General features: G+C 38.5%; 6 protein-coding genes across 8 annotated transcripts in view; 3 read left to right on the forward strand and 3 right to left on the reverse strand.

The window, feature by feature from the left end:
- Positions 1-1,754: 1,754 nt before the first annotated feature.
- Positions 1,755-5,905, reverse strand: LOC132858740 (olfactory receptor 1E16-like). The gene is made up of 2 exons (XM_060889202.1): positions 4,907-5,905; positions 1,755-1,790 (listed from the first exon to the last, which is right to left on the reverse strand). The coding sequence occupies exons 1-2, from the start codon at positions 5,903-5,905 to the stop codon at positions 1,755-1,757; spliced, it is 1,035 nt and encodes a 344-aa protein (XP_060745185.1).
- Positions 5,906-13,631: 7,726 nt separating this feature from the next.
- Positions 13,632-15,633, reverse strand: mrpl42 (mitochondrial ribosomal protein L42). 2 transcript variants are annotated; one of them, XM_060889477.1, is made up of 5 exons: positions 15,501-15,633; positions 14,649-14,709; positions 14,380-14,464; positions 14,143-14,306; positions 13,632-13,775 (listed from the first exon to the last, which is right to left on the reverse strand). In XM_060889477.1, the coding sequence occupies exons 1-5, from the start codon at positions 15,571-15,573 to the stop codon at positions 13,730-13,732; spliced, it is 429 nt and encodes a 142-aa protein (XP_060745460.1). In that variant the 5' UTR covers positions 15,574-15,633; the 3' UTR covers positions 13,632-13,729. The 2 variants fall into 2 exon arrangements, with proteins under 2 accessions (XP_060745460.1, XP_060745459.1); XM_060889476.1 differs by having other exon boundaries at positions 14,380-14,467.
- A 1,281-nt stretch (positions 15,634-16,914) lies between these two features.
- On the forward strand, positions 16,915-19,411 carry LOC132858900 (intestine-specific homeobox). Its single transcript, XM_060889445.1, has 4 exons — positions 16,915-17,378; positions 17,816-17,967; positions 18,220-18,345; positions 18,693-19,411. Exons 1-4 carry the CDS (start codon positions 17,084-17,086, stop codon positions 18,885-18,887), a joined length of 768 nt encoding a protein of 255 aa, XP_060745428.1. The 5' UTR covers positions 16,915-17,083; the 3' UTR covers positions 18,888-19,411.
- A 3,871-nt stretch (positions 19,412-23,282) lies between these two features.
- Positions 23,283-44,228, forward strand: LOC132858827 (protein bicaudal D homolog 1-like). Of its 2 annotated transcripts, XM_060889332.1 has the most exons (9): positions 23,283-23,576; positions 33,068-33,280; positions 33,568-33,720; positions 33,805-34,281; positions 36,016-37,158; positions 37,533-37,684; positions 38,137-38,353; positions 43,024-43,099; positions 43,343-44,228. In XM_060889332.1, the coding sequence occupies exons 1-8, from the start codon at positions 23,358-23,360 to the stop codon at positions 43,069-43,071; spliced, it is 2,622 nt and encodes an 873-aa protein (XP_060745315.1). In that variant the 5' UTR covers positions 23,283-23,357; the 3' UTR covers positions 43,072-43,099; positions 43,343-44,228. The 2 variants fall into 2 exon arrangements, with proteins under 2 accessions (XP_060745315.1, XP_060745314.1); XM_060889331.1 differs by lacking the exons at positions 43,024-43,099; positions 43,343-44,228 and having other exon boundaries at positions 23,286-23,576; positions 38,137-39,377.
- A 6,733-nt stretch (positions 44,229-50,961) lies between these two features.
- Positions 50,962-60,169, reverse strand: pik3cg (phosphatidylinositol-4,5-bisphosphate 3-kinase, catalytic subunit gamma). Its single transcript, XM_060889329.1, has 11 exons — positions 59,984-60,169; positions 56,892-58,897; positions 56,557-56,622; positions 56,232-56,457; positions 56,050-56,153; positions 55,692-55,838; positions 55,070-55,160; positions 54,846-54,976; positions 54,476-54,587; positions 52,188-52,345; positions 50,962-51,769 (listed from the first exon to the last, which is right to left on the reverse strand). Exons 2-11 carry the CDS (start codon positions 58,887-58,889, stop codon positions 51,488-51,490), a joined length of 3,315 nt encoding a protein of 1,104 aa, XP_060745312.1. The 5' UTR covers positions 58,890-58,897; positions 59,984-60,169; the 3' UTR covers positions 50,962-51,487.
- Positions 60,170-65,443: 5,274 nt separating this feature from the next.
- The window catches only part of nampt1 (nicotinamide phosphoribosyltransferase 1), a 15,097-nt gene continuing 11,322 nt past the window's right edge, over positions 65,444-69,218 (forward strand). The window contains exon 1 of the mRNA XM_060889405.1: positions 65,444-65,599. Within this exon, the coding sequence (XP_060745388.1) occupies positions 65,546-65,599 (54 nt within the window). The 5' untranslated portion in view covers positions 65,444-65,545. The remainder of the gene's footprint in view (positions 65,600-69,218) is intronic.

The following is a 69,218-nucleotide window of genomic DNA, read 5'->3' on the forward strand; positions in this document are numbered from 1 at the left end:
GGCTGCTGGACCAGACAACATTCCTGGCAGGGTGTTCAGGGAATGTGCAGAACAGTTAGTGGATGTCTTTACTGACATCTTCAACATTTCCCTGAGCGGCTCTGTTGTTCCTATGTGCCTCAAAACAACCACGATCGTCCCTGTCCCAAAGAAAGAAAAGATGGAAGTCCACAGTGAAGAAGTCCACAGTGTTCTTCCTCAATGACTATCATGAGTCACACTCACACCTATTGTAATGAAGTGCTTCAAGAAGCTGATCATGAGACACGAGGATCATCAAGACCCAGTTACCACCCTCATTGGACTGCCTACAGTTGCAGATGCAACAGCTAACTGCCCGGTGTAGAGCCAACAACCTGTCTCTGAATGTTGATTAAACTAAAGAGATGGTTGTTGACTTCGGGAGAGCACAACTCATGTGATTTGAAAGTCTTTTAGTTTTCATTTTATTAAAATTTTAAAAATGTCCCAACATTTCTTTTCTAAATAAAAAATACTGTACTTTTTTCTACATTACTTGTTTTTTTTACTACATTACATCTACATTACTTGAATTTTAAATTATATTGTATTGTAAATGTCCTACAGAAACTGTATTTTCATCCTGCTATACATCTGCACATGCCAAATGTGTTTAAAACATCTCAGGAGTATTTCTTACATACTAAGATTAATTATGCTCTTTTAATTAAACCCCCAAGACTGAATGCATTAACTGTGATAATACATTTTGCTGTGTTATTCCTTTGGGAACTGGAAATGTGTTTATATTTTTGACACCCTTGCGGTTTTATTGTAGAAATAATACTATACATGAGAACTTTAAACTGTTGGCATATCATTTTCGTTGTTAAAAACTTCCGAGATGATTGAATGTCACTATTCTCTGAAGCTTGTCACTTTTTTCAATTAGAGAGGGACAGGCAAAAGACTGATTTAAAAAAAAGATTTGTGGTTGTTTTATACTCTCTCAAACAGTGCTGCTCTACCAAATCTATAACCACATAGAGACTGCTTCATCTGAGTTATTATTCAAAATTCACTCCTGCTGTTCTCTGCTCAACCTTAATCACAGCACTGCCACCACCAAGAAACCCCCATAGCCCAGGACAAACCAGTCTCCTTCTCAGTCCTTCAGGCTTGAACAGGAAGAGGTCAACTGGGGGCCTAAGTCAGAGACCATATTGTGTGTTAGGCCATGCTGGAGAAAATTGTGCTGGAGCATGGAGATACAAGCATCTTGGAGAATTGTTCAATGACAGAGATGATGGTGGTGTGTCCAGCTGACAGGGGTAGACCCGTAACAAAGTCCATGGATATGTGACACCAAGGATGCCTGGGTACAAAGAAAGAGTGGAGAAAGGCAGCTTGGAGGGGCCCTGGGTGTCTTCTGCTGAGCGCAGACCAGACAGGCTGGCACAAAGTCCCAGACAATCTTCTTAAATAATGGCCACTGTTGTGCTGCTGGAGGACTGACAGGGTGCGGGCAGTGCCGGGTTTACAGAACAGCCGGGAGCTATGGCATCACCAGAGGACTTGAGAGAGTGGGATATGGCAGGGTCAGGATAAACAGGTAAGCAGTTTATTGAGTCTGGTAAAGGCACATTCGGTCTCAGGAGTCCAGACAAATGTTTGCAGAGTGGAAGTGAGCTGATGTAAGTGAGCAGCAATTGGAACTTGAGTCCCTGATGAACCTTTAGTCCTGGATAAATGTTGGCAAATCCCAGAAATCGCTGGAGATGATTGTTCATGGCCTACATCTCAAGGGTTGTCAGGTAGTACAGGCGACCCTGTGGGGACATAGAACCAGGCAGGAGGTCAATAGCGCAATCCGAAGATTCAGCATTAGGGATGCAACCCTGGCCTTACTGAACTTTGCTGGACCCGTTCTCTTCCTTGTCATGATTGACAGTGACACACTCACAATGAAACCATCACTATTTAAGTAAGTTAAAATATATATATATATATATATATATATATATATATTTATATATATATATATATATATATATATTTATATATATATATATATATATATATATATATATATATATATATATATATATATATATATATATATATATTTATATATATATATATATATATATATATATATTTGTTAGGGACCAAAGAGTGCCAGCATGTCACTTCCTTACATTCCTTTCCTTACTTCCTTTCCTTTCCGTAAATATTTTGACTATCTGGTCCACAAATAATCACACACTCCTTAATAAAAAGAAGTGTGTTACCATGCACATAGAGTACTGTGCTAAGGTTTTAGGCAGGTGTGAAGAAATGTAACATAAGAATTTATTTTTTAATTTACTTTATTTTTTATTGTTTATTTTTATCAATTTACAAAATCAAAATTTGCGAACAGAAGAAAAATCTAAATCAAGTCAATATTTGGTGTGACTATCATTTGGCTTTAAACCAGCATCTTGCACAATCTGTACACTTACAGAAAGTCAGAGATTTTGTAGGATCAGACCCAGGTGTATGATTTAACCAGTTATAGCAAGCAGGAGCTAATGGTCATCAATTCCATAAGTAGGTTGAAACACAGTCATTCACTGAAACAGAAACAGATGTGTAGGAGCCTTAACATTGGGTGGTTACAGACAAACTCGTCTACTAAAGTGAGGATGTGAAAAAAGTCCTAGACAATGGCAAGACTGAGCACAACAACAAGGCACAAGGTAGTAATAGTGAATGAACAAGGTCTTTTCCAGGAAAGGATTTCAAAGAAGACTGGTGTTTTAACATATGCTGTTCAAGCTACTTTATAAAGAAGCACAAAGTAACAGGCAATGTTGAGGACAGTAGACACAGTGGTCAGCCAAGGTTATTATCATATATATCATTATATCAGGATTTATATAAATATTATGGACACTCATATAATTAGGATATAAACTCCTAATCTTGATGCTGGTTTTCTTTCTAAACAACTAGACGCCACACAAGAGTCTACTGAAAGTCAAGATCAATTGATTAAACAGGTAGAATCCGGTGTGGCTCCTGCTAGTCAAAGCAGATGGCAAAGAGATCGTATGCATTCATGATATTTTCTAATGAAATTTGAAATAATATAAACAAACATGTAATAACAGAATGAGCAGGATGGAATGATTAGTAATTAACTGATGAACAAGTGAATGAATCTCACACCAGATGCTCAGTGCTTCATTTTTGTGGCCCGAGAGCTTTTTATTTGACTGCATGTCATAAAAACAGTCCTGATTCACACTTTAAATCTTCCACAGTTGTATTATTTCAGGCTATATATATATATATATATATATATATATATATATATATATATATATATATATATATATATTCAGAGTCTCCGTATGTGCTCCGGTTTTGCATTTCAATACTTAAAATGAGCATAAAATAGCGATTTCCTGAATTTGCTTTTGCTGATAGAAAATGACAACTTTTCCAATAAACTTTTTTAACCACTAATCAACCAGTAAAAAAAATAACTCCTAAAACATTGTGGATTATTATCATTGTGGATTAATAGTAGTCTATGTAATGTGGAAAAATAAAAATGTATCTACTTTTTGTCAAAATGTTCATTACAAAATTATAGTACTTATCCAATTGGAAAAGGCATATTAAATTATTAAGAGTCGTTGGCAGATAATAAACCATTATAAAATTCTTGACCTACTGTATTAAATTGAGTGGTAGAGAAGTACCTGCTTGTCTAATGAGCGATGGATTCGGACCAAAAATATATTTATAATAAAAATATATTTTTTAAATATATTATAATAAATATATTTTTGGTCCGAAACCATCGCTCATTAGACAATATAAGAAAAAAATTATAGAAGAAAATATATAATTATATAATATATAATATAATATAATATAATATAATATAATATAATATAATATAATATAATATATAATATATAATTATATATAATTATAAAAGATATATATATATATATATATCGATGGTTTCGGACCAAAAATATATTTATAATAAATATGGATACTCTGAATTACTTTCCATTTCCATTTTTAGTGTGTATTTACTCTGTATTCAAGTATAGCCTGAAATAATACAACTGTGGAAGATTTAAAGTGTGAATCAGGACTGTTTTTATGACATGCAGTCAAATAAAAAGCTCTCGGGCCACAAAAATGAAGCACTAAGCATCTGGTGTGAGATTCATTCACTTGTTTCATTCACTTGTTGCTATATTATATATATAGCGCATGATTAATATACCTTCAAAATTTAATCAAATTGCATATGTTCTGTTTAGAGCTAGTTTAATGGAGTATGTAACTAAAGAAAGCAAAAGCTATCTTTTAATACTTTGTTATTAAAATTTGCTTTGCTATATTTTAAGCACATTGTTAAGCTAGTTATTCTTTACATGTCTAAGGCATTAGACAGATTTTTTTTAAAACTCAAAAAAGAAGATTTTAGGTCAGAAATAGGGCCTTTAGGTCCAAACTAACTGTGACGTGTTAATGCATAGAAATTATTAATCAAAGACAACAATGAACAATATATTGAGTTTTCATTTGTTCCTGCACAGTTTGAACCTAAATTATAATAATTTAGTAAAATGACAAGGTTTATTTACAAACGGTAACATTTTTATTGAATTTAAGATACAAGCATGGTTTTGTTTTCAACATGAGTGCTCTATTAAATCAAAATATATGGCAACATATATATATATATATATATATATATATATATATATATATATATATATATATATATATATATATATATATATATATATATTAGCTACATAACATTAGTGCTAGATATACAAAGGAAGAACAAAGGAAGCCAAAAGTATGTGGACATGTCATTATATTTCAGTGTAAGTATTATTCAACAACTATTTTTTCCCTGCCCTACCCTTGGGTAAACTACCTGTCCACTGCTCACACCACACATCACTGCTGCTTTGACCCGTTTGTAGAGCACTTTAACAGCATGCATGACCTCCTCTGTCTTTAAAGTATATATAATGGGGTTTAACATGGGTGGAATAGCCTGTGTCAGAGTAGAATTGATTATCCGATCATTGACAGTTATAGACGATGTAAGAGCTGCCACATTGGTGCCAAAAAATGGCAGATAAAATAAAGCCACTAAAATAAGGTGGGAGGTACAGGTTTTCATGGCTTTTTTCCGCTCAAAACCATGTGAGATATTCATCAAGGCAATGCCAATACAAATATATGAGACAGAGATTAACATCAATGGAAGACAAGCCAGCAAAGCAAAAGAGAGTACAGCCATGACACGATTTATAATGTTGTCATTGCAAGCTAATACATAGATTGGACCATGATCACAGAAGTAGCTGTTGATGACTGTAGATCTACAGAAAGACAGCCTGGTTATCAGAGCTACAAGTAGAGCGATAATCATTATAGAGATAATCCAGGTAATAACAATGAGTAAAGTCATTGCTGCTTTGGTAACAATAGCATTATACCTTAAAGGAAAACATATAGCAACTACCCTGTCATAGGCCATAACAAGCAGGGTAAGAGATTGCGAGGTCATGAAGATTAAGACAAAAAACATGTTTGCCAGACAGTCTTCATATGATATGAATTGATTCCCAAACAGAAAAGTATCAATAAGCTTTGGAATAAGAGCAGAGCTGCCACCTAAATCAGACAGAGCCAGGTTAAACACAGCAATGTACTTTGCTGTATGGAGGGCACGTGTTAGATAAATGGTACACATTATAAAAGAATTCCCTACAATTGTCACTGCATAGACAATAGAGAGAAATATATAGTAGTACTTTGTGTGCTGAATATTGGAAAATCCATTGATATAGAAAGTAGAAGGACGAACAAATGTCACATTTGCAGAGAGTACAGGCAGCGTAAGAGTCATGTCAGGTCCTGTCTGGTGAGATCCCCTGTGGAAAACAATAAAAAGTACTTTTATATAAACACATATAAAACACATAATTATAATATAATAATTCTATCTTCAAATTACATAATTTAGCATTAAATTACACCAAAACTCATTTTGATGAAAAGTCTATACTTTTTAATGCTCTAACTGGTCCAGTTAATTCAGCATATATATAATAATGCCTTCAGACCTCACATTCAGGTCACATTTATACTTTTTATGTAGTAATTTCATATCGTTGGCCACACCTCTGAACAAACAGAAAAGGGTGGATCCACCCATGTGGTTGGGATCATTTATTCATATTCATATGCAACATTAATAATAAGTTGATAAGTAATGGGTTGATGTTTTGTTTCTCAAGTAAGGTGTTAAAGTTTAGCAAAACATTTCTGAATGAATGAAAAGAAGAAATGGCAAATCTTATGACACCTGATATTAAAAACAATGAGTAATTAAAAAGTTAGCAATAGAATCCATAATAACAGTATAGACAGTATAAACAACGTGATATAGTGCAACAGGCAGTACCTTATAACTGCATCAGTATTGCCTGTATGTTTGTAGAATAGAATAAAAGTGTCAATTATATTGTCATTGTACAGCTGAACAATGCAATTAAGGCTCTCTCCTTTAAAAGGTGCACACATTCACACACATACAGTGTGAACAGATGATGCAGAAAGTAAAGCTTAAATAGATAAATGAAGATGTAAACAGATATTGATGTAAACCAATGGTATAAAATGCAACTGTAAACAGATACAGTAGCAACTGTGTACAAAATGTTCAAAATAGGGTGAGGGCAAAGTGAGCAGCCATTCCAGATTTACTCCCCATTACATCTACCCTCATTTGGAAAGGCTTTTCACTATATTTTAGTGTTTGGGTCTCCGATGTTCCTGTTCCTGCCCACACATGATTGTCAGGTGTTCACAAACCCTTGCCTATATAGTGTACTAAGGATTAAACATGAGTAACATTTTATCTACCCTTTTACTTACAGAATCTTCATCCACAACCAGAACATGAGCTAAAACTAGAATAGCAAAGTAAGAACAAGATACCGTGGCTTCAACTGGTAAACAAGCCACAATGATATGGTGTTAGTTAGTCTTGTCACCACCACATCCCTCTTTAGGCATAGCATTAAGACTTTATTTATTTGACTTCATTCATATTTGTTGATGTGTACTTCATGAAAGTGGTGAATATAAGGGCAGTACAAATAGGACAGTGGATGAGACAAAAGAATAGAAAAGACACAACATGGACATTAGGACAGTGTTTGGATGAGGGCTATGAGGAGATGTGCAAAGTGTAGTAGTCAGAATGACGCTCGAGTTCATTTATATGATGTTTAATTTCTGTCAATTTTATGAATGTTTTCTTTTAAGATAAATGAACTCGACTACAATTAAGAGTAAAATAATATTTGTTTGAGACAGTTCTATTACTAGTTAAACTATATAAAGTGGCAGTGGTGGCTTAAGATGTTAAGCTCTTAATCTGCCACTGTTGGGTCCTCGAGCAAGGCCCTTAACCCTCACTGCTCCAGTGGTGCTGTATCATGGCTGTCCCTCCAAAGTCGGGATATGTCACTGATTGTCACTGTGCTGTAATGTATATGTGACAATAATAAGGGCTCTTTTTTTATATATATGTTCTTGTTTCAAGATGTTAAGAACGTCTTTGTCACAAGTTTTATATTTTTGTTTTAAGATGTCTTATCAAGTAAAATTTTTTCAGCCTAATGGCAGATAATTTAGATTTTTATTCCTAAGATTCCTAATTTATTTTTTATTTTCTTATTTTTGCACAATGACATTTTGCAGGGGTCACGGTGGCTTAGTGGTTAGCATGTTCGCCTCACACCTCCAGGGTTGGGGGTTCGATTCCCGCCTCCGCCTTGTGTGTGTGGAGTTTGCATGTTCTCCCCGTGCCTCGGGGGTTTCCTCCGGGTACTCCAGTTTCCTCCCCCGGTCCAAAGACATGCATGATAGGTTGATTGGCATCTCTGGAAAATTGTCCGTAGTGTGTGATTGTGTGAGCGAATGAGGTTGTGTGTGTTCTGCGATGGGTTGGCACTCCGTCCAGGGTGTATCCTGCCTTGATGCCCGATGACGCCTGAGATAGGCACAGGCTCCCCTTGACCCGAGGTAGTTCGGATAAGTGGTAGAAGATGAATGAATGTACATGATGAGTGGTGTCATGATGAGTTAGATTTGGTAGTAATATTTTTGATAAATGCAGAGTAATGTACCATTATTGTGTTATATTAATGTGTGATGTTAATGCTATTTCTTTGGTTCCACTTTGTTAGCATAATTATCTTGGTGATAGTGCTGTAAGAAAAACTGTTGTGTTTTGCTTTGTTATGTTGATCCCAGATGGATTGATCTCCAAGTAAGCATAGTGAAGGTGAGAGTGTAATGATGCAATTTAGAAAACAAGATATTTCCTTAGTGATTTGTTTTCACTATTGTGCATCCCCATATGGTATGTATGTAATCATCTGGTGTATTTGGTCCACACTACATGCAGATGTTGGATTCCCTGTAGCTCATTTATACATCCCATGACCTGTGTACTGAGTTCTATGGTACATTTTATTTGTCAACTAGTGTTATTAACCTTCGTAGTAATATTTATGACCAATAATATCTGGGTGTGACTGCTAGGTCATCTTCCCATGTTTTACATGATCTTACATGTAACTGTAGAGTTGGATCTATTTTTGGTAGAACTTCTTCAATTGTAGGATATTGAGAAATTCTGACTCAAATGTAAGGATGTCTAATGTGTGGTCTTAGAGCATATAGAAGATATGACTTGTAGAAATGATTTTATTTATATATTATTGTTATTATTGTTCCAGAGAGACAGAGAAATTATATAAAGGTGATGTTTGTATGTGGTGTTAAGGCACCTAATGGCTTTTTCCACCCATGTGGAGATCTCCATGGTGTTTACATGTGTGTTGTGCCATAGGGGAGTGTGTTTGGTCAACTGGAGTGATTAATTTATTGTATTATAAGAACTGTATTAATTTATCAGATTTTAAGATGGATTTATGTTGATGATACTGGAAGTTATTTGAACCAGGAAGGTGGAATTTGAACTGAAATCAGTGAAAATATGTAATAATTTTGGGTAGTATTGTGATTTTTAGGGATGTTATTCTGCAAGTAAATGAGATGAGAAAATGTATTATTATTTATGAATTTATGCCTTTCTGGCAGCTTGGCAAATATTGTAGGTTGTGCTTATGAGGATGAGGAGAGATGGTTCTGGTGTTTTGATAAATTTCATGCTGAAGGGGAACATATTTGATTGCGTGTTTTATTATAAATCATAAGTCCATCTCTTCTTCTGGTACAATGGGTTTGTCTATGGAATTAGCTTGTCCTGGTAATTTTGGTGTTTTGATATTATTTAGAAGGTATATTGATGGATATCTTCAGAAAATGGACAGATAAAACTTAACAGATAAAATACAGACACAAGTGCAGGGATAACATAAAAGGGGGTTTATTTAGAAAAAAATAACAAAGGGCTAGAACACTAGGTAACTGAAACACAACACGGGAACACAGTAACAGGAAGAGAAACTCAAGGACTTAACAAAAAAACAGACAAAACTGCAAGAATGTGCCCCTATTGTCCAAACAGGAAAAAGTTCAGGCCAATTCCTGACAGTAGCCGAGTAACGTCCACGGCCGAGCAGTAATGGCCTGAGCAAAGACTCCAGGCAATCCTCAAGCCGACCCATGTCCTAAAAGGGAGGGAGGAAGAAAATAAAAAACAGAAAAAGGCAAAGATACAGGCCTGCAACATCCCCCGCAGACAATAAGAGAGGCGGCGTCATCCACAGAAAACCAGGAAGTGAAGTAAATAAATAAAAATTGTGGTGCCAGGCAAAGTTATCCTGCTGGGTCTGAGTCCTTCTGTCAGAAAACGGGGGTGTCTTAAAGATAAAATACAGATCCGAGTACAGTAATACCTCGAGATACGAGTTTAATTCATTCCGTGACCTTGCTCGTATCTCAAATTGCTCGTATCTCAAATTGCTCGTATCTCAAATTGCTCGTATCTCAAAGCAATTTTCCCCATTTAAATTAATTGAAATCCCATTAATCCGTTCCAGCTCGCAAAATTCTACTCCAGTTGTTTTGTGTGTTTTGAATATGAAAAATGTACAGTATCTGTATTTATAAATGACAAATACTGTATAAAAACATACAGTAATAAAAGAGAATGTTAAAAAATAAACTGATTTTACTTTACGGGGATGCTCGTATCTCAAAAATTTGCTCGTATCTCAAGCCAAAAATACGGTCGAATCACAGCTCATATCTCAAAAAATTTGTATGTCAAAACACTCGTATCTCGAGGTATCGCTGTACAAGAATGTCCCCCTAGTGTCCAAACAGCAAAAAGTCCAGGCCAATTTCTGACAGATTACCTGGTAAATTATGAAGATCTAGATTTGGAAGAATGATGAAAATGTATTATTAGGTCCCAGCAGTGTTTACAGACTCTTTCCTGATGATTTCTCGATTTTTGTTCTTGACTTTTATTCTTCCTTTTGTTCTTTTTTTTGTTTAATGAAGTTTGCTAGAGATTTTACAGATAAGTAAAGAGGTTTACTAATAATATGCATCTAAGCATTCAGGAAAATTCCAGCATTTCATGGAACTCCATCTTAAACTTAATCACTAATGAATAATAAGCAAAATGTCCATTACTAATTAATGTTTTGAATGCATAATTAACAAAACCTAAGCTTGTTATAAGCTCGTTAATCTCCTAGCTAGTATCCTGTTACTGCTGCAGTTTATTACTTTCAACTAATAAGTCAGGTGAATTTATTTTATTCATTTATTTTTATTTAATTTTATTTCGTTTTATTTATTTATTTATTTATTTATTTATTTATTTATTTATTTATTTAATATAAATAGTTTTTTATAATGATAAATCCATATGTCTGACAAAACTAGTGTTACCTAGACATAAATTCAAATCTAAAATAATGTGTAGCCAGAAAAAAAAGTCCACTGAGTCAGTTCCAATAATTATTATTTACAATCCCCCAAGGCCCTATTCTTAATTCCTCTGATGGATTTGGATTTCATTTAATAGAAATCTAATAGATTTTTTTGATAAAGCTTTAATTTGAGACTTTAATGTTCATTTTGATAATAATCCTTTTGATAATTTGCCTATTCTAGATTCAGTAAGGGTTAATCATAACATAATAAGACCCACTCATACTGGCAGTCACACTCGGGCTGATACTATTATTCAAATGAGATTGAAAAAATAATTATACATTTTAATTACACTGTATATCGTCCACAGTCTAAATCTCATCTCATTTAGGTGTCTTTTAACTCAGTAGACTTTAAGAGTAACTGGATCACTGTCCCACCCCAAAGACCTAGTTTAGGTAACTGAATGCTAAGAGTTAGTCTAGACAGTGTAGATAATGTAGCTCCACTTAAAAGAAAAATAATTGGAGGAGAAAAAACTAGCATTCTGATATAATGAGCACAAGTGCACCTTAAAACAAGATCACAAGAAAAGCAGCAAAGCTAAATTATTAGTATTTCAAACAGCATGGAAGGAAAGCCTCATGAGCTACAGAAAATCTCTTAGTTCAAATATAATAACAAAAATAATCCTAAATTCTAATTTTATACTGTAGTAAAACAAACATATGTAGTAGTAATGACTTAAAATATTTCAGTGGAATAAATGAAAATATTAGGCAAATACAGAGTATTTACTGAAAAGCAGACAATTTACTGTAGTTAACAATTTTGCTTTGTGTTCTGGGAATATCTGAGGGAATTAATGTGTTAGCAGTTAAGTCATGTTTAGCGTGATGTGTTTTAGTCATCTTAAATGTTCAATTTACTGCCCATTGTTCTGCATCTGCATATAAACATTGTTTTGGTCAAGGGCTTAATTTAGCATGTTAGGAGGGTTTGAGTCTAACACATAAAAACGTCATCTTACAGCATGCAGTCTGATAGGCAGCTAACTTTTCTGTTAGAAATATGTGGTAAAATCTGGTAAAGTATTAGTTAGTGAAAATTATTATTAGTAATATTACTAAGAATATTATTATTAGTAATAACGTATTATTCGTTACTAAGAAATGATTATAGTTATTAAATTATTATTGCTTCAACTTTAGAATAAGAGATGTAAATAAACATATTTCATGGAAATTAAGCTCTAACTGCTGATCATTCAAATTTTACTTTAAAATTCATTCAATGTCTTAAAGTATTAGTGACTCGTTGAACTCATTGTCATGGTTCAAATAGCTTAAGATTTGCTAGGAATATTATACCAGAGTCCTACATTTATCTCTTTAATTATTTTTTTAAAACTTGCTATATTATCTAGAGTGCAGCAGAACATCGGTCACCGTATTGAGCTCAGTGGGATCAGATGGTTAAACAATCAATGTTATAACTTTAGGGGATTTTTGTACCGTACAGTTGATATTTTATATTCATGCACTAGTGACATAGTGTATATATTATAAATAAGACACATTTTATATTAAATGATCTCTATTATTTTCTGAGTAAACTCTTACTAAATCTACAATAGGCACAAACTCTGCTCCTCTGAGGATTTTGCTAATTATCAAATGAATGTTCACACTAGGTGCTTTAGGGGACACTGAGGTGTCACTCATTCACCTTGTCACTGAGTCTCTGCCTAAAGGACCCAGACTTTCCCTGTACTGTTTTCCTGTTTCTATACATGCTGGTGTGACCTAAGCTAATTGTGACCTCTGGTGTACAAACAGTGCCATTGCATTAAACTCCAAAAACTGATAAACTTCAGGCAGGTTATAGTGACACTGCACCTAATTTTAACGAGGGGTTTAATGTTTCCAAAAAGGCCACAGACCTGAAGGTCAGTCAAACAGAGCTGCAAAGACTGGCAAACTATGAAATGTTTAAAAATGTCATTCTGTTCTGTAGGTCTTTGTCCTATCAATTTCTTGCCTGAACCTTTTATTATTAAATATAATTATTAATTAATAATTATGAATATAATTTAATATTACTGCATTTGGATTCAAAACAAGTTTGTTCTTTTTTCATCACTTGTTTTCTTGTAAGAAAATTTTAGAAATGTAATTTTATTCCCAAATTATTAATTATTATTATTATATTATTATATTTTTTGCCTATTCTCTGAACAACAGCTCTTTGTAAACCTTTTTTTAGCAGACTAGATTGAATATTTCCAAAATATAAGGAAATACTACTATGAAGCAACTTGCTTCATTCATCCTTCAATTCAAACAAGATGCCCGGTGAAGATACCCGGTCCCCACAGCATGATGCTGCCACCACCATACTTCACCATAGGGATGGTGGGTCTTGAGGCATAAGAAGTGTTAGGTTTGCCATATACGTAGCACATTCACAGCCTAACCAGTGGGATATTTACACAAAAATTGTGGTTGCATGTTTAATTATTCACAGGAGGAAGCCAATGGTAAAGTAATTGTGTAACATTAGTATTTTTAACAATTTTTTTTCCTGAAAAGACAAAAACTAACAGCAATTTTCTATATTTTTGAAGCACAATTAATTAAAAAATAAATACTATGCAGCAACAAAACTTGCTATAGTGTGTTATTACAAAACAGATTCAATGAAAGTCTTTTTGTGAATGTTTTTATTTGTTCACACAAAATGCAAGTTAAAGATTTATCATCAGTCTTAATTAACATTTATACAACTCTGACATCAAACATTGCTATCTGTCTTTGGGAGGATTTCGGTTCCTGCGCCTTGTATGATATCTGCAAAAAAAAAATAAAAAATACAGACTGAAATCAAAAACTAAAATTTTCAAAATTGAGAACATTTATTTTATTTTTAGATTGAAAACATTTGCCCATCTCAGTGACGGTCATTCTTTCATATTCTCCCTTTCTGGTTACAAGTTATTTCACAATTCTTACTCACATCAGCTTGTGAACCATTTATCAGGACAGAACTAACAACAGCTGATCACAAACATACATAATCACCATGGATCACTATGATTTAGCACTTCATGTAACTGCAATATTAAGCTTTAAATCATGCAAAATCACTGGGACTGATTTAAACACCTTCGACTTAAATTCCAATCTTCTACAAACTAATGAATAATGTTGAACTTACTGTCCGACCGGGTACCAGCGGTGCTTTGTGGTGTAGAACATCTTAGCAAGCTCCTCTATAGCTGGCATCTTTTTGTCATTTAAAACCTCCTTATTGAGCTGAGACTTTAAAACTAGATCATGTGTTTCTGTAGAATCAAGTGTAGGGTCCAGTCTGGGGATGGGCTGTAGAACAAAACTACAATGTCAAAACTTTATAACCAAACAAATCTAAATAAGCCGATCAGTACACAGCTACCTTTGTCAGCTCATAGGGGATGTCTGGAGCAGGATGGAAACACACTATAGTTTCACTGTCACGTGTCACACCAATCTCCACACCCCTGCTTAGGAAAGAGGAGAAGATGGATGTAAACAAATCATTATTGATTAATGTGTGTCAGCCAAGGCCTGGATATAAGGCAGGCCAAGTGTAACAGAAAAGAACAAACACAGGGGCTGTAAAAACATCCAGAAACATCTACAAACTGTTAGGAGCTCATTCATAAACATATTAAAACTGTTTACCTGTTATCACCACAAGCAGACGCCTGGTTTCTTAACGCTGGATGAAATGACAAGGTCTGAGCTACAAGGGGAATAAAGTCAATTATATATATATATAAATATTTATATACACAGACTTCATATGTAACAATAAACACAATATAAACAATAATCACTACACTGTATTTCATATAGTCATTAAAATGAAGAATAATAACACAGATCTAAATGTTAAGGGTTTTGTTATATTTACTTTAAGGTCTTCCTTTATTCCTTCAAATTGTCCTATATGAGACATTTACAGTTTCCCAGAACACACACACACTTACACACACATTTACACACTTACACACACATTTACATATTTAACACACTTACACACACATTTACACACACACATTTACACACACATTTACACACACACACACACATTTACACACTTACACACACACACACACATTTACACACTTACACACACATTTACATATTTAACACACTTGCACACACATTTATACACACACACATTCACACACACATTCACACACACACACATTCACACACACACACATTCACACACACACACATTCACACACACACACACACACACACATTCACACACACACATTCACTCACACACACATTCACTCACACACACATTCACTCACACACACATTCACTCACACACACATTCACTCACACACACACACACACACACATTCACTCACACACACACACACACACACACACACACACACACACACACACAGTGTATGATGTCACACAGTGTGCAGGTTTAACACATAACACCTCACATTCACAAATCTAATAATAACTCGACAAACATCAGAATTAAATGTGATTTTAACTCTTTACCTTTTATCTGAAGTAAGTCTTTGTTAGCGTTAAGAATGAACGGTAACCGGTTTAACTGTCTCCAGGTCGCCATTATTCCTGACGGGGGAAAAACAACCTGTAACACACAGCGAGATTTAACGAGAACGGATCTGAGGTCAGTTTCCGGTGCAATAATAATAGATGTCGCTGTGAAAAAGACGGCGCGTTGAGATTAAACACGCATGCGCAATAATTCGCGCAGGCGCTGTTTTACAGTATTTCCTATTCAGCTGTAAAGTGAAATGACAAAAGGTTGAATAAATGCCTCAAAACATAAAAATAGTGTTTCATGTGTGTCATGTGTCAGTGTTGACTCCCACAATGTGTAGATTAATAAGTCTATGAAAGAATTTATTAATAACTTAGTAGTAATTGTATGAATCTGAGACAGAAAGGTGTTTATTATTACTGTAATGACACTGGGATCCTGTGCTGGAGGGGATTCTCAGGTTTCAGCTCTGTTTCTGCAGCCCTTAGTCCTCTAAACCCACAGAAACAATTGCAACACAATTCTAAAACAATAAAATCACTATGGACAAACAAAGTCTTTACAGAAATCTCTCTAGAAATCTCTTTTCACTGCATTTTGTGTCACAATATAAGACTCTAAAAACAAAGGGTTAGCTTTGAAGTGTAATTTATTGTAATAAAGACATGTGAAAGCTTTTAGTCAATATAATAAACCCCAAACTCAACCCTTTTCACCTAACCAAAGTAAAATGATAAAGAAATACAATTGACCTTCCCTGTGAATGGCATCAAAGCACTATGGATGCAATAAAACTTTATACAAAAAGTATATACATATATTACAAATAACAAAGTGCAAAGCATCAATCTAATATCATAAACAAATCCAAAAAGAGAAAACACAAACGGCCCAGGTTTGGTACATCAATAGATAAAATGGATAAAAGCCTCTGATGTAGTAACGTAAATTTCTAGTCTGCTGTTTAAATTAAGACATAGACTCAGTTTGGAATTTACCAAACACTTCACTTCTACACTTCTACACTTATCCCCAAGCCAAACATTTGACATGACCCTTGCTGTATTTTGGTCATAATCTCATCTGCCAAAATCAGCAACCAAAAGCACAAGCAGCAAAGCATACTTGACTTCAACAACAGGCAGAGAGACATATACAAAAGGAATCAGCACACATAAGCAATGTTCACATGGGACAAAGCAAAGTCAGTCATCCGATCTGTGTGGGGATGTTGACTGACAGAGTTTAATACACATAGAGAGAAATCCATGCAACCAATCCTAAAGCACAAGCTGGGGGCAAGGCATGGATCTTCCAATGGACAGCCAGATGCATCAACATTGCACAATGCAGTGGGCTGAGCCTGAAAGACAAAACCTACAAAACATTGTGTAGGTATATATACACACACAAATCATAATGGAGATGTAGATAATTGAAAAATCATTAAAGGCTGCAAACTTATGGCAGTGATTATTTATGGGGTTTGTTAAAGAGTAAACCCCCTGCCCCTCCTACTAGGAATCCTAATGATGTTATGACATAGTCCTAATACTGTCAGTCTTTGATCGGCATGAGAGCAAGTGTTGCTTCATATACTTGGTCACCTGGTGCATTTAAAAAACATCTGACAAATTTGAGGAAAATGATAGCTCTGGAAGATAAAAGTGGACAGCACACTGAGAGGACATCACCAAGACAAATGGAGTCTCCAGGCATGCCAACATATCTGTCCCATTCCATTGAAGTTATACTGAAAAGACCTTCGTGTTTGGCTGGTAGGAAAATGCAGAAGACTGGAGAGAACATTTCAGAATATACTTGGACACCCAATGGAAAGGAAGAACTCAAATCTAGCCAATATACAGGTGACCTTAATGTGATACTAAACCCCGTATTTCCTTTTGTAACTTTGTTAACTTTTAGCGTCTTTCTCCATTTCCTCAATCCATGCTAGATCGTAGATTATTTATTAGTTTGTTTCTATTTGTATATTATATTATATTATATTATATTATATTATATTATATTATATTATATTATATTATATTATATTATACATATTTTAATAACAATCCATAATAATGTTCTAACTAAATCTAACACAATATCTGCAAATATGACATTATACTTGCAGTATACTTGATTTGCTCTACACTCAATGCTGCTTAGTTCTGGGGATTCATTGTTGGAGTCTTAAAAGACAGATTTAATATTCATAAGATGGAAGAAGATTCAAGATATTGACTACAAATTAGCTAACAGAATTCTTTATTTTGTTTAAAAGTGCATTTTTCTTGTACAGTGTGTCAGCGGAGTCACAGAAGGGTACGGGCCACGTTCACAGTAGCTCAGCTTGAGGAACTGGAAAGAGTTTTTCAAGACACTCATTACCCAGATGTTCATACCAGAGACTGGCTAGCTACACGCACACATTTGTCTGAGGGGAGAGTTCAAGTAAGAACAGACTGCAGAAAAGCATAAAGTCATCTGTCACAATTGAGAATGTAGCTTTGTTGGATAGATGTAGATTAGAATTGGACCATTACTTAGAGTATTTATTTATTTGCTTACTTTGATTACAAGTTTTTCTGTGGTGTTGTAAAGAAAAAAAATACTTTTAGTGCTAATGAGCTACTTCCATAGTTACCGTAGTAGTGTTGTAGTGCTTCTATAGTTTTGTTATACAATTTTATATGTGTTTTTCAGATCTGGTTTCAGAACAGAAGAGCAAAGTGGAGACGGACTAAGGTGCAGGAGAGACACGGCATCCGGTTGGAGCACAACATAAGCAAATGCACAAACCCTATAAAACCTTCTGTTTTTTTCACACCAGTAAGTGCGCTTCTTCATCTGGTTCTGTCTATGCTGCTGACACTGGTACAGTAGTTGTAAATCTCCCTTGGAGAAAATAAGAATTTTCTTGGTTTTAGATTACAGACATTTAGAGATTGTGTACTTCTTCATGGTGAACGTTTCAAACTTCCTTTATATGAAGCTTGTTCATGTAATTTATCCAGTTTCGTTCACTCTGATTTTGTGTCCCATATCTTAACCTTGTGGTTGAAGCAAGAACATGAATTTGCTGAAGCTGTTAGAGGATATTTTGTTTCACTGTGTGTAACTGCTGTGTAATTTGTCTGCTTTTTATTTGTACTCTTTTACTCCTCACCATTTACCAGAAACATTACCTGCCTGCATCACGCTACCCCCCTGTTCCTCTGTCCGAGATATGCACCCGAGAGCTGCGCCCTTATGTTGGGTCTCATCAGTTTCATGGGCCACCATATCAGCCGTGCTTCTCAAACTTCAGACCTCATCATGCCAACACGCTCAGCAAGTGCATGTGTCTTACATCTCATTTAATGCTTAATTAAAATGTTAGGCAAAGACTATATGGAGATTTGACATAGGAATGTTATTATGTGCACAGTATTGCTTTAACAGTGTGTGTGTGTCTTTCTTTTCAGCTGTCTTGATTAGTCAGATTAAACTTTTTTATAAAGGCAGATCTATGTGGCATGATAGTACTGTATATGGTATGTATAATGTAATAGTTTAACCCAGTAAACACTCAGAAAAATATGCTGAGTGAAATTCATTTTGGATGTGTTTTGTACAGAATATAAATAGGCAACAAATTTGATTATGTTATTACATATGTCTTCTTCTTCTTCTTCTTCTTCTTCTTCTTCTTCTTCTTCTTCTTCAGTAGTCGTGATGTTCCACATGGGTTATGTTGTTGACATTTCCAATTATCCTTGAATTAGTTTATTACCCCTCCAATAAAGTGGCTTATCTTAATATGCGTGGGTTCATGTAATAATATGGTGATAGATTAGGGCACATACCACATTCGCTCTAAAACTAAACCATAACTTATTTCAGAGAAGACAGAATTATGTCTCAATATTGCTTTTTTATTTTAGAATTACAAAAGAAATAAAACGATAAAAAAACATTGTGTGTACTATATATGGTAGCTCCTCGCCAATAAACCTTCTTGGATATTATTATTACTATTTTTCAAAATTTGTTCAGTTATATGAAGCTTTACAAGCTACATAAATGTTTTAGTTTGACCATTGCAGTTGACCCCGATTCCTGTTTGTCAAAAACATGTAATTTTCTTATATGGCTGTTTATTTCTAAAATTTCTGTGCCTAAAGACAAAACATTATAATGTAAATCTTTTTCACCTTCACTAAAGTGTGCCAGGTATTTTTCAGCACTCATGTTCTCTTCATACAGGCAAGACTCACAGTTGATTTAGGATAAACATACAAAACATCTCAGTAAAACAAACACACGTTCAACTGTAGAAATACACAAAGAATGATGCTCTTAAAAAAGTGTATTTGCCAGAAAATCCTTTTATTTACACACATAAAAAAACATTACATACATTTATACTATAATATACTTTGGCGTATTTTTCACCAATACTGGAGTTGTCTCCTGTTTGGAGATGGAATGTTGGCAAGATGTTGCATAAAGTGGGAGGACAACCAGATTGAGAGAAAATTCTCGAAAGTGAGAGTCTGGGCAGAAGCTAAAATGTATAAGTTAATTAGCCAGATGAAACTTCTCACAATCCTGAAAGGTTAAGCATAGCAAACAAAAACTCATGTCCTTTGTTTACAACCAAACTTTCTCCTCAGGCCAGTAGTCCAGGGCCTTCCTGGGATGGCTTGTGGTAAATATTTTTCCAGATGGATGTTGGCAGATGTTCACTGGATTCTGAGCCAATGTAGTAGACCACTGGTTTACTACAGAAAGCCAAAGAGAAGAGAGGAAGATGGTGCTAAACGATATGTCTAAGAGAACATAGCTCAGAATCTCATTCTCTTTGGAGATAACAATATATCTCCTTATTTATAATTGGTCTTAACTTACACATAATAATAATGATGATAACCTACCCCCAGACTGAGAAAGTGAACTGGGGTCCCTGTGACATCGAAAAAGAAGATGGAACTACGGGTAAGAGAAAAATGTACAAAACTGAAAAACTGTCAGTAATAAGATGGTTACTGTTCATGATTTTATAAGAACATCTGCGATGAAGACCAAGCATCCATATGAGGAGAAAGTAGCTTCATAGAACCTATGAGTATCTAGTAGAATATTTTGAGTCCTAGCACATATTTCTTAAAGTAATTATAAACGTAGCTTAGAAAACAATTTCAGATTCATATCTTTAATGCGTTGTTTCATATGAGACTGAGTATGTAGTCAAAACATGATGACACCAAAAGCTTTATTTATACCATAATTAAATCCACCTTGTACGTGAACTGACAGTGTAAGACAGTGTGTCAAACTAGAAAAGGCCAAAGGGTGTATGTATCTTTACAACTGTGGTCTTACCTTGACATTTCTATCCTTTAGTAATCCTAAAAGTGTTCAACTTTTCACCTCAACCTTATCAGCATTTATAGCTAACTGACACCGGCATGAACTCTATATTACCTCGTGTTTATCAGTCCTGGTGGTAACAAAAACCATATAACAAGACTGACAGTGATTTAGAGCTTTGTTGAATGATTTGATCATTTTTTGCTTGGACATTTCCATTTCCAAACTTCTAGCTTTGGAAAAAAAAACCCAATCTAAAAAACACAAGAGGAAGAATATGAAATATGAGATCATATTGCTTGCTGTGTTATTATGTGTAAGGTTACATGTTAAGTAAGTGACTAACACAGTGGATTTTATGTATCATTTATCAATATTATCCACACCTCATGACACACGGCAGCGATGTCAGTTACTGTACATAGACACACAACACAGAGAGACTTTAACATACTTTTGTGTACCACAATTTGGAATTTTCTTCTTTGCAATATTCTTACAGGACTGATTAGCCTGGGAAAGTTATTATTTCATATGAATTACTTTCTTATTAATTATTACAGGGTGAGTCCGTGGTTGTGGTGCTATTTGTGTCCCAATGATATTACATTTGCAAACATATGTTACATATGTAAAGTAACGATAAAACATGTTCTGAACACATCCTTCACAACAAGCAGTAGAAATAGCTTGAATGTGGTAGCTTAGTGTTTATGGTGTTGGACCACCAATCTGAAGGTTGTGAGTTTGAATCCCAGGTCCATCAAATGTCAACTGCTGGGCACTTGAACAAGGCCTTGAACCCTCAATTGCTCAGGTGTATAAAAGTACGTTGCTCTGGATAAGGGTGTCTGCCAAATGCTGTAAATGGAGAGTAAATTAATCAAACACTAACCTTAACTACATTACTAGAAGACTGTTTTTGCCTGTTCCAGACCATTCTTACTGCACTTTAATTTTCGTCCATTATAAGTTATTATAAGAAATGTAGATGTTAGTGTCCCACAACATTCACCTGCCCCTGTTACATGAACATATCTATTTCTATATGACGTTTTAAATATTTCAAAAGTGTGTAGCAGGCAAGCCAAGCAAGATGCAAAATCAAAATTCCCTGAAGATCATGGGAAGGGGAAAATCATCACTCCTCGCGCTGCACCCCACACCCTCCGATCTACCAGCACTGCTCGACTGGTTCCACCATCTCTCAGGGTAAGAGGCAAGTATACTACAAGACTCTTCTCTGTTCTCTCACCAAGGTGGTGGAATGAACTTCCCCTAGAGGTCCGGACAGCTGAGTCACTGGATATTTTCAAACAGCAGTTGAAGACCTACTTATTCAGGAAACACTTCAGGTAGCACTTCTTTCCTTATCTTTTGCATTTATAAAATAAATAAATAAATAAATAAATAACTTGACACTTTTTCATTGTAACTTGAACAATGTTTTAAACTCATGGTATCTTAAGTATGTAACCTAGTGAACCAGCATTAATGTATCCAATGAGAGAGATTTAAGCACTTATGTACGTCACTCTGGATAAGGGCGTCTGCCAAAATGCTGTAAATGTAAAATTAAGTATTTTAAATGATAGATTGATGGACGGCATTACTATAAATATACAGCCCTATTACCCTGCCACAGTTGAAACTTAAAAACACAATTTGTTATTTTTATTACTGTTACTGTCTTAAAAGCAAAATGCAAACACAGACAGCATAAAAAATAATTTATTATAAAAATAACTGTTGCATGACATAGTGGGTAACTATGTCATGTACTGTATGTGTCTGTATGCAGGTTGTTTTTAGACTAAATAAGTGCTAAACACAGTAAAGTGTTATTTAGTCTAGAGCATAGGCTGTTCTTTACTCAAGCTTTAAAAAAAACTGCTTTGAATCAGATCATCAAAATGGAGACAAGATCTGTATTAGGTTTATCTTGTGCCTTCAATCAAAGACTCGAGTCAAGAAAAAATATTTAAGGACTTTTACTTTCTTATTTCACTCCAATGATCCAACTCAATTTATTTACTTATACAAGCCATTGTATTATTATTATGATGATGATGATGATTATTATTATTATTATTATTATTATTATTATTATTATTATTATTATTGGTCCTCCACTCTCTCCTCACCCAGATGATGTGCAGGATGCAGCCCACTAAGATGCTGTGACGTCACTGACCAGCGGATAGTTGGGAGGCTACTTTGTAGAGATGGCGTCCGAATCCCCATGAATAAGCAGGAAAGGAAGAGGAAGGAATAATGGCACTACACAGACAGCACTAGGCTGGGGGGATGTGAGAAGAGCTAAAGTGAGATCATATCTTATTACAGCGATCCCGGGATGTCCTTACAGTGGTGGATTAAATCTGTGATTAGGGTTGATGAGTGACTTGGCGCGTCCGCCTCCCTGCTCCTCCCGGTAACACGGCAGCGGAGCAGGAGGAGGAGGAGGAGGAGGGTTGGGGGTAAACGCGATGGCTGCGGGGGGTGAAGGGCGCGGGGAGACGGTGCAGCAGTACCGGTCCGAGGTGGAGCGGCTCACACACGAGCTCGCTGAGGCGAACCGAGAGAAGTTCCGTGCGGCTGAATGCGGACTCGTGGTGCTGGAGGAGAACCAAACCCTGAAGCAGCAGTACGCAGACCTCGAAGCCGAGCAGGAGACCCTAAGGCAGGAGTTGGAGCAGCTGCAGGAGGTAAAACACACCACAGCACAACTAAGGCTTTCCTTCACTTTCACAAGGCTTTTGATAGCCTTAAAGACCTTAGAAACCGCTGTTATTGTTGTGACATGTTTTGTCCCCTTGTTGCAGCAGGACAGGCCCGGGTGTGATGTAGTAAGTCATCAGCACTCATGATTAATTACAGAACAATTCTACACTCTATTACAGGATGCTCTCTGGTCTGCTCACTGCTGTTTCCCTGCCACACTCAAGTGATCTTTGTGTGTTAGCTATTGTGTGTTAGGTTTTATCCTCTAATCATGCCTGGCAGGGATTTGTGTGTGTGCTTGTGTATAGATGTTGTACTGGTTGCTACAACTCAAGCTGCTTTCTAGACCTAAAATGACTGGACAGCTTGGAAACATTCATTGACTCTCTGGTCAAAAGTGGAAAGATGACTTATAGAGATGGTTGTTATAGTGGGATAAATATCTGAAATAACACACAAAATGTTCAGCATCTGTAGGACAAAGCTGTACAGCATTGATAGACAGGAATGGCTATTCCTTGGGCTAGGGAATAAAATTGTCATAAGTGGGAGAGGTATGTGGCAGTTGCCAAAGGTGTAGCAGGTGACGGTGTTGTCATTACACTTATTTGAAATGACATGCTTGAAAAAGAGTTGGAGTCGCCTTTGTGATTATCATTATCTTGCATGGTGGAGCAGGTTGATAAGATTCTCTGAGGGTTTATTCAGGGACAGATTAATTTGTATACAGCAAAAAGCACGTTTCCTTCCAGTGTTATGTCTACAAGCATAATTGTTCGTTACAAGGTCTTTAAATTTTCCTCAAAATGCTCCAGGTTTTTAGTAAGCTTCATAACAATGATATCCATTTTAAACCCCTGTAGACTAATTTGTTATTGAGGTTAACTCCTATTTATTCTGTCATATTTGAAACAGTTTGTGTGTGTACTGAATAGAAAATACTGCACCAATAAATACTGTGCACTACATGCTAGATTATGCAGTAGGTGTTTCCTTCTTTACCACAGGCTTTTATTTTGAAACACTAAATAACTGTGTTGCATTGTGGGATTCACAAAGATAGCTTTGGTTGCATTGGCTCATATGGCATACCAGGAACCTTGAGCAAAATGGCAAGACTTTTTGCACATACTGCATACTGCGTTCGGATTTTTGAAGTTTTAATTGCACTCCTTTTGTTTGCATTATATAAGCCAGTACATTCCAGTGATGAAAACCACAATGATTATTGCAATAACAATAAATAAATAAACAAATAAATAGTCAATTTCAAACATAATAAATAATTGCTCAAATCATTTTACATCTATTCACATAAAACATTTAAACTTTTATAAAACTGCTGTGCAATACTATCTTATTCTGTCTCACGAATATAATATCTTATTCTGTCTCACAAGTATAAATGAGATACTGCCACAAAGAAGGACACGGCTGACCTTGTGACGTTGTTAATACGGAATCTATGACTTGGTCTTTTCATGTGCCATGCAGGATTATATCTGTTTCATGTATTAAGCTGAGAGACGTGGTGGCAGCTGATGCTTTAGGACCTGTAAAGGACCTGACGTGACAGGACAGCAACATTAGACGATCATTAAAAAAAAGATTGTGAGATGTCAGATTAGCAAGCACAACATTACCTCTAACATTGACCGATCAAAGCTTGTTTGTGTTTGGGGTAGTTAATTGTTGAATTATATTATGGCAGGATATCTGGAAACGTTTCTTCTAAAATCTATCAAAAAACAAAAAAACCAATGGTTAACAGATTTAGCATACAATTTTGCCACGCACTTTTGTTCACTAGTGAGAGAATGTTATAAGGTTTGAGTTGACAGTCAGTGGTTCACATAATTGTGTGGTATATCACTGCACAAAAGAAAAAGTTTGCAAAGACATGTTACATTGATGCCAAAACCTCATCAGAACTCATGGAGTCTACATTTACCATAACCTAGTAAGAATGGGCTATAGGTCTGCCTGAGCACCAGTTACCTTCATGTCCTCATGTAACACATCCATGTATCTCCTCTTTGTCCTTCCTCTTGACCTCTTACCTGGCAGCTCCATCTCCAACATCCTTCTACCAATATAACCATCTCCCTCCTCTGTACATGTCCAAACCATCTCAATCTAGTCTCTCTGTCCCTGATGTGCTTGTTCCTAATCCTGTCCATCCTCGTCACTCCTAAAGAGAACCTCAACATCCTCATCTCTGCTACCTCCATCTCTGCCTCGTGTCATTTCCTCACTGCTACAGTCTCTAACCCATACAGCAGAGCTGCTCTCACTACTGTCTTCTACACCTTTCCTTTGATTCTTGCTGACATTCTTCAGTCACACACACACAACACTCCTGACACTTTTCTCCACCCACTCCAACCCACCTGCTCTCGCCTCTTCACCTCTTTTCCACACTCCCTGTCGCACTGGACCACATTTTAACTCCTGCACCATCTTGACCTCAGCACCCTGTATCCCTCACTGTTCTACTTCCCTCCCTCTTGTTCATACACACGTATTCTGCCTTACTATGACTGACTTTCATTCCTCTTCTTTCTAAATCAGACCTCCACCTTTCCAGGTGTTCCTCCACCTGTTCTCTACTCTCACTACAGATCACAATGTCATCTGCATACACTGAATCTGTAGTCTTGTGTAGTCTTGTACATGACTTATTAGACAACAGTACAACTTGCCTCCCTTTTAAAGTCCTAACTTTAGATCATGATTATCTCAGTCATAGTGCAGTCTCTATGGCAATTCAATCATCGTGAATCATTATTAACACTAAAACCTTTACAACATCAGTACATTGTAAGGGCTGAATTCGCTCCTACTAATTATAGCCTTGCTCAACACAAATCAGCCAGAAAAACATAGCAGGAAAAGAAGAAATTCTGTAATCACGTAAATAATACAAACGTTACCTGAAACACTACACAAAACAGTAAGGTACTATTAATAAATATAAGTTCATAAGTTCATGAACTTTTGATTCTAATGACTTTCTTGTCGAGTAATTTCAGATGAATGCGTCTGAATTTTTAAAACTTGCTGTTATTTATTAAAATTGACATCTCATAGCTAAAGACAGTAACAATAAGTCAGAATCAGTTTCAACCCCTAATTGCATTTGGACAGCAATACAGTCACTCCAATATGATGTGAATGTTTACAAAGTTGTTGATTCTTCAATTCCATGAAATTGTTTACATTCCCTTGAATAGTTATATATTTGCACATTTGTGCATTTATCCAATCAGCCAATCACATCAGAATGGGAAAAAAAAATGTTCTGATGCCAGATGGGCTGGTTTGAGTATTTCAAAAACAAAATGGTGTGAAAAAGAAAAAACATCCTAAGAGTGGAGGGTCAGCATCACCACAGCATTTCCGTCCACCGTACTGTCGCTTACTCAGTGATCTTTATTTTTTTCAGCACCGAACTCTAGAGTCTGTCATGTGTGAAAACGCTCAGATCAGCAGTTTCTGAAATACTCAGACCCTCCCATCTGACACCAATGGTGGCATAAATAAAGGCACAGAGGTCAGACTTTTTCCTTCCTTTCAATATTTGATGTGAACATTAAAGTTTTTTGGTATTCACATGATTGGCTGAGGTGTTCCTAATAAAGTCAATGGTGTATATGGAGTGTATATATTCTTGCTTTACTTGTTCACAACATTAGTGTTGTATCTCTGGCACAAAGCTAAAAAAAGTAAACTTTGACCACCACACTCATCATTTGTAGGAACAAATTATGTCCATTATTTTGCATTTCTATTAACAGTCATACGTACTTCATACAAACCATGTAATTCCATGTATCTTTATGGAAATTCGGAAGAATTGTTAATTTTATAATACTTCTCCATAGATATTTCCTTTTCAAGAAAATTTATTAGCAAACACATGTGGTTTAATTATGTATGTTGTGCCTGTGTGGTGGTGAATCATTCAGAATTTACACAGTTAGTGAGGTGAAATAACAATGCAAAGTCTCACATGAGGGAGCGCTCATATATAAAGCTTGTGAGAATGAAGGCCATGTTAATTCACATGGAAGTATATTAGATACAGTAGATTTTTTTATGTGATGCTGCACATTTTATCCTATTCCACTGTTCATTCCTTGAATTTACACAAGATTCGCTGTCATTGCTAATGTACAACTAACCACTACAGCATATAACACTTCTGTGCACTATGTATTACAGAATATGAATATGTGCCAGGCAGCTTTAACCCATGGAAATGTATTGATTTGTTTGTGTCTGTGCTTGAGATCAGCTTACAGCAAGACAGGCCAAATGAACCACCACTTGGTGCTTGGTGCAGTCCCTGAAATAACTCCTCAATGTCACAGTCAGGATTTTGAAAAATCGCTGTGTTATTAAAGGCTAGAGTATCCAAGCTTAGCGCATCCTTGATTTAGCAAATGGAAAACAATTTTCAAGGACAGCTGTGATACCCTTTTGATCTAATAATCTATTAATCTAATTGTCTGGTTAGCTGTGCACATGGCCAGCTAGCACCCACTATCTTCTCAAGCTACTGTTTTTCTGCATTTTATATACAACAGTTAATGTATATTAAAGCCATTAAACATAAATAAGACTGTTGAATTTTAAAATTCAGTTTAAAAACATATATCAACAGCAGAAACATTCTCACTCATGGTTAGCTATAATTTCTGGGAAGTGAAAAGTGAAATATTATCCTCTCGCTTCCTTTCTTTTACTGTTACTGCTGTGTATTTCCTTAGAAAGGTGGAGTCTGTTTGAGTGACTGCGTGAGACGCATCTGACACAGTCCACAATACTGTGCTTAAAGCAGTCAGATACACTGGAAAGTGAATTTACAGTAGCTTTCTGTGGAAGAAATCATCTGTGTTTTTTGTGTTGTCATGTGATACCGCAGGGGGGCTGAAAGTAAATCATGACCGAGAGACCCATAGTGCATAGTGTGAGCATAGTGTGTATCTATAAACCAGCAACCAGACTTTACTTTGCTTTATCATCATGCTGAGTCACTGTCATATAATACATGACGTCATTTATAAGAAATCATTTTAAGCATGTTCACCTACAGGAACAGTGTCTCATTGTACTCTCTCACCCTCACGAGTGGGGTAAGTACCCGCAAATCCACAATTAATGACTCAGTTCGTGAGACTGTGCCAAAGCAAGGTACAAAAAACAAACCAACACTGCTCAATTCATCTATTTTTACAATGCTTTCATTTCAAAATGGAAAATAATCGCGTGTGTATAGTATACATTTAAGGTTTTATGGCATCATGCAGTAGACTTGAGAGAATGATGATAGGATCTGGTTGAATTGGACAAGTTAAATATCTTTGGGAAAATGTGGTATATGCAGCCTTAAGATAGCAAAACACATTTTTTGTATATCATAATAGGCTTTTAGCCTATTTGGTATATGAACCATAATAAGCTGCTGCCTGACATTAGAGGAGACCCAAGACCAACAAAGCATCTTTCTCTGATGCATCTTTTGCTGGCCTTGACCATGGCACTAAACAGATAAAGCTCCATTATTGTTCGGTGGCTTAGTGGTTAGCACGTTCGCCTCACACCTCCAGGGTTGGGGGTTCGATTCCCGCCTCCGCCTTGTGTGTGTGGAGTTTGCATGTTCTCCCCGTGCCTCGGGGGTTTCCTCCGGGTACTCCGGTTTCCTCCCCCGGTCCAAAGACATACATGGTAGGTTGATTGGCATCTCTGGAAAATTGTCCGTAGTGTGTGATTGTGTGAGTGAATGAGAGTGTGTGTGTGTGCCCTGCGATGGGTTGGCACTCCGTCCAGGGTGTATCCTGCCTTGATGCCCGATGATGCCTGAGTTGGGCACAGGCTCCCCGTGACCCGAGGTAGTTCGGATAAGTGGTAGTAAATGAATGAATGAATGAACTTGTTAATCTTACTTACTTCTTTATTACATAATTAATAAAAGGAAATGTAAATGTTAAGGCTAGTAATTATCAGGTACAGCCATCTTACATTTACATTTACATTTACAGCATTTGGCAGACGCCCTTATCCAGCGCGACGTACATAAGTGCTTAAATCTCTAACATTGAATACATTAATGCTGGATCACTAAGTTACATACTTAAGATACCATGAGTTTAAAACATTTGTTCAAAGTTACAATGAAAGTGTCAAAGGTGTGTTTTTTTTTTTGTTTTTTTTTTAAATGCAAAAGATAATGAAAGAAGTGCTAGTTGAAGTGTCTCCTGAATAAGTAGGTCTTCAACCGCCGCTTGAAAATAGCCAGTGACTCAGCTGTCCGGACCTCTAGGGGAAGTTCGTTCCACCACCTTGGTGCCAGTACAGAGAAGAGTCTTGTAGTATACTTGCCTCTTACCCTGAGAGATGGTGGAACCAGTCGAGCAGTGCTGGTAGATCTGAGGGTGCGGGGTGCAGTGTGAGGCGTGATGAGGGCTTTGAGGTAAGAGGGAGCTGGTCCATTTTTGGCTTTGTAGGCCAGCATCAGTGTTTTGAATCTGATGCGTGCAGCTACAGGAAGCCAGTGGAGGGATCGCAGCAGCGGGGTGGTGTGAGAACTTTGGCAGGTTGAAAACAAGCCGGGCAGCTGCATTTTGGATCATTTGCAGAGGACGGATTGCGTTCATAGGTAGACCTGCCAGCAGTGCATTGCAGTAATCCAGTCTAGAAATGACAAGAGACTGAACAAGTACCTGAGCAGCCTGTGTGGACAGAAATGGTCGAATCCTTCTAATGTTGTAGAGAAGAAACCGACATGAGCGAGTCACATTAGCAACATGAGAGGAAAAGGACAGTTGATTGTCCATGGTTACCCCAAGGTTGCGAGCTGTGGCTGAAGGGGAGATCAGATCGTTGTGCAAGGATATAGCAAGATCATGACCTGGGGATGAATCACCTGGGATGAAGAGCTCAGTTTTGCTAGGATTGAGCTTTAACTGATGAGCAGTCATCCATGATGAAATTTCTGCCAGACATGCAGAGATCCGGTCAGAAGCTGTGACATCTGCGGGTGGGAAAGAGAAGATAAGTTGTGTATCATCAGCATAGCAGTGGTAAGAGAACCCATGTGAGGAAATAACTTCACCAAGAGAGTGAGTATACAGGGAGAAAAGAAGAGGACCAAGTACTGAGCCTTGTGGGACGCCAGTGGAGAGTCTGCGTGGAGCAGATGTCACTCCCCTCCATGTTACCTGATATGAGCGTCCTTCCAGGTAGGAAGCGAACCATTCCCAAGCTGATCCGCATATCCCAAGACTCCTGAGGGTGGCTAAGAGAGTCTTATGGTTGACCGTATCAAACGCTGCTGAAAGGTCAAGGAGGATAAGGACGGATGAGAGATTGGCTGATCTAGCAGCATGTAGTTTCTCAGAGACATCTAAAAGGGCTGTCTCTGTGGAATGAGCTGCTTTAAAGCCAGACTGGTTGGGGTCTTGTAACCAGTTTCTGGTAATTGTTTATGCAGTAATGAATTAATATGTGCACAACACACACAATCCATATTCCATTAAAAATGTTTTTAAATTACAAATTGAAAACAATTTTTGTTCCCACATTGTTGACATCTTTGATGTCAACAATGACGTTTGCATGTGTAGACGTTTGCATGTGTATCCATGGTTCTGTGACTGAGTGGAAAACCTGAGCAAGTGTTCTTAGCAAGTGACTAGTAACAGTTTTCAAATATGTTCCACTTGACTATATACAGCTGTATAAAGGAGATTATTTATAATCACTCTCCCGTGTCAGCTAGATGAGGAAGGCCTCACTTCTGAGCCTGGTTCCTCTCAAGGTTTCTTTCTTTGATTGATTTGAAAGTGAATTGAAAATGCTCATTTCCTTGACATTGTGATAACGGCCTTGCATTCGCAGACCTTTAAAAGGCTTCTTCTCTTCTGTCATGCTATGTCATGCTGCCAGAGTTACTTAGGTGGCCCTGTCTTTTACTCAGTTATAGAAACTCAGTCACAGAAATAATCTTCCATTCTCCTGCGGTTTCTTCCATACCACCAGGGTGTGAAGGAACTACTGAAGGCTTCACACTCATCAAAGATTTTGCAACACAACTAAAATAAAACCAAAGTATATCTTTAGTTATGGCAGACAATATTTCCTAAAGGTAGCATTGAGTTTTAATATATGCGTCTTGTTTCCATCTGCTTAATAAGGGTTGCCTGCAGGATATGTGTACAGCGGGGCATTTTCTAGAATGTGTAGAGTTTATAGACAAGATTATTTACTCTACTGTACTGTACATGCCAGACTGTACGTGCCAGTAGTAGGTCTTAAATGTGTATCGTTGAGTCAATAATTACAGAAAGCAGCAAATTATATAAAATTCTGTCACTTTTTTTGCTCATCAACACATTCATGCCAAATGTAATGAGTGTAAAATGATCAACAGTCAATGGGTTAGAGTGATATACAAAGCACATTGTACGTTCTTTCTCAATTCACTTTAGTTCAATTTTATTTAATGCTTTTAACAATGGATATTGTCTCAAAGCAGCTTTACAGAAATCTCAAAATTCTCAAATCCCCCGAGGCAGGCAGGGTAATGGGTGATCTTTGTTAAGCTACAAACACAAGGTCAGAATCAGAGGGTGATTACTTTACTATTAGTATTCAATGAGGAAACAAGCAAAAATAGAAATGACTAATAGTGAAGTCATCAACTTTTTACTATGATCTAATCAGCTCTCACTCAATATTATTTTACTGTAAGTTTTCCAGCAAAGATTTGAGTTAAAGTACATTATTAAAAGGTAGTTTTATGGCTCAAACATTCCACTTCGCTCCGTGTTTTCTGAATATGGGAGTTTGAACAGTAGTACGCAAAAGTTTACATTTACAGAGCGACTTACATTATCTCATTTTTATACAGCTGAGCAATTGAGGGTTAAGGGCCTTGCTCAGGGGCCCAACAGTGGCAGCTTGGTGAACCTGGGATCGAACTCAGAACCTTCCGATTGGTAGCCCAACACCTTAAACACTAGGTTACCACATGCACAGGCTATATGAAGCGTCTAGAGGCTGTTATTTCTGCTAAAGGAGGCTCTACTAAATATTGATGTGATTTTTCTGTTGGGGTGCCCAAATTTATGCACCTGTCTAATTTAGTTTTTTTCTGTTAATCCAAAAACCTCTTTTCACTACTGAAATATTACTGTGTCCTTCAGTTATTTGATAGATCAAAATGAAATTGCTGATCCAAACATTTATAAATAAAAATCATGGAAATTGTCAGGGGTTCCTAAACTTTTGCATACGAGTGTAGCTGATAAAGGATCAACAGATCCTGGGTTGCACCCTGATAAGGGTTGGACTGACTGATTTTGTTTCTCATAACAATTAAATTGTCTTCATTTTTTTGGTCTCTAATGTCTCTATTTCTGTCTCAGTCCTTATGAATCATCTCTTCCACTTTTTCTCCTGTTACACACAGGCATTTAGCCAGGCATACTCCACCCAGAGGAAAGTTGCAGAAGATGGTGAGACCAACGAGGAAGCGCTCCTACAGGAGTCGGCCACCAAGGAGGCGTATTACATAAGCCGTCTGCTTAATCAGCAAACTGAACTGAAGCACAGTCAGTCTCAGGCCTCTAACACACAGGCGGAGAATGAAAGACTCAGCACCATCTTGCAAGATCTTCGAGAGGTACAGTACTACTTCAAGAGTTCTCATTTTGTATCATTAATGTTTTTTCTTCCTGATATCACACATAAACCAAGTAATAAAAGACTGCAGAGTTCTTGAATACCTGCCTCTGTTGTTTTGAGAACCAAAACCCAGTACATATAGAAAGAAACGTTTTCCACTTTAACAGTATTTTCAGCTTTACAGAGGAAAAGCTCCGGCTTATTCAGCCCTAACTGACAGCAATCATTTCCGTTTCTTTCTCAAACCCTCTACCCAAAGCTTTCTTCTTGTTCTCTTTTTTTTAGAGCAACGAGATGCTGGAGTTACAGAGGAGCAGGATGAGAGAAGAAGTAAGAGAGTATAAGTTCCGTGAGACTCGGATGCTGCAGGATTACTCGGAGCTCGAGGAAGAGAACATCACTCTGCAGAAACTGGTGTCCACACTCAAACAGAACCAGGTACATGAACGCAGATTTTCCACACACCCGCAATGCTTCAGAATAAATATTAATCATGTATTTAATCAAATCTACACTCTCAAGGTGGAGTATGAAGGCCTGAAACATGAGATCAAGGTGTTGGAGGAGGAGACAGTCTTGCTGAATAGCCAGTTAGAGGATGCGTTACGTCTGAAGGAGATCTCAGAGTGTCAGCTGGAGGAGGCACTTAATGCTCTGAAGAGTGAACGTGAGCAAAAGAACAGCCTGCGTAAGGAGCTAGCCCACCACATCACCCTGTGTGATGGACCTTTCTCTTCAGCTTGTGCCCACCTGGTCGCGCTCAGCTCAGCGCCCCCGAGTGGCAGTGCCACCCCTACTGCTGCCACTTCCCCGGGCAGCGAAGACGGTGGCAAATGCAATGGGCTTCTGCTGCAGGGTTCAGCTGGAAAAGCACTGGGCCGACTAAATGGGGACTTCAGAGGAGCAGGCCAGAGAAAACAGAGCGACTCCACAACCCCTGACCTCTTCAGTGAGCTTCACCTCAACGAGATTCAGAAACTGAAACAACAACTACAGCAGGTGAGTGTAAAAGACATGTAACCAATCAGCACTAGTTCTGTCACCCAGTGCAGGATCAGTATATGACAGAACACAGTTATTTTGACTACATGTTGTTAGGTTATACTGGATTGTTGTTTATTAATGATGGAGATATATTTAAATCCTTTTGGGATAATATAGATTATAATCTTGTTTTTCTTGTCTGGAATGTATTCAGTTGTTTGCCATAAAATGACTTTTATAATAATAATATGAGGAAACTTGTACACTAAAACCAATTGTAACATTTTATTTGCATTTTCGTGCATTACAACATACTGTATGCACTTAGTGAGTTTTACATTACAGGGACACAGAGGCTTAGTGGTTAGCAGTTTTGTGTCATACCTCCAGGGTTAGGGATCCAATTCCTGCCCCTGCTCTGTGTGTGGAGTTTACATATTCTCCCCATGCTTCAGGGGTTTCCTCCTCTGTTCCAAACATGTGTGTTGTAGGCTGATAGGCATCTCTAGTGGAGTGGGTATATGAGATTGTGCCCTGCGATGGACTGGCACCCCGTCCAGGGTGTCCACTGCCTTGCACCCCAAGTCCAGTGGTATGGACTGTAGGTTTCTCTGTGTAGTATAAGAGGTACAAAAGATGGATGGGGTTATTTTACTTTACATTATGTAGAGTAGACTTGTTTTACAAACAAAACAAAAATAATTATAAACAAATAATAATTAACAAAAATAATTACTTTTACTTTTAAGGGGGGCACGGTGGCTTAGTGGTTAGCACGTTCGCCTCACACCTCCAGGGTTGGGGGTTCGATTCCCGCCTCCGCCTTGTGTGTGTGGAGTTCACATGCAAGTTTGCATGTTCTCCCCTAGTGCGTGAGTGAATGAGAGTGTGAGTGTGTGTGTGTGTGTGTGTGCCCTGCGATGGGTTGGCACTTCGTCCAGGGTGTATCCTGCCTTGATGCCCGATGACGCCTGAGATTTTTTCTGAGGCTCCCCGTGACCCGAGGTAGTTCGGATAAGCGGTAGAAAACGAATGAATGAATGAATTACTTTTACTTACATAAAATTATTTCACTTAAAAATACAACATTTGAAAATAAATAGGAAAATGCAATAACCATTGAAAGAATAGCCAGCAGTAATATGGCTTTAATTGCTCTAGCAAAACCATCTCACCCAATTCAGCACCATAAGATAAAGCGTCAGTGAGCCACCACCGTGTTTGACATGTTTTATCAGGTCCTTTTCATTACTTGCCGATTATGTCCATTGTGTGAATTTGTTAAAAAGCTAAAGGTGTAAGGGTGCAAATCTATGTTTGAATCTATGTGAACAGTGCATGAAAAACATCGAATGTTATGTGATATATTTTGTGGCTAGTGTAATGAGTTGTTTTTTATATTAAGCTGTAATTCAATCTACTACAGTAGCTAACCAGAGATGCTTTTGGCAACAACTGTGGCACACAGGGTTGAACATAGGCAAACTTGACCGCACTGACAATCAACACGTGACAAATGAACTCCCGTAAACTAGAACAGGAAACAATCCATAGAAGGAAAGATTAAAAAACAAAGGCACAACACATGAGTGTGGTCCATAATCCTAATGCTCACAGACCCACTAGACAATTCAGCATGGTTTAGGCAGTAGGCAGTAATAAAGAAACACAACTAATAGTCACTACCAGTAAAGATCATTCGAAATGGTTTGTTCTTGTATAGAACACGATGCCTGTTTTGCTTTTCAGGTGGAGCAGGAGAAGACGTCTGCACTGAACAGCCTTCAGGAGTGTGAAATACAGCTACGCCACTCACAGTGTGCCCTAGTAGAACAGTTTGAGAGAGCACAACACCTCCAACAGCGCATTTGTGCACTACACCAGCAGGGAAGTGTGACAGAGGCTGGGGATGAGGAAAAGGCAGAGGCAGAGTTGAAGGGCTCGTCTAGGGTATGTGATGACCTGGAGGGTATGGGTCTGGAACTATTGCAGTGTAAGTACAGGTTAGCAGTGACAGATGTGGTAAGCCTTAATGATGATCTGAAGAACCTTCAAGAGAGGCATAAAGAGTGTGTGGAGCGGGCGGCACGGGAAGAAGAACAGACCCAGGTCCAAATACAGGCTCTCGAAGCGAAGGTGGCCTGCCTGGAATGCCGTTGCCGTGAGGGTAGGGATAAGGAAGTAGCACTTCAGCGAGAGCTAAAGAAAGCTAATGATTCTGCCTTGGAATGCAACAGCACCCTGGCTGCAGCCTATGAGGAGCTGACCACCTTCAGCGAGGAACTGGCACAGCTTTACCATCATGTTTGCATGTGCAACAATGAAACACCAAACCGTGTAATGCTGGATTATTACCGCCAAGGTCGGAACCCTCCGCGTGCTACGTCCACAAGTCTTAAAGTACAGGATGACCATCGGGTCCTCCTGACACCAAGACTGGCGCGCCGCCTGGCGGCTATCAATTCTGCCACATCTTCCACTTCGACACCAAGTGACTCACAGAGCCCCACAGAATCTCCCTCCAAGGAGCCCCTAAACTCTGAGGATAGCCCAGCGCGCACAGTGCTGAGCTCATATGCTGTCAGTGCCTCTTCATCATCATCATCTTCATCCCCAGCACCTGATTCACCTGCTGGCTCCGACACCCAGCGAGAACCTATCAACCTCCACCACCTGAATGCTATTATCCGCGATCAGATCAAGCATTTGCAAAAGGCAGTGGACCGCTCTCTGCAGCTGTCTCGCCAAAGAGCAGCCGTCCGTGAGCTTGCACCTCTCTTTGATAAGGAAAAAGAGGCTTGTATGGAAGAAATTCTGAAGCTTAAGTCATTGCTGAGCACCAAGAGGGAGCAGATCGCCACCCTGCGCCTGGTGCTAAAAGCCAACAAACAGGTAAACTCATCAGCGCCATTGGTAACATTTTCTGACTATAAAGACTGCACTGTGGGAGGAAAGACACTCTTGGAAGCCTCTAGACAAAATGATTTGGATTTAAAATCATGCTCAGAGGAATCCTCTCCTGATTTGGCCACTAGACAGACACTGAAATGAGCTTAGTATCACACTATGTCTGTATCACAGTCATTCTATGTGAGTTTAGCATGAGATTTTCACAAATGCCTCAATATAGTAGCTCAAATTTGTGAAGTACATTTCACCTCATTTTCATCTCCAAGACTCCAGAGCAGGTCATAGTATGCATTTGCCACAAGAGCACCATAATTATAATATTCACTGATTATTAAAAAAAGATTATTATGTTCCAGACTGCAGAAATAGCTCTCTCAAACCTGAAAGGCAAGTATGAGGCTGAGAAGAGCATGGTGACTGACACGATGACGAAGCTCCGTAATGAACTGAAGGCGCTGAAAGGGGATGCTGCCACGTTTTCCTCACTAAGAGCCATGTTTGCCACACGGTGAGAGCATGAATGTGTAACAGCATAAATTAACACATAACCCTTATCTTTCGCATTTAAAAAAAAAAAAAAACACACCTTTGACACTTTTTCATTGTAACTTTGAACAAATGTTTTAAACTCATGGTATCTTAAGTATGTAACTTAGTGATCCAGCATTAATGTATTCAATGTTAGAGATTTAAGCACTTATGTATGTCGCTCTGGATAAGGGCGTCTGCCAAAATGCTGTAAATGTAAATGTAAATGTACATCACAGAGATGGATAGAGTGTTTGCACATGTTCACAGTTCACAGCATAAACGTCAGAGACAGTCTGGCCAGTTAGTTTTCAAAATGATTATCTTAAAACCAGTAGGTGGCATAATCAAAGAAATTAATTCTAGTAACATTTTAATCATTTGCTCTGATAAAATCTGTCCCTCCGGCTATCCTCGTCTCTCTTTCTGCAGGTGCGATGAGTACTTAACTCAGTTGGATGACATGCAGAGGCAGCTTGCAGCAGCAGAGGATGAGAAGAAGACACTGAACTCCCTTCTCCGCATGGCAATTCAGCAAAAACTGGCACTAACACAGCGCCTGGAGGACTTGGAGTTCGACCACGAGCAATCTCATCGCCCCAAACTGAGGATGGCCAAGACGGCCAAACTGAGGACCACATCACCTAAAGTAAGTGGAACAGCCACCTTGCCCCTTCCTGACACCTCGACTACAGTAGCCGAGGCGGTTGCAGAAACATCCCCTACTGTAGTCACTCCCTCACTCTCTTCTGACCCAGGCAGTCCCCCCTCTCTGGAAGCCCCTTCCTCTCCTGCCTCGTCTTTCTCCTCCACCTGGACACCCCCAGTTACACCCTACAGCCGGGGCCACACCCACTGGATGGTGGGAATGCGAACATTCATGGTGGAGCCACACTCCTATGGTGTGGACATTAATTCCACGAGTATGTCCCGAACCACCAGCTTGGCCCGTCGCTATGCATTCGAGCCGCTCTATTCATCGGGTTCGCTATCCCCTTCTCCCTATCGCACTTATCGCTCCACCTGGAGCTCACCCAGATCTCGTCCACTCTCCACAGTCCAAACGCACTCCACCCACACATCGAGATACACCTCTCCATCTTCCTCCTCTTACGGCCATTCATCCGCAAGAAATTACACTTCTCATCACCCGCGCTACTGAAAGCTCAGCGGGTGGCACAGAGAGGAGGACAGACTGGTTTCCTATTTTTATAGTTTCCACTGCACTCTGCAACTTTGGTGACTGTTTTCTGCTCAGGGATTTTGTGGAGCACAAACGGCCATGCCTTCCTCCAAAAGAGAGTTAATCACTTCTCAGAACGCTCTTCACTGTTTCTAACCTCTCATGCAGTTCATTCTGAAGTGAACTTGGTGGGCCTTTGCAGTACAAGCCTCCCAAACCACAGAGATTACATTTACTTTTAAGAGAGTGTTAACTGGACTGTCTGTCAGCCATATTGGATTAAGGCATTGTTGTCTTGTTTCAGTGTGAATATTCAATTATAACAAACCATACGATTTACATGAAAGGGGTTGGAAGTGTCTTATTAATTACTAAACTAAAGAAATATGCACTGTAATTTCCATCACTGTGTATAAAATGTATGATTTTAATGCTACGAGAACTTCTTTTACGAGTAAAACATCAAGTTTAGTTTTAGCTTAGCTTTTTTTTTTTTTTTTTTAGCAGGCAATCCTGATACTGATTTTTTCCATTTTTGTTGGTAATCATTCATAACCGCTGACCTGTTTAGAGTCAGCCTCACATAACCTGTGGTTTGCCCCTTTTTCATTTAAAGGAATAACAAGCATGCAAATACTATCAGTTGCCAAAATTCCCTTCTCTATTAGAAAAAGCATTTAAACTGAAAGAACACTGTTGCTGTGCAGTTATGATAAGAGAAGTATGTTTGGAACATTTCATTTACGGAAACAGGGACTTTTAACAGAATGTAATGTTTATTAAGCGATATCTAGTATGTATAATATACACAACAAATCTCAGGGAATAGCATTATTGGTCTTGTAATGGAGGCGTAAGGCAGCATAAGTGGAGAAATAAGTGTGGAGTTTAAGGATTGGGTTTGATTGTCATCAGATTGTTTAAGTATTTGTGTTAATTTAGTAAAGTATGGCATACCAGATTGTTTCGCTAAGAAGACTAGGATTTACTCTTACAAAATCTCCACATGTAGCTGCTTTCATAGTGATGAGCAAGCACATTATTAGCATCCCTCTGTCACATCCTAGCTAATGTTTTGTATCCCACCAAAGACTCTGAAGGCATATGAAGGCATATGAAGGCACTGGCTACAGCTACAACTTTGATTATGCAATCTACATCAGCTTTATCCGTCTGTCTGCACTCAGAGGGAGACTGAAGCATTTGACATTCCCAATTTCCACCTCAACATTCCCAGCTTGAAATTCTCCACTGATTAACATATCATGTGGATTTGTGTAAAGTTATGACAACACACATCACATGGCCCTCGCAATCCATGGTACCAGAGAAGATCACTGGTCTTTGCAGATAATGTACCATTATGGTTGGTGTTATAGAGGAAAGTCAATGTAATTAACGCATTTTGTTGTATACTGCTCTGTTCCTGCAGTGTTCTTAAGGTAGAAGGTTAGAAGTCTTGTAGTATTGTACACTGTTGTGGTAATTCTACTCTGCGGTGGTTTGTGGAGCTGCTGGACCGATAGGGAGGAACGGTGGCCTAGATTTAAAAGAGCTTTTCAGTGATTTTTGTGCTCAGGTGTTATTGTCAGGACCGAAATTTTTCAGAGAAACCTTTCAGACCTCCTCTGTGTGGCACCACCTTTTTTTTGCACACTCCTTAAAAAAAACATACACACACACACACACACACACACACACACACACACACATACACACATTACTGATACCTTGTCTGTCCCTGCCCCATCACTCCCTCAATGCAAAACCATTCCACTAAAATTCAAGACATTGACCTCAAACATGTCAAATGCTTCAGTGCTTCAACTGTAGTTGTCCCTGTAATGTTGCAGACACCAGCTTGTGTCTTTTTCATCCTGTACTGAATGTCATACCCTGGGACAAAATCATTACTGTAATTTTGCCTTTTTTACTGGGAATAATGTGGCCTACAGCATTATTACTACTACTACTTCTACAGTCAGAGGGTCTTTCTGCAGGCAGACTGTTATTACTGAACATAAGCATGTGTCATTACAGCAGCAATCTCTCCAGTGCATTGTTCATTGAACATGGTGTGTATATATTTCATATGTATTGTAAATAACACATAAAAGACCTACAGTACTGAAGTCTTTGTGTGTGTCATCTCATGTTGATGTACATAAAGCCAGCGGAGTCAGGGGAGGTTTTCACTGCTCATGTAATTCATAGCAACTCGTTTCCTTTTCAGAAATCAAGTGTTGCTGTGGATGTATCTGTATTTCTTTGTGCCATTCACACTCACACTTTTCTGACTGAATTGACCATTTAATCCAGTCACGGTTTAAAACATTCACAGAATTTATCCCAAAATGTGGTCTGATCTAAACTAAATAAAAGAGCAGCACATTTCCAGATGGGAATTATGGATTAGATTATGGAGAGTGAATTAAAGGTTAGTCTGCTCAACCCTGATCAAAATAGCTGTATGTACAGTACAGGATCTGTGGAGAAGTGCAGGCAGGATATCCAGTGCTGTTTAGGGTATGATGCTTAGTGAGACATGTATAATTCACATCAGTAAAATTATCAGTATTCTATTGAACATACATCTAATAGCACTGTTCGAACACCAGAGGTCCTAATCTGCACAGCCAGTAGAGTTATAGAGAAATAGAGAGCACATAGTCACATGATCACAGTCTTCATAAAGAACCGGGAACCCTCTGCACCCGTGAAGTGACTGAGCGCTCCACATCACAACTGAACCACATTACAGGTTATCACATTGTATCACATTATATAACATTATCGTGTTATAACCATTAAACATTTAAATGACAAGGAATGTGCAATGAAGGCACTTTACCTGGTGTTTGAGCTCTAATTCTGGTCAAAATGATGCTTATCATGTTTATGTCGAACATTTTCCCCCAAAATATTGTTTATTCAATCAAATTTTTGTTAATTATATATATATATATATATATATATATATATATATATATATATATATATATATATATATATATATATATATATTTTTTTTTTTTTTTTTAAATCATTGATTTATTTTAATAAAAAAATTATAATATTAAATCTAAATATTATTTATAATTCTAAAATAAAGAAAGTCTTTTCATCATGATTATTCTTTATTTAAATTTTATTCTAAATATTCTGAGAATCTTACTGATTCGATTCGAATCATGAACAAAGCGTATCGTTACACCCCTACTGATCACTTACTGAAGTAAACTATGTTTATTGATAAGGCTATTACATTAGTTAGAAAGCTAATTATTTTATATTGGTTTTAAATTATTTCTATACAGTTTGGTTAAAAACAAAAAACTGAAACTCGTATGAATATTAAGAGCTTGGGCTAAAACCAGACATACTAAAAGGACAGGTGAAGGAGGCAGTTTATTGGGGCCCAGAGTTTTGAAAACGTCAAATCTCAAAGTACAGACTCGTCCGACTTAAAGGACACCTCGTGTCATTGCACATGTGGCACTTGCACAAATCTATTTTAAATTGTATACTTCAGAGAAATGACCTGTCTGTGTATCATCCAGAAAAGACTATAAAAATCTATAAAAATAGGAAACTGAGATGTGGTGAATGGTGGAGAAAATTTAATAAAAATATAATTAAGGATGATAAGTGGAGGCTAAGCCACAATCTATCACTAATGTTCACTAAAAATACATTCAACAATACGAATTCTGTATGAAGACATCCGGTTATTGAGATTATGGCAATACATTTCAGGAATTCCAAGACGACCCATTGCATTTTCTTGTCCACAGAGTCTCCCCTGTATAAATGTGTCAAATGATATTCTTTTCTATTGCAACCCTGTACTACTGTACACTCAACATACTGTACAGTATCACAGGCTTATTGTTTTAGTAGCTGACTTTGCCCTGGGCTTGGTAAGTACAAATTATAATATGAAGGGTGTGTGTGTGTGTGATGCTTGGGTGTTTGGGTACCATATTTAGTTATGACCTTGTAATGGCATTCGGTCCCCACAAATCACACACAAAACGGATTTATTTTTGGATACTAAATTTGTGTGTAAGTGTGTGTGTATATCTGCATACACACACCCGAGAAGTGAGATGTCTAATCTTGTCAGTCTTTTCCAGGTTCTCAGCAGCCTCCTGCCTCATTGTCGCCATCTTCCTCACAACTAAGACTCAGCCAGGCGTCAACACAGAGCAAGTAATTACACACAACACTCCGCCTTTGCTTTCACCTGGAGTCTTTTCACCAAGAATCTTACATTACAATATGAATTACCAAATCTTCTGTTAAGATTTGTTATAAAAAAAATTCAGAGTAAACTCTGTGTGGAATAAACACGAATAATGGTGGTTTTAAATAGAGCTTACAAACAAAAACATGTTTTCTGTTCTTGCTTTCTGTGCCTCATAAGATTGGATGGCTTATGGTCTTATTTTGCAGATGTCGTGTGGAAACAAACCTCCAGAAAGTCGTTGTCTTCCACTGAGGAGCCTCAGTCTTCTAATCTGCCTTTTACTCCCACGCTTTCTGATGCAGCAAACCAAATATATACCTGAAGGAGTGTCGCAATCATAAATGCCTTCCTATATGATACATCTTATACATTTTTGCTCAATCCCGTAACAAAACACGTTTTCTATCCTTCTCTTTAATAGTATCACGTGTCGCTTCAGTGCAGTGAACTACCTCTTTTTTTAAATATGTTTCATTGTTCAAATATGAATGTCAGATATTACACCGGGAATGTTGCATGTTCATGACATTACATTATTACTCTGTACCCATTTTTATGCATTCATACTCTATGGTTTTTTGTCGCACACGATTGGGGTCTGTGTTTGTCCATGTCACCACAGTCTCTCAGATCTATAAGCACAAATGATCAACAAAGCACCATACTACCTTACTGAAACCTACATTACTGACCATATGACCTCTCATTAAATACTTGATAGTGATCGAATGTAAGGACAAGGCTATGCATGTGAAAGATCTATGTATTCATTGTTTCTGTACCTAATCTACTCTTTGTCTATAACTGCTGACACTCGTAAAAAACAAAAACTGCCAAATATGCTCACAAGCCCGTTTGTGCGTTACATCAGCTGACTAAATAAGCCAGTTTACACTGAAGTGCATTCAGTTTCATCATCTTTCCCCATCAGACCCGTTTATCTTATACTCCAATTCTATTTACTATATTCTACAGTACTGTATATTGCTCCATGTCATACTGTATATTGCTCCATGTCATACTGTATATTGCTCCATGTCATACTGTATATTGCTTTATGTCATACTGTATATTGCTTTATGTCATACTGTATATTGCATTGTAATAATTTATGAAACTTCCAAAAATTATCTGAGCTCTGTGGCGTCAGTGAAAAGCAGCGGGTCAGTAAAATATTTATTCATAATTCTTCTTTACTAAATTTGAATATGAACATTCTACCTAATGCACCTGTTAAAAATAAATAAAGCAAAAAAAAAAAAATCAATTAGTTATTTTGTGAGTTATTAAGAAAATAAACAATGGTGATGCGTTTAAAAAGTAATTTAACTTTAGATCTTTGGAAGATCTTGTTGTTTTGGCAGCTTATCATTCTTTTCTTTGAGTTTTCCACAAACCGGAAACTTTAGCATTTTGCCAAGACTTGAATTTAAGACTTTCTTCATTTGAGCAATGATTTTATCTGGGTTTTACTGGTGAACAAATGATTTGTAACACATTTGTGTAAAATTAAAAAAATGACAATAAATATATCACTACAGATTATACACTCACTGTTCAATCCCTAGTCTTTAATTAAAATACACATACATCTGCTTATTTATGTAGTCATCCAATCAGCCAATTATGACTCATATAATCACTCTGTACGGTCATGACGAGCAGAAATGTATCTCAATGTAACAAAACCCTGAGGTGGATGAGCTACAACAACAGAAGTCCACATCAGGTTCCACCCCCAACAGCCAAGAACAGGAATGTGAAGCTACCATGGAAACAGACTCATCCAAACTGGACAGATAAAATAAAGATTAGAAAATAATATCACCTAGAGCAAACCCCTGGATTATGAGGGGAACATGCACATACAGGGTATATATACACACATACAGGGTATATATACACACATACAGGGTATATATACACACATACAGGGTATATATACACGCATACAGGGTATATACACACATACAGGGTATATATACACACATACAGGGTATATATACACGCATACAGGGTATATATACACACATACAGGGTATATATACACACATACAGGGTATATATACACACATACAGGGTATATATACACACATACAGGGTATATATACACGCATACAGGGTATATACACACATACAGGGTATATATACACACATACAGGGTATATATACACACATACAGGGTATATATACACGCATACAGGGTATATACACACATACAGGGTATATATACACACATACAGGGTATATATACACGCATACAGGGTATATATACACACATACAGGGTATATATACACACATACAGGGTATATATACACGCATACAGGGTATATACACACATACAGGGTATATATACACACATACAGGGTATATATACACATACAGGGTATATATACACGCATACAGGGTATATACACACATACAGGGTATATATACACACATACAGGGTATATATACACACATACAGGGTATATATACACATACAGGGTATATACACACATACAGGGTATATATACACACACATATATATATATTAAGTTCAAGTTCAAGTTTCTTTATTGTCATTCTGCTACATTTAGGGCATGCAGTGGAACGAGATGTCGTGTCTCACAGGTCAAACAGTGCAACATCCATACAGACGACATAAAACATAAAACAACAACGAAGCAGGGGACAGACGGACTATGCCATCAGCACAAAAAAAATACACTCAAGAAATAAATATAAATATAGCTGCAAGCAGCGATACCGGGGTCAAGCCGATCATATGCGCTCAGAACATGTCGCTGATGAACCATACCAAGTTTTGTAGCGATATGGCATTGCATTCATAAAATACTGAACTTAACGTGAAAATTCAAAATGGCCGACACACAAAATGGCCGTCCGAAAACCGTTTGGTATCGTTTGACTCAGCATGCCTCATGGAGTCTAACAACACCTCGTTCCTGATTTTAGACTCAAGTTTGCAGTAGTTATAAGCGAAAATAGCTGTTTTTAAAATCTCATGGCCACTAGGTGGCGCTGTCACGAAACGTTGCATGCACCCTCAGGTCATGAGTGTAATGACATATACCAAGTTTCGTGTCGACACGCATATGTTTTGCGAAGATACAGCCTCACGTCTGTTTTATGGGCTGCCATTGACTTCAATGGCAGAAGAGGAAGAATAATAATAATAAGAAGAAAACCGACAATAACAATAGGTGTCTACGCCCCTTCGGGGCTTGACCCCTAAATATAATATGTATGTATGTAGACTATACAATGCTACAATGCTACCCTTAATATTGTACACTTACAACAGGAGGCATTCAAAGTTAAGCAGCTGGTAGCAGACTAGTGCAAGATGCAATGTGCAACACGAGCATGTAAACGTGTAATATTCGTGGGTTTTGAACACCGTTTTAGTTTTTGATGTGCCAGTAATGCTGTAGTGAGTGCGGCAGGTGGGGATCAGGTGGGTTACGTCACAGGAGGCCTGTATATTTTCAGTGGTGCCAGTGGAGGTTTGAGGATTAAGTTCAGGGCTCTCACAGCTTGGGGGCAGAAACTGTTCCGCAGTCTAGCATACCTTCTTCCTGATGGTAGGAGCTGAAAGATGTTGTTGGAGGGGTGGGTGGGGTCCCCCACCATGCTGTTGGCCCTGCTGAGGCATCGCTTCATGAAGACGTCCTCGATCGAAGTTGTCCTTGACCAAAATAATAGAAACTATTTCAAATGTGAATGGGGGTTATTATTGACATAAAACATAGGCACATGAAGCTTAAAAGCTTAGCATTAGGTTTTTAAAGTAATGGCATAATTTGCTTACAGATTAAAAAAAAAAGGATGTGTTGCTGTGATCAGGTTGTTCTAGATTTTTTTCTGAACTTTCCTCTATAATGATCAGTGTAAGGAAATGATTATCATGCTTTCTACACTAGTCATATGTATGACTTAGTGAATGAAGTAACACACATGCTCGCTTCATGTGGACAGAGTTTTATTTTGCTGAATATACTGTATGTACCATGTAGAAATACGGTGCATAATTTACTCCATGTTTGTGATTTTTCAAGGTTTGTGTGTGTGGAGTTTGCATGTTCTCCCCGTGCCTCGGGGGTTTCCTCCGGGTACTCCGGTTTCCTCCCCCAGTCCAAAGACATGCATGGTAGGTTGATTGGCATCTCTGGAAAATTGTCCGTAGTGGGTGATTGCGTGAGTGAATGAGAGTGTGTGTGTGTGCCCTGCGATGGGTTGGCACTCCGTCCAGGGTGTATCCTGCCTTGATGCCCGATGACGCCTGAGATAGGCACAGGCTCCCCCGTGACCCGAGATAGTTCGGATAAGTGGTAGAAAATGAGTGAGTGAGTGAGTGAGTGAACATAAAAGGTATATTGTTAATTGTTAGGTACGTGTGTAACTAGATGACCACCAGGGGCAGTGGAGAGCTTCACACATCAGTACTGGTGGTCAGGAGGGTGACACAACAATTTGTGTAATCATAACTGAGAGCATTGTACAAACCATAAAGGTGGGGAGAAAAGTTTTCTGTGCTAAAGTAGCATCCTAAACTATAGGTTTTACTTCCTCAAAGTCTCTGTGATCTGTCCTCTATTCCCAGTTAAGAGGCTGAACTAAAGTTTCATTTGCTGATGTTTGTGGTCTGTAATAATTCTCAGTAAATCTGCCTGTGATTCCCATGTCCTTGTTTTGGCACAATAATAATTGATTTAGAATTGTTTGTCTTTAATTTGTTTGTATTCCAGCACATTTATTAAGTCTGATTAACGTGGACTGTATCGGTTTCATGTTCTTTTTTTTTAGTCACAGCTCTCACTTCCTTTATGGATTTTATAAAGTAGATTTGAGTTTCAGATCAGTAAAAATCAGTCAGTAGTTCCTTCTAGGGACTTGCAGCACTCTTTCTGGCTCAACATCGAGCACAACTAGCACTTTTTTACAGGTCTCCTTGACTTTAATAAGGATGTATATTCGAATTAATGCTCGATTCTCTTATTAGTGGTTGCCAGATATTATCTACCTGACTGTTAATACTGTTCTTTTTCAAAATTAATTCTTCATGCAGTTGTTAACAGTTGACTAAAAGACGTTATGGTGGAACATGTAAGAACTATGAAACAGGAAGAAATATGTGTATGAATGTGTCCCACTGGAACAAACAGACATGCCTACGTTGACAATTTGACTATAACAAACACTCCAGCCCGGAAACCTGAAAGATTTGCATAGACAAAAACTGGTCATTCTTCCTGGTCAAGTGTTTGTGGTCTTTAACATAGAAGCAGGTTGTACAGGCTTTATAAACAGCATGTTTCTTTCTTTTCTCTCTCTACACACACAGTTTGTTGGTTTGTGTGTACTCCTGCTTTGGCATTTTTAATTGAAATGTTTTTCAGTAGTTGTACCAATGAAAATTCATTAACAACAAAACTAGTAAACAACAATAATTCTTTGGTCTTATTTATTTTGCAATTTGTTTTCTTTTTAAAAACTTGATGATGATGAAGGATGAAGCCAGTTAACTAAATTTATCAAAGATCTCACAATCAGCTGGTATATACCGTACAAAGACACAGACAGATAGTGCAGCATATTTATTCATTTTAATGAACATATTCAGCTGCAGGTGTTCTGTGTTCTATATGTTTTGAACCCTTCATGTGATTTCCTCCTGGAAACTAAGTATGATTTTTTCTAGCCCGGTGTGTATGACCTCACATGTATAAAAGACCCCTTGCCCTGTCACGTTCTTCCACATTCACATTCTTGCCTTGCAGATGACTGGACAAGCAGAAAAAAAACATCCTTCTATAAAGTGGAATGACGTTTTCATGCCAAATTTGCACCATCAGCAACAAACGGATGGTGGAATTTGCCCCATTGTAGACTTGAAATACCTAAATGTCAAAAATAATGCAAGTGATGAACAAATGATTTCTCCATATCCACAGTGACAAAGAGACATACTGTACCAGATCAAAGTAGTCTCAGTACAAAATGTGTAAACAACAGGGTGATTCCAGGATCTGCATGTACTTCTTTATCTAGATTATTGTCTCCTCACTAACACATAACAACTGTCTGAAACTCTAAGCCCTTAGTACGTCTTCCTGAGAAAAGGGAAGTAGTAATGATATATAGGTATGAAACAGCATGAAAGTGTGTGACAAGAGCTGTAAAACTTCCAGGAACTCTACAGATTGGACAAACAATACTACTAAATCAGACAGATAATGTTTTACAACAAGCACTAACAATATCCAGGTATGCAAGCAAGTTATGGACGTAGGAATAAGGACACCACTGGACCACTGCAATCAGACGCCCGTCCCTCATATCCAGAGGTCCTTAAGCTAACTCCTATTACCTAACCTATTACCTTTCACAGCAGACACCGTCTAACATTTGACTGATTTCCAAATGTGGTGAATATAAAGGACAGTTTCTTGGTAAGTCACTATGCTGTTTCACTACTCTGCCACTGTTACAAAGGGCACTGGGGCACATGCTAAGATTATGTAGTCTGTATTGGAGGCCTGTTTTTAACCAAAGAGACTATGGATCTAACAGACTCTTTGTATAAGACTGGTCTTGCTGTCCCGGATATGTGTCACTGTGGCACAGGAGACACCACAGCATGAAAAAAGGGAACCTAGTGAAATGACATGTACTCAAAGGGTTAAATCAAATATTAATGAGCATGTCCATGCTCTTGATATGTAGAAGTACACAGGAGAAACATTTGTGCCAAACCAATGATGCCACAGTGGAACCCAGACACAGTGTTTGACAGCTTGAAACTTGCCAGTGAACAAACAGTAGACAGACAAAGTGTCTTTTTTGGTGACTCACTAACATGGCAGATACATGTGGATAATCTTTGTAGTAAGATTCAACAAAGATTGCATTTTTTACGTCGTCTGAGAGTCCATGGGGTTGACCAAAAATTTATGGTCATCTTTTACCAGGCAGTAATTGAGAGTTTAATCAGACACTGTATCACAGTATGGTTTGGGAATCTATCTGTGCAGTCGAGATCAAAGCGAATGATACATACTGCTTGGAAAATTATAGGAGTGAAAGAATTGACACCATTGCAAACCATGTACGAACATGTCACTGTAAGACACGCTGAGAGGATTGTCTGGGATTTTTCCCATGTTTTGAATATGGAGTACGAGTTGTTGCCTTCTGGCAGGAGGTTCAGAGTTCATCGCTGCAGATTAAATAGATTTAAAAACTCTTTTATCCCAGCGTCGGTGAAGTTGTTAAATAGGGGAAGGACGTAGTTGCTATTTTATGTATTCAATATCTTGTGAATTGTATCTGTCTAATGTGTGTACTGTATGATTGCAGCATGGGTGATGGCCCAAGACAAATTTCCCTACTGGGGACAATAAAAGTTTACCTTACCTTACCTTACCTTAAGTGGCTTCAACAGCGTTTTTGTAGACCGAGAGCATCACTGACTCAGTATTGAGCTAAATTCAGCTAAATTACTCACAAAGATAATGATGCCAATCCTGTGTCCTCTATGAAAGTGGCTGCCAGCTGGCAGGTCAAAGCCCGGCTGCTCTGTGGGCTGCCTGGACACTGGTTAGCCTGTTGGATGAACAGCACTTTTTCTACATGGAAACATGGAGTTTGTTCTTCCCCCTCAGTCAGAAACGGTATCTATTCCAGAGTAATGGGATTGTGCAGTAATAGGATTGATTAACAGCCAGATAATAAGTGTATTGGCAGTATGTTGTATGAGCTCATGGTCTTCAGCTGACTTTTTTTTTTAGTTCTCAGCTAGAAAATGAGAGGCATCACTAGTTTCGATAGGAAGCTGTAGTAACTTTTCTCCATAGATGCACAAGCACACAGTTGTTTATTGCACATCCAATTTAAAAAATGGGTGTCTGAAATTTTCATGAACCACTTAGAAATGTAACATTTGCTGCATTTGGCTCTGAGAATGTTGAGTGCTGAAGTGACCTGAATGTTCATTCATCTGCATTATTTCATGTAAAACGTCTCCATACAAAAATGCAATCCGCTCATTAAAGCTTATTTTAATGTCACATACTCCATGTGTTAAATGAACTATATATGTGTGTGTGTGTGTGTGTGTGTGTGTGTGTGTGTGTGTGTGTGTGTGTGTGTGTGTGTAGACTTCATTTTTGCATAAAATGTTAGATATAAACAAACTTGGGATGATTATCAGAGAAAGAAAATGAAAAAAAAACAAAACAAATAAAAGCAATTGAAAAAACTCAAATAAAACCTAAAGCTTGATATAAAAATGTAATTTGTTGATAAAATAATGAAAACACTGCTTCATGGTGCCTTTTCATCAGTCTTAAGCTGATCGTTTTTCTACACCTTGTTTAATCCCGAGCACTAAGTGTAGAAACCAGTTGAACTGCACTGTCCAGCCTTTGTCCCGGCAGATTTCGATCTGATCCAGGAAATGTCTCTGAGCCACATCTTCTGTGCAGCCTACAGTCAGAGCCTCTCGAATGTACTCTATGTCCTCCTTGCTGGTCAGCTGGGGCATGCCAGTCATCAGCATCATTGAGAACAAGATGATGAGCAAGTTGGAGTGATGTCGCAGAGCAAGGTAGGCCTTCAGACAAATATCCTAGGTTCAAGATGAATAAGTATATTTTAGTAGACGTTTATACACCACACCATGGTTGCGTTCTCAAAACTGGTCTGAGTAATAAATGGTTAAAAATAAAACATGTTCTTGGTAACATTTTTGTTAGGATATGCTTATTTAACATTTATGGCAAGGGTTCAAGTGGCGGTGCAAAGCAAGTGAGAGGCAGAGAAGATGTTAGCTATAGAATTAAATGCGTTTACGGCTATAGCGTATGCGATGAACTGAAGAAAGACTCTCTTGATGTTTCACGACATTAAATCTTAAAAAAAATTGAGCATGTCAGCTGATAATGTATTAAACATCGTAATCAGTGCACAACAGACACAGGACACAATCTGCTGTGTGATATCTTCTTAATTATTTAATCATATATAACAAAAATAGGTTTCTTCACCTGGAACATAATGAAATTGGGGCTGGACTTCTTTCCCGTTGTGCCCATTACATAGAGAAAGTCAGGCGTCAAAACAAAAGGCACCCTTTCCTTGGTTATACCCAGAAAGCTCTTGTAGTTTCCGAGAATGTGTCCAAAGTCAATGTGGAACAGGTTACCTAAGCAAAGCAGATAGATCACTTCAAAGGATGGACTACAATTCATTTATAAAGAGCTTCATGCAACACAATCCACTTTTCTATCATTCCTACCTCTTATTTTCCCTTTACATTTCCTAATGCCCATTAACTGTATATCCCATTCAATTATCAATAATTATGAAGAACCTGGTTCTTCATAATTAATAAGTTTGTGCTGGAGAGAAGAGGAATGAAAGTCAGTCGTAGTAAGACTCAGTACATGTGTGTGAATGAAAGGGAGGGAAGTGGAACAGTAAGGTTACAGGGTGAAGAGGTGAAGAAGGTACAGGAGTTTAAGTACTTGGGGTCAACAGTCCAGAGTAATGGAGAGAGTGGGAGAGAGGTAAAGAAGCGAGTGCATGCAGGTTGGAGTGGGTGGAGAAAGGTGTCAGGAGTTCTGTGTGATAGGAAAATATCAGCAAGAATCAAGGGGAAGGTGTACAGGACAGTGGTGAGACCGGCCGTGCTGTATGGTTTAGAGATAGTGACACTGAAGAAGAGACAGGAGTCTGAGCTAGAGGTAGCAGAGCTGAAGATGTTGAGGTTCTCTTTGGGAGTGACAAGATTGGACAGGATTAGGAACGAGTACATCAGAGGGACAGCTCATGTTGGACGTTTGGGGGACAAAGTTAGGGAGGGCAGATTAAGATGGTTTGGACATGTTCAGAGGAGGGAGAGTGAGTATATTGGTAGGAGAATGTTGGACATGGAGCTGCCAGGCAGGAGGCAAAGAGGAAGGTCAAAGAGGAGGTATATGGATGTAATTAATGAGGATTTGAAGCTAGTGGGTGCAAGTGTTGAGGATGCAGAAGATAGGGATAGGTGGAGAGAGATGATTCGCTGTGGAGACCCCTGAAGGGAAAAGACGAAAGAAGAAGAAGAAGAAGATAAAGAACCTGGTTACTAAAACAAACATAAATACTAAATAGACACTAAGTAAAAAAGTACCAAAATAACTGTTTAAAAATATTCGTATAATAGTGTAAAATGACACATTAGAATAAAATGACTGCTGGACCTGATTGGTCAGAAAGTGTTGATTAATTGTCTGTAACAGTATCTCTGAGTATACTGTTGGCTTTGAGACAAACCCCAGTGTATATTAACATGCTTGTTCTGATACAGCAGCCTTTCTATAGTAACTTACACAGGAAATTATGGTGATGAAGTCACAAGGCTAATAGTACAATATAAGCTTTCAACAAGGAGCCATTCATTTAACATTTATGGAAAGAGTCTGCCATTCTGCCATGACAGCATTTAATAAAAGTTATTTTAAGAACAGAGGACTTTCCAGTTTCTTAGTTACATGACGAGCAATGTTTTTTTATTTAATCTTAAAACCTTCAAGAGAGGCGAGTGAGAGGATGACTCATTAAAGCAGGAAGACTTGTTGACATTTGTCTATTCTCTAAAGTCAGTCTTTAATTCAGTTGTCCCCAATATGGGGACAACTCAATCCGATTACGTTTGTATAGAGCGTTTAACAGTGAACGTAATATCAAAGCAGCTTAACAGAAATATCTAAATTCACAAAAAAAAAAAAAAAAAAGAAATAGCATCAAAATTTAAACTGCATTGTTTGTTCTTAGGTGGCTTCACACTGCTGTGTGCTTGAATGTTACTTTCCATGTCATTTAGTTTTATTGAAAATGTATCTGTCTGTTTTCATTGATTTTAATGCGCTGCAAAGTTGTTGTGAAAAATGCATTATTTTTATTTAATAAATTAATATTATTATCGTCATCACCATCACACGATACAAACCATGAGTCATTCAATCAACTGCTACCATTTAGCATTATTAAATATTTAAATATTAACCATTTAAATAAATGTAGTTTTTTTTCTTTGATTGGATGAATATTATTCGTAGGAATTATTTCTAGGAAATTATTTATTAATATAAAATTAACATTCCTGTGGTACATGGGCAATAAAACATTCTAGAATGCTTTATTCGTAACTTAATATGATGCTTTTTTTGGCAGGTAATACAAACGTTCTCCGGGGGTTTGTTTAAGCAGAAAAAGTGGCAACCTGTAACAGGAAGCATGAGGAAGCTCATCTACTGTGTGTCAGTAAATACAAACATTTATGCTCTGTTACCAGATTCAGTGATCATGATGTTGTCGTTATGGCGATCGCCTATCCCCAGGACATAGGTTGCTACGCAGTAACCTCCACAGGAATACAGAAAGCGCTCCACTGCCTGCTGATACTAGAGGGAGGGCAGAAACCACAATGACTTTTTTATTACACACATTTGAATTATGCAAACATAACCATGCAAACAGGGAAGGCAAACAATACACGTTCAGTATTACTGGGTAATACTCCTCATTTCCTGTCAGCAGCTAAATCTGTTCTAAAAAAAAGTTGTACCACAAACAAACCCCTTGCAGGAAATAGACCTGCGTACAGACGTTTCCTTCCCCGCTAATACAAAGAGTCATACCATTGAGCAGAAAAAGCATACCTTGTCCTCATTCACACATTTATCTCGCAGCCACTGGTTCAGGATTTCATCTTTAAAAGCTCCAGTATTCCCCACAGTGCTTTGCTGGATGTTCGCAATGGTGGTGGCGTCCTTCACTATCTCAATCATCCCTATGATCAAGAATTCAACTGGCTCATTAATAAAAACTTACTGGGTTAAACATTCAGAGACCATAAAGTATAAACAGAAATTCACAAACTTACCAATTTTATTTCCAGTAGAAATACAACCATAGGGCAATAAGGACAGATCTAGAGATTCAGTCTCCCATATAGACTCCATGATCAACAGAATCTGCATTGTGATTAAGATTTGAGAGTTTGTTAAAGGTGGGGTCTCTGATATTTGAGAAATGCTTCTGAAAACTGCGTTAGGCCACCAAACAAAACAAAAATCAAAACAAACATGTAGCCAATGAGCAGAAAGGGGCGGGTCTTGTCAATATGGGCGGAGAGAGTGTTCAGTGCGCATGTGCGCATATACACAGATTGGAGTTTCCCGAGTCAATAACTCCTGAGCTAAACGCTGTTACTTATCTGCTGCCTTATCGTAAGCCCTTTTTCGCTTTCTTTCTTCATCTTTATTCTCCATTTCAGTGTTAAAACCGCTTTCTGCTAATGTCACACATGCGCACTGAACACTCTCTCCAGCGCATATTGACAAGCCCCGCCCCTTTCTGCTCATTGGCTACATGTTTGTTTTGTTTTTTGTTTAGCTTGTCGTCCCGACTCAGTTTTCTGAAGCATTTCTCAAATATCAGAGACCCGACCTAATGACAGTGAGCGTGAAAGCACAGAACACTTGTTTTCATTATTTAATCATCACCTGTAAAATTAACATGTCCTGACGAAGATCATCTCCATCCTTGAAAATGACCCCGATGGTGTCGCTCGACAAGGTGGTGGGGTCGGCTCGCTTAAACTGCAGCCACAGGGGCTTCTTTTTGGATGCCATTACTTTGCATTGCTCAATCTATGAATAGAAATGTTTTCATCACTGTTTGTCTAACTGAACAAGTCTGAAAATGTCTTATGGCACTTTTATATCTGTTTTCACTTTTAGCTTCTTGATATATAGCAAAACCTGTCCAACAAGCATAGAGTAACAAGAGTATACATGAGTAACAAGAAACAATTCTGCCACAAATACTAAAAACAAAAGTCTGTTGTGCTTCACCACCTACCACAAGTGATCCAGCTCGTAGCCCGGGATCATATGGCACTTTAAAGCTCTTGGGCAAACCCTGCATTTGCAGACTCTCCAGTTTCTGGCGCAACAGAAAAACAACTACAGGGAAGCAAGATGATTAGATCGCTAATCATTTAGGAGCTGGAGCTATGAACAACTGAAATAAAAACTTATCACCTTGTGCTGAAACATCATATTTTTCAGCAGATATGGCTTTGATCTCACGAGTGACCTTCTGTAATGCCTCAGTAATTTCCACCTGCTTACTAAAGTCCTGCAGCATGGCATCTCCACAGCCCCGAAGGTAAGCCTCTAAAATAACTGCATACCGCTGTTGGTAGTGCATAGACTGAGCTATCTCACTCCGCAAGAACCAGAACAGGAAATGGCCAATTCGTTTGCTCTGTGAAGAAGACAGGGAATGAAAGTTCACAAAAGAAAAGGGATGATTTCTGTACAACATCACCATGATGTGCAGAGGGTACAGAAAGCTTTAACTCACCCTGAGAGCACGCTTAAGGAGAAACCTGGCAAGCGCACTATCATGATAGGGTTCAAACTTAACAGCCTGGGGGAAATGAACAAATGAACAAAACGTCTTACTTTTTTTAGATTTGTTAATTGAGCGAGACATACAGAAATAAGCGATAAATACGACTGGTGAAATATAAAAGAAATATAGGACAACTGTGACAAATAGGATGTGTTATACCACATTATTTTTGTTAATGAATGGATTTACAATGCAAACAAGAGTTTTTTGTTTATTTTGAATTACCTTTAACATTTAAATATGCAAAAGATGTCTGTGTAATATAAACATAACACAATTCTTACCTGAACCAGCTGCAAAAGGTACCGAAGGACATCGTCATCGCCAAAAGTCTCCAATTTCCTGACCGCCATAGTGCGCACATTTGCATCAGAAAAGTGACAGTCCAATAGCTGCATCGCTAACCCCACATCTGGAGGGCTCCGGTCCCATGCGGTGCTTCTCTCTAAAAGATGATGTGTGGCCATGACAGCTTCCTGTTTTCCCCATTTCACAGAGCCAAGAAACTTTGGGTAGGCCGAAGGATGTCGCACACACTCCTGTCTGAAATGCCATAGGAGCTCCTTATCTTCCACACTGAGTGGATGCAGAGGATCGGTAGCCATGATTTGATCAAACTGCTTCCGTAAATGGTTCGGCATCTCTCGTGTCCCCCTTTCTCCTTCCATCTCCGATGTGTTTTGGGAATCCCTGCTCTTAGGCAAAGCAACTGGGTAGCAATACTTGTCCAGTAGCACTGCAATTGCCATGGAGCTGGTTTTGTCTGGATTGGTGGCAGAAGTGAGTTTATCTGCATTTACGCTACTGTTATCCTCACTTTTCTCAGGCATCTTCCACATGTGCAGGATAAATTCACCCTGTCTGAGTAAAGACCTATGGTCGACCACTAACAGGTTTACGTAGTAGAGCAGACGGCTCTTGTTCTTGCAATCAAGTGAAGTGCTGTCTTTTGAGGTCTGTGTTTGGGCTTTACCACACAGCACCTGCAGGTTCAACCGGGCACCTTTGGGCAAATCCTTGATCTTAATGTTGAAATCAAGCCAGGTATTCCACAGCACCTCTTCAGTGAAGGGCTTTAAGGGTGTCCTCTCCTGAGCAAGCAGCTGCTGCCCATGGAAAATGCTGGCATCCACAAAGACCATCAGTTCTGTGTTACAAGGCAGGACTGGTATATCTATGCCCAGGATTTTGACTCTAAACTTGCGATTGCAGTCCCAGAGGGAGACTGTGAACACCTTTTCATGGTCCTTCTCATTAATAGTCAGTTGCTCATGTGTGCCAGCCACACCAGTGCAGTCATCCACCTGTGCCCAGTCCTCCTTTGGGACCACATCTTGTTCAGGGTCTGGAGGGGATTCAAGCACCAAATGGATCTCTTCTCCACTTTTGAGGCACTGTCTGATCCAGTGGAAGTCTTTGATGGGATAGTCTCCAAAAAGATATTCTTCTCTTCCACAAACCCTCAGAACAAAATCTGATTCGTTGACATCCTCTGGGATGCCAAGCAAAGCCCTTTTGTTGACAGTCTTTATGAAAAAACTCTGAAGAATATGAAATGGTGTGTCATCGATTGATACCTTTATTGTCTGACTTGAAGTTTCTCTGTGTATCACAAGTAGAATGTTGTTGTTAGAGATTTTACTCAGCATGTAATCAGGTAAGGATTTGGTAGTTATCCAGGGGTCCATTGAGTAAAATTTGGGATCTCGATCAGCCAATTCAATTTTCCTGGTGGTTAGTAACTTCCTCCTAGTGAACTCCAGCTCATCGTCGTGAACATTACTGACATCTGTGACATCATAACCTATAAGATGATTTAGAAATTTCTGGTACTGGATGGATTCTTCAGAAAGCTGTGGCCGGAGAACCAGATAGATTTTCCCAACCTCCTTTTTAAGAGCTTTCCAGTAGCGAATGCAGTCAAGGGTCTGAAACACCTGGTGCTTGTCATAAATCTCACAACAGCTTCCTTTCTTTTGGTAGAGCAGGATGCAGTGGTCTGGTGAATACTTCTGGTAGAATTCAGGGCACATGTTGGTTGTGACGGCCCTCAACCACAGCTGGGCTTTTACCTGCTCAACCGTCCAGTTCCCAATCACATCCAGCTGCAGCGTGTCAGGGTTTTTGGTTGTTTTGTTAGTCGTCGGAAGCACAAACTCTACCGTTAAATGGTCCATTGTTGTGGATGTGTTCGATGTAAATGCTTTCATTTTTCTTCTCCTCCTTCGGTTTTCACCTCTTAGAACTACTGGTGATTCATCATCACTAACTTGCTGCTCCATAACCAATGCTAAAATTATATCAGAACCAAAACATTCATCAGAAGGATCAGTGCTGTTAACTTTTATACTTATAGAAAACATTTAGAACAGGTTTCAAACTCTTTTTGCCAACATCTCTACAGCAAAGCAGGTAAAGTTATTTATGTATTGATAGAATTACTGAAGGAAGTTGTGAATGTATGACTTCAAATCAAAGGCACAGAGATTAATATCTGATTATTAAGTGTGGAGCTACTGTTCAGTACAATAACTGTTCAGTACAATAACTGTTCAGTACAATAATTGTTCAGTACAATAACTGTACAGTACAATAACTGTTCAGTACAATAATTGTTCAGTACAATAACTGTTCAGTACAATAATTGTTCAGTACAATAACTGTTCAGTACAATAACTGTTCAGTACAATAATTGTTCAGTACAATAACTGTTCAGTACAATAACTGTACAGTACAATAACTGTTCAGTACAATAATTGTTCAGTACAATAACTGTTCAGTACAATAACTGTTCAGTACAATAATTGTTCAGTACAATAAGTGTACAGTACAATAATTGTTCAGTACAATAACTGTTCAGTACAATAATTGTTCAGTACAATAATTGTTCAGTACAATAATTATTCAGTACAATAACTGTACAGTACAATAATTGTTCAGTACAATAATTGTTCAGTACAATAATTGTTCAGTACAATAATTGTTCAGTACAATAACACTAAGTCAGAGATGTAAAGTAAAGTTCAACACAAAGGAAACAGGAAGCGCTCAAATCTTTAGTCCACAAAAAGCTGAAAATAAACTATGAAGTTCAGAGATGTGTTTGTTCACATCAGCTCTATTTCTGTGACACAAAACAACACAACACTGACACGTTGTTACAGATTTACAGGATCATCTGTGAGGGTTTTATTTTAAACACAAGACAAATGCGGAAGTTTTAGTTTTCAGTAAAATCGACTGAGAACAGGAACAGTTTCTTTAACAAGATGTAACCGCTTCTTACAGGGTGTGTGTGTGTGTGTGTGTGTGTGTGTGTGTGTGTATGTGTGTGTAAGTAACGGACTGTACTCCTGTAAACAGTGTAAAAACTCACCGTTTAACAAACACAGGTCCAGCTGAACCCCCGACGGAGGACAAACGGATCCCGAGGCATTGATGCGAATAAAGTGGAATTAATTCTCACAAGAAGCAGCGTCTGTTTCTGCAGTTTCCACATGTAACCTATGAGCTGTCACACCAGGACACTTCAGCACACACACACACACACACACACACACACACACACACACACACACACACACACACACACACACGTGACGTGTTCAGTGCAGCCTACCGGAAATTTCCGAGCTGTACAATTCTGTCACTGTTTCCCACACAATCAAATTAGAAAAGTTTGTTATGTTCACACTCAGAGTCAGATGTCTGCCATTTTGATTAATTCTGCTAATGACATACTTACTGAATCATTTATAAAAAAAATCATATAGCTAAAAGCCACATCTTTAGAGTGAGAGGGGATTTTGGATGATTATTCCTTTGGTTTAAGTTGCTCTTTTTATTTTGTTCATTTTGTCAGTAATGTGTCGGTAATGTTCATTTACTTTTTTTTCATTGCCCTTTGGCGCCCCCTCGTGGCTCATAATGTGTTGTGCCATTTGCTTTTCCTCACTTTTTATGAAACTGAAAAGTAATGAGTATGAATGATTTAACATCTATATGATTAATAATAATAATAATAATAATAATAATAATAATAATATATTATTTAAACTCTCCACAATCATCCCGGTCCCCAAGAAACCCTCCATCACTGGACTAAATGACTACAGGCCTGTCGATCTTACATCTGTTGTCATGAAGACCTTTGAACATATGGTATTGGCCCACCTAAAGACTGTAACAGAACAGATGCTAAATCCGCTACAGTTTGCCTTCCGAGCAAAGAGATCAGTGGATGACGCAGTCAACACTGGGCTCACCACATTCTGCAACACCTTGACTGCCCAGGGACATATGCCCGGACTCTGTTTGTTGACTTTTAATACAATAATTCCAGAAATCCTCCCCTCCAAACTCCTACAGCACACTATACCCCCTGCCATCTGTCAGTGAATCACCAGCTTCCCGACAGGAAAGAACATGTGAGACTGGGAGGTTTCACCTCCAGTATTCGGGCAATCAGCATTGGCGCTCCTCAGGGATGTGTCCTCTCCCCACTGGTATTCTCCCTCTATAGCAATGACTGCACTTCAAGTGACCCAGCTGTTAAACTCCTGAAATTTGCAGATGATACTACGCTCATCCAAGTCTCATCCAAGATGGCGGTCGTGTCTGTATACCAGCAGGAGGTGAAGCGGCTGGTGCTCAAAACTGTGGAGATGATGGACTTTAGGAAAAACCCCTCAACACTACTCCCCCTCACAATATCCAACAGCCCAGTGTCATGTGTGGAGTCCTTCAAGTTTCTGGGCACTTCCATTTCCCAAAACCTGAAATGGGAGTCCAACATAAACTCTATCATCAAAAAGGCCACAGGAGCTGTTGATCCTGTTTTAAACTGCAGTCATTGAATCTGTCCTGTGCACATCCATCACCATCTGGTTTAGAGCAGCAACTAAACAGGACAGGAACAGACTGCAACGCACAGTAAAACAGCAGAAAATATAACTTGTGCCCCCCCCTGCCCACTTCCCAGGACTTGTACCATACAGGAACCAGAAACCGGACAGGAAAATTTCACTACTGACCCTTCGCACCCTCAACACAACCTCTTTCAGCTCCACCCTTCTGATAGGCGCTACAGAACTTTGTTTACCAAAACTGCCAGACACAGGAACAGTTTCTTTCCCCAGACAATCACCCTGATTAACAACTCACCATAATTATATTCGCTGCTTCATATCTATAAGTACTGCATTATCAGAACTGTTAGTCATCACATCATTTGTATATGTCACACGCACTACTGCTGCTATATATAGTACAAAAAGCATAATATTGCACAATATTGTTATCTGCACTACCCTGCACTCTCACGCTTTATGTACATAACTGATCTGTCATATATTCTGTATTCATATTTAATACTCATACTGAATAAATTGTATCACATCGTCTGTCTTGTATAGTCTGTATAGTCTTGTCTTGTATAGTATAGTTATTTATGTCTATAGCTGGAACCAAATTCTTTGTATGTGTCAATACAGTTGGCCAATAAACCTGATTCTGATATATATATATATATATATATATATATATATATATATATATATATATCAGAATCAGAATCAGAATATATATATTATATATATATATAAAATATATAATATAAATAAATAAATAATATAATTTAATATATACATACAGTATACTGTATATATTTTACTAAACAAGACTTTTGTCTTGTTTAGTAAAATAAACTAATTTCTACAAATTTGGACTCATTTCAAGCTTGAAAAAAGTGGCAGGTCATAATAATAAATATGTAAATATTTTAGAGCAAAAATCTGGTTTAAGAGCCTCATATTTGGCTTGGTCTAATTTTATAACAAGAAACACTAGATTACATTTTTACTCTTTTCAAGATGTTGTCGTGTTCTAAGATGTCCTTAATTGCAGTGAGTAAGTGTTACGCATCACATTTTTAATCATAGACATTTGTAAATCATAATTTAATGTGTCATGGTATAATCAACAAGACTTGCACCATGCACCATCTTTATTTTAATACATTTATGCTGTGTATCTGTCATATTAGTAAAGTTATAATAATCGTTGTTTAATGTAAATAAATGGCACAAAATGTGACCGGTTTGTTAGCTTTTTTGGCTTTCGCCAACGTATGTACAGCTGTTGTGTTGTACTGACTACACAATAACAACAAAAGTAACAGCTATTAGGTTACAGGTGCGGTCAGTGTATTTGTGGAATGAATGAGTTTCCTTATGCTCCATTGTTGTGTTAAAGTACAAGGGCTAATTGTGGAGCAGGTACATTTTCCAGACTGTTTTCTGGTTTACTCACACATCCTACTCTAATCTTTTTCTTTTTTTTATTTTATTTTATTAAACCTCAGAAAGAGCTTTACATTAGCTAAACCAGGGGAGTTGAGTGAAAACACCACAGTGTACTCCAGGTCCAGTGTACTCCAGGACCAGTGTACACCAGGTCCAGTGTACTCCAGGACCAGTGTACACCAGGATTAGTGTACTCCAAGACCAGTGTACTCCAGGACTAGTGTACTCCAAGACCAGTGTACTCCAAGACCAGTGTACTCCAAGACCAGTGTACTCCAGGACTAGTGTACTCCAAGACCAGTGTACACCAGGACTAGTGTACTCCAAGACCAGTGTACACCAGGACCAGTGTAAACCAGGACCAGTGTAGTCCAGTCCAGTGTACACCAGGACCAGTGTACACCAGGTCCAGTGTACTCCAGGTCCAGTGTACACCAGGTCCAGTGTACTCCAGGACCAGTGTACACCAGGACTAGTGTACTCCAAGACCAGTGTACACCAGGACCAGTGTAGTCCAGGACCAGTGTACATCAGGATTAGTGTACTCCAAGACCAGTGTACACCAGGACTAGTGTACTCCAAGACCAGTGTACACCAGGACCAGTGTACACCAGGACCAGTGTACACCAGGACCAGTGTAGTCCAGTCCAGTGTACACCAGGTCCAGTGTACTCCAGGACCAGTGTACATCAAGATTAGTGTACTCCAAGACCAGTGTACACCAGGACTAGTGTACTCCAAGACCAGTGTACACCAGGACCAGTGTACACCAGGACCAGTGTAGTCCAGTCCAGTGTACACCAGGACCAGTGTACACCAGGTCCAGTGTACTCCAGGTCCAGTGTACACCAGGTCCAGTGTACTCCAGTCCAGTGTACACCAGGATTAGTGTACTCCAAGACAAGTGTACTCCAGGACCAGTGTACACCAGGACCAGTGTACATAAGGACCAGTGTACACCAGGTCCAGTGTATTCCAGTCCAGTGTACACCAGGTCCAGTGTACTCCAGGACCAGTGTACTCAAGGACCAGTGTACTCCAGGACCAGTGTACACCAGGACCAGTGTACTCAAGGACCAGTGTACTCAAGGACCAGTGTACTCCACTACCAGTGTACTCCAGGACCAGTGTACACCAGTCCAGTGTACTCCAGGACCAGTGTACTCCAGTCCAGTGTACTCCAGGACCAGTGTACACCAGGGACCAGTGTACACCAGTCCAGTGTACTCCAGGACCAGTGTACACCAGGATCAGTGTACACCAGGTCCAGTGTACTCCAGGACCAGTGTACTCCAGGACCAGTGTACACCAGTCCAGTATACACCAGTCCAGTGTACACCAGTCCAGTGTACACCAGGACCAGTGTACTCCAGGACCAGTGTACACCAGTCCAGTATACACCAGTCCAGTGTACACCAGTCCAGTGTACACCAGGACCAGTGTACTCCAGGACCAGTGTACACCAGTCCAGTATACACCAGTCCAGTGTACACCAGTCCAGTGTACACCAGGACCAGTGTACACCAGGACCAGTGTACTCCAGGACCAGTGTACACCAGGACCAGTGTACTCCAGGACCAGTGTACACCAGGAGCAGTGTACACCAGGACCAGTGTACACCAGTCCAGTGTACACCAGGACCAGTGTACACCAGGACCAGTGTACTCCAGGACCAGTGTACTCCAGGACCAGTGTACACCAGGACCAGTGTACTCCAGGACCAGTGTACACCAGGACCAGTGTACACCAGGACCAGTGTACTCCAGGACCAGTGTACACCAGGACCAGTGTACACCAGGACCAGTGTACACCAGGATTAGTGTACTCCAGGACCAGTGTACACCAGGACCAGTGTACTCCAGGACCAGTGTACACCAGGACCAGTGTACTCCAGGACCAGTGTACACCAGGACCAGTGTACACCAGGAGCAGTGTACACCAGGACCAGTGTACTCCAGGACCAGTGTACACCAGGACCAGTGTACACCAGGACCAGTGTACACCAGGACCAGTGTACACCAGTCCAGTGTACTCCAGGACCAGTGTACACCAGGACCAGTGTACTCCAGGACCAGAAGTGAAAGCTGAGCCCATTGTAAACTTTAAACTTTAAACTTGATGATTTAGCACAGAACGTGATCTTTTCTCACTCTGTTAATAGACCTGGTCTGATACAGTATCTGTCCCCTGTATACCCCACACTTTCCTGTAAACAGCCCCTGACATTCAGGATGTTGACCTGCTGCCATATTGTACATGAACATAACCCCAGTATCACTACATCACTGCACTATTATTGGAACGAATAAAAGAAAATCCAGTACAATTAGATCACAAATAATCATACAATCGGTTTTCTGCTGTATGTTAGAGTGCAGTAACATTAGAGTAAATAAAACTCGACACCATTATGTCTCTGACTAACTGAAGTGATCACAAATCCTCCATTTTAGACCAGACTCAAGGCTGTTCGGTTTGCCCCGCCCATTCTAAGACGTCATCAGTAACGCTCCATTCCGTGTATAAGTCCCGCCCCTGTGCGCGCGCTCTGCACCTACGTGCTTGGTTGTGAGTTCCCCCTGTGGAGAGCGTCGAGAACAACGGAGCTGACAGCGGCACCTCCAGTCAAGGGGAAGATGGAGACCAGGGATTCTGACTTCAACATACTGTTAGCTACTGATTCGTACAAGGTGAGGAGACGTCTATGGTATCAGCGGCTCGACTTTGTGAAGGCGCTGGATGTGTGTGTGTGTGTGTGTGTGTGTGTGTGTGTGTGTGTGTGTGTGTGTGTGTGTGTGTGTGTGTGTGTGTGTGATCTAGCTAGGCCAGACTGGGAGGAGGATATGACAGGTAGAGTGTGGTCCTCCAGACAAGCAGGAGGTATTGTGATGTATGATATGTGTGATAATGTGTAATAATGTGTAATAATGTGTAATAATGAGGTAATGTCAGGTAATGTGTGATAAAGTGTGATAATGAGATAATGAGGTAATGGGGTAATGTAAGGTGATGTATGATAAAGTGTGATAATGAGGTAATGTGAGGTAATGTATTATAATGAGGTAATGTGAGATAATGATGTGTGATAATGTCTGATAATGAGGTAATGTGAGGTAATGTATGATAATGTGTGATAATGAGGTAATGTGTGATAATGTGTAATAATGAGGTAATGTATGATAATGTGTGATAATGAGGTAATGTGAAGTAATGTATGATAATGAGGTAATGTGAGGTAAGGTATGATAATGTATGATAATGAAGTAATGCGAGGTAATGCAAGGTAATGTGTGATAATGAGGTAATGTGAGGTAATGTATGATAATGAAGTAATGTGTGATAATGTGAAGTAATGTGAGGTAATGTGAGGTAATGAGGTAATGTGTGATAATGAAGTAATGTGAGGTAATGAGGTAATGTGTGATAATGAGGTAGTGTGTGATAATGAGGTTGTGTGTGGTAATGTGAGGTAATGTGTGGTAATGTGTGATAATGAGGTAATTTGAGGTAATGTGTGATAATGAGGTAGTGTGTGATAATGAGGTTATGTGTGGTAATGTGTGATAATGAGGTAATGTGAGGTAATGTGTGATGATGAGGTAATGTGTGATAATAAGGCTCCAGATTTCTCCTGTACATTATTGACTTATAATGTCCTTGCTTTAACATGTCTGCTCCTGGAAACAAAACTGAAAGCATTGGTACAGGAAAGTGAAAGCTACTTTGCAGTCTTTCAGTTATGGAAATGCGCACTTGAATTGAAGCACGTGAGGGTGAGGGTGTGGGTGAGGATGCACACGCCTGGCTAATCAGCTCCTTTTCATAGCAACGTATAGCTGATGTGTGTGAAACCGAGCAAACATTGCACTGTACGATAGTGTCTCAATGACACACACACACACACACACACACACACACACACACACAGTGAGAGGTCACTACATGATTACCGTGCTGACCGAGGTGCTGTAAATTTCCATTGTCTTCTGGTTAAAGTCTATAACCAGCTTCAGGCAGTGGGTTTGATCATGTTGTTAAGGTTTATTTACAGCTCATTGTGTCATATGTGATGTGAAGAGGTGTAAGATTAGAGGACGAACCTCTCATACCAGACAGCTTTCACAAGTTCACGAGCGTGTGACGCTCTCTGGCACTGTAGGGTCGACATGTACAGGAATTTGTCTTGGTGTGTTGGTGCAAAATAACAATAGAGAAGAAGCATAAATATAAGAAACAAAGGTTATAAAATAATAATAATGATAATAAAAGCAATAATACATTTACAAAAAAACAAGCAATTGGATGTAGACAAGAATAGAGATGAATTTACACTAATGCAGGATGTGCAAAGTGGCCAGTGCAAATATACAATTAGAAATATTTTATATATTACAACTGAAAGACTAAATGAACTGTTCATTAGTGCCTGATGTAGAATAGTGGACCAGAGTGAGGAAGGAAGGTATAACATTAGTGTAATGTATCTGAGCAGAGTATACATCTGTACATACTATACATCTGTACATACTGTACATCTGTACATACTGTACATCTGTACATACTGTACATCTGTACATACTGACTATACATCTGTACATACTGTACATCTGTACATACTGTACATCTGTACATACTGACTATACATCTGTACATACTGTACATCTGTACATACTGACTATACATTCTGTACATACTGTACATCTGTACATACTGTACATCTGTACATACTGTACATCTGTACATACTGACTATACATCTGTACATACTGTACATCTGTACATACTGTACATCTGTACATACTGACTATACATCTGTACATACTGTACATCTGTACATACTGACTATACATCTGTACATACTGTACATCTGTACATACTGTACATCTATACATACTGTACATCTATACATACTGTACATCTGTACATACTGACTATACATACTGTACATCTGTACATACTGTACATCTATACATACTGTACATCTATACATACTGTACATCTATACATACTGTACATCTACACCTGGACAGATCTGAGTTTTCTTTTTTAAGAAATATGTTATTTAAAAGTTTTGATGGAAAGCTGATGACACTCGCGGAGCACTCGGATGATGACGCAGCTCAAAGTACAGTAGCATGAACCTGATGCTGTGTTCACATGTTTACAGTAAATTATGAGTGAGGACAGGCAAGAACATGATGAACAGCATGATAGGCCTTCATGCGTTATATGGTTGGATAGAACTTTTGATTTCCTGTAATGAATTAGGAATACAGGCTCCTGATTCACCTCTTCATGAATGAGAGTACAGTAAACTCCTGAATGAGCAGGAGGCCTTGGATGATGAGCACAGTTTCATTTTTTTGGTGCTGGAGTATAAACCTTTAATAACATGTTTAGTTGTGTGTGTGCCTGTCATTGTTACATACCTGCCTCTCGAGTATTTTGGCAGTATGAATGGATTCCTAGGTGTGGCAGATTATGTTAGAAAAAGGTTTCCTGTTTAAGATTGTGACCTTGTGCAAGGATTAATTATATAATGAACAACATTTAGTGGATCCTACACTTGGAAAAGAGCCTTAAAAAACTCAAGTTTTGGCGGAAGACCGAATAGAGTGAACTGTTTGGTGCAAACTGATCTTTTTTAATCGGACAGTGCATGGCTGGTTGAAATACACATGCAGTACGAACCCCAAAACGTGCCTTCTATACACACACAGACACGTATAGATGGAGTTAGTGGCAGTGGCACTGTGTCAAGTCAGAGATGTGCTGGAGAAAAGAGAACTGAGGGGAAAAGACAGCGTTAGCTTCTAAGTAAGACTGCTGTTGTGTACATATGGGAAATGTAGTTACCAGTTATTACAGGTATTAGTGCAGGCGTTATGTGCTTATGTTTACACTTCCATTTGGCACTCAGCTGCTCCTATGTCCGTGTTGGTCAGCATCACCGCAACATGTCTGTGTTGCTGTGTACGGTCAGTGTGAGGTGGCCCTTTTTTATGGGATAGCTTGTGTGTGGTTTTGGAAATAATATCGTATTAGCACTTTGGTTAAATAACCACATGGCTGTCATTGTGTTCAAATGACATTGGACCTGTTAAGCAGTAAATAATACTATTATAGAAACATGAGCAGTGCGGTGAGAACCAATAAATAAATAAATAAATCAAGTGGCCTCGGATGATATGTTGATCTTGAAGCACCCCTGGAATATAGAAGTGCTTTAAAAACCAGGCGTGTGTACAGCGTGTGCATTTTTCTTTGCCATTGCTGTGTCCTCGGAACAGAGAGCATGTGGTCCCCCTCC

Source organism: Tachysurus vachellii, chromosome 16 (assembly GCF_030014155.1).
Source record: "Tachysurus vachellii isolate PV-2020 chromosome 16, HZAU_Pvac_v1, whole genome shotgun sequence".
Lineage (NCBI taxonomy): Eukaryota > Metazoa > Chordata > Actinopteri > Siluriformes > Bagridae > Tachysurus > Tachysurus vachellii.

What these genes read in the sequence shown, in the direction of transcription:
- LOC132858740 (XM_060889202.1), bottom strand. Translation starts at nt 5,905, where the DNA reads ATGACTCTTACGCTGCCTGTACTCTCTGCAAATGTGACATTTGTTCGT. An exon ending in GACAGGTAGTTTACCCAAGG is followed by an intron (nt 1,791 to 4,906) that starts GTAGGGCAGGGA and finishes ATGTCCCCACAG; the next exon opens with GGTCGCCTGTACTACCTGAC.
- mrpl42 (XM_060889476.1), bottom strand. Translation starts at nt 15,573, where the DNA reads ATGGCGACCTGGAGACAGTTAAACCGGTTACCGTTCATTCTTAACGCT. An exon ending in AGACTTACTTCAGATAAAAG is followed by an intron (nt 14,710 to 15,500) that starts GTAAAGAGTTAA and finishes TTCCCCTTGTAG; the next exon opens with CTCAGACCTTGTCATTTCAT. An exon ending in CGCTGGTACCCGGTCGGACA is followed by an intron (nt 13,776 to 14,142) that starts GTAAGTTCAACA and finishes TTTTTTTTGCAG; the next exon opens with ATATCATACAAGGCGCAGGA.
- LOC132858900 (XM_060889445.1), top strand. Translation starts at nt 17,084, where the DNA reads ATGAGAGCAAGTGTTGCTTCATATACTTGGTCACCTGGTGCATTTAAA. An exon ending in CAAATCTAGCCAATATACAG is followed by an intron (nt 17,379 to 17,815) that starts GTGACCTTAATG and finishes TTTCTTGTACAG; the next exon opens with TGTGTCAGCGGAGTCACAGA. An exon ending in TGTCTGAGGGGAGAGTTCAA is followed by an intron (nt 17,968 to 18,219) that starts GTAAGAACAGAC and finishes TGTGTTTTTCAG; the next exon opens with ATCTGGTTTCAGAACAGAAG.
- LOC132858827 (XM_060889331.1), top strand. Translation starts at nt 23,358, where the DNA reads ATGGCTGCGGGGGGTGAAGGGCGCGGGGAGACGGTGCAGCAGTACCGG. An exon ending in TCTTGCAAGATCTTCGAGAG is followed by an intron (nt 33,281 to 33,567) that starts GTACAGTACTAC and finishes TCTTTTTTTTAG; the next exon opens with AGCAACGAGATGCTGGAGTT. An exon ending in CCACACTCAAACAGAACCAG is followed by an intron (nt 33,721 to 33,804) that starts GTACATGAACGC and finishes TACACTCTCAAG; the next exon opens with GTGGAGTATGAAGGCCTGAA.
- pik3cg (XM_060889329.1), bottom strand. Translation starts at nt 58,889, where the DNA reads ATGGAGCAGCAAGTTAGTGATGATGAATCACCAGTAGTTCTAAGAGGT. An exon ending in ACCTTTTGCAGCTGGTTCAG is followed by an intron (nt 56,623 to 56,891) that starts GTAAGAATTGTG and finishes CATTTCCCCCAG; the next exon opens with GCTGTTAAGTTTGAACCCTA. An exon ending in TACGAGCTGGATCACTTGTG is followed by an intron (nt 55,839 to 56,049) that starts GTAGGTGGTGAA and finishes TTCTATTCATAG; the next exon opens with ATTGAGCAATGCAAAGTAAT.